General features: G+C 45.6%; 1 protein-coding gene and 8 non-coding genes across 9 annotated transcripts; all 9 read right to left on the reverse strand.

Annotated features, from left to right (window-relative positions):
• Nucleotides 1-13,530: 13,530 nt before the first annotated feature.
• trnat-ugu (transfer RNA threonine (anticodon UGU)) lies at nt 13,531-13,604 on the reverse strand. The gene has a single exon. It is a non-coding gene; the product is annotated as a tRNA-Thr (tRNA).
• A 453-nt stretch (nt 13,605-14,057) lies between these two features.
• trnak-uuu (transfer RNA lysine (anticodon UUU)) lies at nt 14,058-14,130 on the reverse strand. The gene has a single exon. It is a non-coding gene; the product is annotated as a tRNA-Lys (tRNA).
• Nucleotides 14,131-16,850: 2,720 nt separating this feature from the next.
• Nucleotides 16,851-16,924, reverse strand: trnat-ugu (transfer RNA threonine (anticodon UGU)). Its single transcript has one exon. It is a non-coding gene; the product is annotated as a tRNA-Thr (tRNA).
• A 2,111-nt stretch (nt 16,925-19,035) lies between these two features.
• trnak-uuu (transfer RNA lysine (anticodon UUU)) lies at nt 19,036-19,108 on the reverse strand. The gene has a single exon. It is a non-coding gene; the product is annotated as a tRNA-Lys (tRNA).
• Nucleotides 19,109-20,701: 1,593 nt separating this feature from the next.
• On the reverse strand, nt 20,702-20,774 carry trnak-uuu (transfer RNA lysine (anticodon UUU)). Its single transcript has one exon. It is a non-coding gene; the product is annotated as a tRNA-Lys (tRNA).
• Nucleotides 20,775-31,838: 11,064 nt separating this feature from the next.
• On the reverse strand, nt 31,839-31,911 carry trnak-uuu (transfer RNA lysine (anticodon UUU)). Its single transcript has one exon. It is a non-coding gene; the product is annotated as a tRNA-Lys (tRNA).
• A 959-nt stretch (nt 31,912-32,870) lies between these two features.
• Nucleotides 32,871-32,944, reverse strand: trnai-uau (transfer RNA isoleucine (anticodon UAU)). Its single transcript has one exon. It is a non-coding gene; the product is annotated as a tRNA-Ile (tRNA).
• A 452-nt stretch (nt 32,945-33,396) lies between these two features.
• trnak-uuu (transfer RNA lysine (anticodon UUU)) lies at nt 33,397-33,469 on the reverse strand. Its single transcript has one exon. It is a non-coding gene; the product is annotated as a tRNA-Lys (tRNA).
• A 9,675-nt stretch (nt 33,470-43,144) lies between these two features.
• Nucleotides 43,145-44,287, reverse strand: LOC140411336 (probable G-protein coupled receptor 139; the record flags this gene model as incomplete). The annotated part of the gene is made up of 1 exon (XM_072500457.1): nt 43,145-44,287. A coding segment is annotated over one exon (1,014 nt), but the record flags the coding sequence as incomplete, so codon positions are not given.
• Between the last annotated feature and the right edge of the window lie 27,802 nt (nt 44,288-72,089).

The following is a 72,089-nucleotide window of genomic DNA, read 5'->3' on the forward strand; positions in this document are numbered from 1 at the left end:
AGCACGTGACACGTGAACAGGAGAACACATGAACATGATATTTGAGGCATGCACTTTCAGCTACACTCGAGCCTGGTTCAGGGGAACCACCTGTGCAAAGTAAAGCTCGCTGTGGACCCCGAGATGTGGGACGAGGAACAACAAATATCTGTACAGAGCGGAGTGGTGACAGGGAAGGTCATGATGAGGAGGAGAATACACCAAATCCTACAGAATCTTACATACAGGGTCACAGAGTTGCTCACTTGGACAGGGATTGCAGAAGAGCAGAACTAGATTGACATGGGTGAGCAGTATGTTTGCAGTGTACATGACTCACAAAATGCAAATCGGATGCTCAACTTTATTACAAGTATAAAAGATGAGATTTCTTGATGTACATGGCATTGGAGAGAACACAGTGTTGGTCAGCTCCAATTAGATGACACTCAGAATCGTTTCACTTGGCTTTTTCCTGTTATGAAGGTGTTGGTTAGGAGGAGACTTTGCCCATGTTGGGCAATACTCATTAAATCTTTGAAGAATGAGAGGTGATCCTAGTGAAACATGTCCCATTCCGAGGAGGCGTGGCAGGCAAGATTAGGAGAAGATGTTCCTCTCATTTCAGTAATCTGGAGCTTCGTGAACATTAAAAGTGGGGCGAGGTTAAATTTAAGATGGAGCGGAGTGGGAATTGGTTCAACCTGAGGGTCGCTGGTATTTCCATTCCCTTTCCCAGCCAGCAGTGGAAGCTCTGACCAGAGGGACTGTCAGGAAAGTGGAACTAAGATCACAATCAGGCCATCCACGGTTTCGCTGCTCGATGGGCCGAATCGCCTATTGCTGATCCTGTGTATTACTATATTTATGATTCCAATTATTCTTAATTTATTTTAATTTATTCAAGATAATATTCGAGGTTGGAGTACATACTCCCAGTTCAGCCATTTTAACCATTGTGTTATTCCAATCAATCTGCACATCACAGCCCGTTTCTAGCATCAGAACCGTGTGAGTTCAAGTCAGCATTGAAGAGCGGCCGCATTGTCAGATCGTAAGACTTGGGATAGTTCCACATAACAAGAGGTTTAGTGCTGTGAATAACAACTCACAGTCTGAGGCTCAGTGCTGGGGAAGGGGCCACACAGACAGAGGTTCAGTACTGGGGATAGTGCCACACAGTCAGAGGCTCAGTACTGGGGATAGAGCCACACAGTCAGCGGCTCAGTACTGGGGAATAGTGTCAAACAGTCAGAGGCTCAGTACTGGGGATAGTGTCACACAGTCAGAGGCTCAGTACTGGGGATAGTGCCACACAGACAGAGGCTCAGTACTGACAATAGTGCCAGACAGTCAGAGGTTCAGTACTAGGGATAGAGCCACACAGTCAGAGGCTCAGTACTGGGGATAGTGTCACACAGTCAGAGGCTCAGTACTGGGGATAGTTACACACAGTCAGAGGCTCAGTACTGGGGATAGAGCCACACAGTCAGAGGCTCAGTACTGGGGATAGTGCCACACAGTCAGAGGCTCAGTACTGGGGATAGAGCCACACAGTCAGAGGCTCAGTACTGACAATAGTGCCAGACAGTCAGAGGTTCAGTACTAGGGATAGAGCCACACAGTCAGAGGCTCAGTACTGGGGATAGTGTCACACAGTCAGAGGCTCAGTACTGGGGATAGAGCCACACAGTCAGAGGCTCAGTACTGGGGATAGTGCCACACAGTCAGAGGCTCAGTACTGGGGATAGTGCCACAGTCAGAGGCTCAGTACTGGGGATAGAGCCACACAGTCAGAGGCTCAGTACTGGGGACAGTGCCACACAGTCAGAGGCTCAGTACTGGGGATAGTGCCACACAGTCAGAGGCTCAGTACTGGGGATAGTGCCACACAGTCAGAGGTTCAGTACTGGGGATAGTGCCACACAGTCAGAGGCTCAGTACTGGGGTTAGTGCCACACAGTCAGAGGCTCAGTACTGGGGACAGTGCCACACAGTCAGAGGCTCAGTACTGGGGATAGGGCCACACAGTCAGAGGCTCAGTACTGGGGATAGTGCCACACAGTCAGAGGCTCAGTACTGGGGTTAATGCCACACATTCAGAGGCTCAGTACTGGGGATAGTTACACACAGTCAGAGGCTCAGTACTGGTTTTATTGAAATTTCTTTTCCCTGAGCAACATTTTTCCCGCTTACAAAACAAACGAAACGATAACAATAACAAAACAGAATTTAAAAAAAACTTTTTAACCATAATAATAATAATAATAATATACAAGTAACAAAACCTCGTACTCTATTGACCTATACTCAACTAAGCCTCCTCCCCCCCTCCCCCCCCCCCCTCCCCCCTGGGTTGCTGCTGCTGGCCATCTGTCTTCCCTCTAACGTTCCCCTCGGTAGTCGAGAAATGGCTGTCACCGCCTGGTGAACCCTTGAGCCGATCCTCATCAGGGCAAACTTTATCTGCGCCAGTTTAATAAACCCCGACATATCGTTTACCCAGGCCTCCAGTCCGGGGGGTTTCGCCTCCTTCCACATGAGTTGGATCCTGCGCCGGGCTACGAGGGACGCAAAGGCCACGACATCGGCCTCTTTCGCCTCCTGCACTCCCGGCTCTTCCGCAACTCCAAATAGAGCTAACCCCCAGCCTGGTTTGACCCGGGCCTTCACCACCTGCGAAACACTCCCGTCACTCCCTTCCAATACCCTTCCAGTGCCGGGCACGCCCAAAACATATGTGCGTGGTTTGCCGGGCTCCCGCCACACCTCCCACATTTGTCCTCCACTCCAAAGAACCTGCTCAATCTTGCCCCCGTTATGTGTGCTCTATGTAGCACCTTAAATTGAATCAGGCTAAGCCTGGCGCATGAGGAAGAGGAATTTACCCTGCTTAGGGCATCAGCCCACATACCCTCCTCTATCTCCTCCCCTAATTCTTCTTCCCACTTTCTTTTTAGTTCGCCAACCGACTCCTCCCCCTCTTCCCTCATCTCTCTATAAATCTCTGACACCTTGCCCTCTCCGACCCACACCACTGAAAGCACCCTGTCCTGTATCCCCTGTGTCGGGAGCCGCGGAAATTCCCTCACCTGTTGTCTAGTAAACGCCCTCACCTGCATATATCTCAAGAAATTCCCCCGGGGTAACTTATACTTTTCCTCCAGTGCTCCCAAGCTCGCAAAAGTCCCATCTATGAATAAATCTCCCACCTTCCTAATTCCCAACTGGTACCAGCTCTGAAATCCTCCATCCATTCTTCCTGGGGCGAACCTATGGTTGTTCCTGATAGGGGACCCCACCAGGGCTCCCCGCACCCCTCTCTGTCGCCTCCACTGTCCCCATATGTTCAGTGTTGCCGCCACCACCGGGTTCGTGGTGTACTTTTTCGGTGAGAACGGTAGCGGCGCCGTCACCAGCGCCTCGAGACTCGTCCCTTTACAGGACCTTCTCTCCAGCCTTTTCCATGCCGCTCCCTCACCCTCCATCATCCATCTACGTATCATTGCCACATTGGCGGCCCAATAATAATCTCCTAAGTTCGGTAGTGCCAGTCCTCCTCTGTCCCTACTGCGCTGCAGGAACCCCCTCCTTACTCTCGGAACTTTCCCTGCCCACACAAAGCTCGTAATGCCCCTATCTATTTTATTAAGAAAGGTCCTGGTGATTAAAATAGGGAGACATTGAAAGACAAATAAGAACCTCGGGAGGACCATCATCTTAATTGCCTGCACCCTGCCCGCCAGCGATAAAGGCTGCATGTCCCACCTCTTAAAGTCCTCCTCCATTTGTTTTACCAGCCGTGTCAGATTAAGTCTGTGCAAGGTTCCCCAGCTCCTAGCGATCTGAATCCCCAAGTATCGGAAGTTTCTTTCCACTTTCCTTAGCGGCAAGCCTTCTATCTCTCTACTCTGGTCCCCTGGATTTATCACATATAATTCACTCTTCCCCATGTTTAACCTATACCCCGAAAATTCCCCGAACCTCCTCAAGATTCGCATAACCTCTATCATCCCCCCCGCTGGGTCCGACACGTATAGCAATAGGTCATCCGCGTATAACGAGACTCGGTGTTCTTCTCCCCCTCTAGTCACCCCTCTCCATTTCCTGGAGTCTCTCAGCGCCATGGCCAGAGGTTCAATTGCCAGCGCAAACAACAATGGAGACAGCGGGCATCCCTGTCTTGTTCCCCTATATAATCGGAAATACTCCGATCTATGTCGACCTGTAACTACGCTTGCCGTTGGTGCCCCATAAAGTAGTCTAACCCAGCGAATAAATCCGTTCCCAAACCCAAACCTCCTTAACACTTCCCATAAATACTCCCACTCCACCCTATCAAATGCCTTCTCTGCGTCCATTGCCGCCACTATCTCTGCCTCCCCCTCCACTGAGGGCATCATTATCACCCCTAATAGCCGTCGCACGTTAACATTCAATTGTCTCCCTTTTACGAACCCTGTCTGGTCTTCGTGCACCACCCCTGGGACACAGTCCTCTATCCTCGATGCCAGCACCTTTGCTAGCAGTTTGGCGTCCACGTTCAATAGTGAAATAGGCCTATAGGACCCACACTGCATCGGATCTTTGTCCCTCTTCAAAATTAGCGATATCGTCGCCTCCGACATTGTCGGGGGTAGTGTCCCCACTTCCCTGGCCTCATTGAACGTCCTCGCCAACAACAGGGCCAACAAGTCAACATATTTTCTGTAGAATTCCACCGGGAACCCGTCCGGCCCCGGGGCCTTCCCTGCTTGCATGCTTCCCAGTCCCTTAATAACCTCGTCCACCTCAATCGGCGCCCCCAGGCCTGCCACCGCCTGCTCCTCCACTTTCGGGAACCTCAACTGGTCCAGGAACTGCCGCATCCCCTCCTCTCCCTCTGGGGGCTGAGACCTATACAGTTCTTCATAAAAGGTCTTAAACACCTCATTTATCTTTCCTGCCCTTCGCACAGTGTCTCCCCTTTCATCCCTAATTCCTCCTATCTCCCTCGCTGCTGCCCTCTTTCGCAGTTGGTGCACCAACAGGCGACTAGCCTTTTCCCCATATTCAGACCTCCTCCCCTGTGCCTTCCTCCACAGTACCTCCGCCTTTCTGGTGGTCAGAAGGTCAAACTCGGTCTGGAGTCGTCTCCTCTCCCTGTATAGCTCCTCCTCCGGGGTCTCTGCAAATTCCCTGTCCACCCTTAAAATCTCCCCCAGTAATCTATCCCTTTCCTTGGCCTCTGTTTTCCTTTTGTGGGCCCCAATAGAAATCAGCTCTCCTCTGACCACCGCTTTTAGTGCTTCCCAGACCACTCCCACAGGGACCTCGCCGTCGTCATTGACCTCCAGGTATCTCTCGATACACCCCCGCACTCTTGCACACACTCCCTCATCCGCCATCAGTCCCACATCTAATCGCCAGAGTGTTCTCTGCTCCCTGTCCCCTCCTACTTCCAGGTCCACCCAATGTGGGGCATGATCCGAAACCGCTATGGCTGAGTATTCATCTTCTTCCACCCTAGAGATCAACGACCTTCCTAAAACAAAAAAATCTATCCGGGAGTACACTTTATGGACGTGGGAGAAGAAGGAATACTCCCTAGCCCTGGGTCTAAGAAATCGCCATGGATTCACTCCCCCCATTTGGTCCATAAACCCCTTAAGTACCTTGGCCGCTGCCGGCCTTCTTCCAGTCCTTGAGCTGGATCTATCTAGCCCCGGGTCCAGCACCATATTAAAGTCCCCTCCTAAAATCAAATTTCCTACCTCCAGGTCCGGTATACGCCCCAGCATCCATCTCATGAACCCCGCATCGTCCCAATTTGGGGCATACACATTAACCAACACGACCTCCATTCCCTCCAGCATACCACTCACCATTACATATCTACCTCCACTATCTGCTACGATGTTCTTTGCTTCAAATGCTACCCGTTTCCCCACCAAAATGGCCACCCCTCTGTTCTTTGCGTCCAGTCCTGAGTGGAACACCTGTCCCACCCATCCTTTCCTTAGCCTAACTTGGTCTGCCACCTTTAGGTGCGTCTCTTGGAGCATAGCCACGTCTGCCCTCAGTCCTTTCAAATGCGCGAGCGCTCGGGCCCTTTTTATCGGTCCATTCAGGCCTCTCACGTTCCACGTGATCAGCCTCACTGGGGGGCTACCTGCCCCCCTCCCGTGTCGACTAGCCATTACCTTCTCTAGGCCAGTCCCATATCCCGCCTCCGCGCTCCCGCTCGCTCCCCCAGCGTCGCATTCCGCCCCCGACCACCCTCTCTTTAGCCATTTCCTTTTGGATTTCACAGCAGCATCCCGGTTGTCCCCTCCCACCCCCACCCCCACCCCCCCCCCCCCCCGCCCCGCTAGATCCCTATCTAGCTTGATTGCTCCCCTCATATCACTTCCGTAAGTCAGCTGACTTCAACTGACCCCGGCTACTCCTGCTCGCTCCTCGACCCCCCCCCCGGTGTGAGGGAACTCCCATCCGCCTTATTCTTTCTGGCGATACTCACCTTCTGGGAGGTGAGTAGTGTATTTAAAACCACTTGCCTTTCCAGGAGCAGCCCTTTGGATTTCGGCGGCAGCGGTGCGCAGGGGCCTTCTGGGAGGTGAGTAGTGTATTTAAAACCACTTGCCTTTCCAGGAGCAGCCCTTTGGATTTCGGCGGCAGCGGTGCGCAGGGGCCTTCTGGGGGGTGAGTAGTGAATTTAAAAACCTTACCTTTACAGTAGCAGCCCTTTGGATTTCGGCGGCAGCGGTGCGCAGGGGCCTTCTGGGAGGTGAGTAGTGTATTTAAAAACCTTACCTTTACAGGAGCAGCCCTTTGGATTTCGGCGGCAGCGGTGCGCAGGGGCCTTCTGGGAGGTGAGTAGTTAGTTTAAAAAGCCTTGCCTGGTCCCGTGTCTGTTCTTCTTTTCAGTTTTATTTGTTTTTATATAAGGCGGGAACCGGAAGTTCTACCTCTGGCAAGTCCCCCCCCCCCAACCAATAAATTCTGGTGGAGAGGAAACCCGAGACACTACACGTGTAGTGTCTCCCACCCGCCCTCCTCCTCTAACCTAATAATAAGACCCATTGGTGTAAGGTAAGTGCCATATTATATTATTATATTATTAGCATTGTGCAGGTCAAGGATCGGTGGTGGAGGAGCAGTCTCTGTCAGCGAGAGAACCTGAGAACATCTCAGACACTCAGAAGGCAAGTAAGTGATTTTTACTTTTATACCTTTTTTCAAATTGTGTGTGTCGGGGGGAAACTGAAGCGACATCACAGAAAAGCTGTGACCTGAGTGGCTGGTTGGGATTCTAACCTAAATTTAAAAAAAAAAATTTGAGTATTTGGGAACTAATTAAACATAATAACTTAATTATAATTTAGAGGATATCTAAGCCAGAGATCGGAGAGTATTATAGTTAGCTATCGCATTTCTATTAGAAATCTAGTGCTAGGAAACAGATAGTTGACAGTAACTTTGCAATTTAAAAAAAAAGTATTAAAAAAAAAAAAAAAAGACAAATTTTAATTTTAATTAATTGACGCAATGTCAGTTAGAGGGGTGCTGTGCTCTGACTGTGAGATGTGGCAGGCTTCCAGCGTCCCGGATGGCTTCATCTGCAGAAAGTGCACCCAACTGCAGCTCCTCACAGACCACATGGTTCGGTTGGAGCAGCAATTGGATGCACTTAGGAGCATGCAGGTGGCGGAAAGCGTCATAGATCGCAGTTATGTAAATGTGGTCACACCCAAGGTGCAGGCAGAGAAATGGGTGACCACCAGAAAGGGCAGGCAGTCAGTGCAGGAATCCCCTGTGGTTGTCCCCCTCTCGAACAGATATACCCCTTTGGATACTGTCGGGGGGGATAGCCTATCAGGGGAAAACAGCAGCAGCCAGAGCAGTGGCACCACGGCTGGCTCTGATGTTCAGAAGGGAGGGTCAAAGCGCAGAAGAGTAATAGTAATAGGGGACTCTATAGTCAGGGGCACAGATAGGCGCTTCTGTGGACGTGAAAGAGACTCCAGGATGGTATGTTGCCTCCCTGGTGCCAGGGTCCAGGATGTCTCCGAACGGGTAGAGGGAATCCTGAAGGGGGAGGGCAAACAGGCAGAGGTCGTTCTACATATTGGTACTAACGACATAGGCAGGAAGGGGCATGTGGTCCTGCAGCAGGAGTTCAGGGAGCTAGGCAGAAAGTTAAAAGACAGGACCTCGAGGGTTGTAATCTCGGGATTACTCCCTGTGCCACGTGCCAGTGAGGCTAGAAATAGGAAGATAGAGCAGACAAACACGTGGCTAAACAGCTGGTGTAGGAGGGAGGGTTTCCGTTTTCTGGACCACTGGGAGCTCTTCCGGGGCAGGTGTGACCTGTATAAGATGGACGGGTTGCATCTAAACCGGAGAGGCATAAATATCCTGGCCGCGAGGTTTGCTAGTGTCACACGGGAGGGTTTAAACTCGTATGGCAGGGGGGTGGGTACGGGAGCAATCGGTCAGAAGGTGAGAGCATTGAGGGAGAACTAGGGAATAGGGACAGTGTGGCTCTGAGGCAGAGCAGACGGGGAAAAGTTGCTGAACACAGCAGGTCTGGTGGCCTGAAGTGCATATGTTTTAATGCAAGGAGCATTACGGGTAAGGCAGATGAACTTAGAGCTTGGATTACTACTTGGAACTATGATGTTATTGCCATTACAGAGACCTGGTTGAGGGAAGGGCAGGATTGGCAGCTAAACGTTCCAGGATTTAGATGTTTCAGGCGGGATAGAGGATGATGTAAAAGGGGAGGCGGAGTTGCGCTACTTGTTCCCACAGCTATACTGCGAGAGGACACCTCAGAGGGCAGTGAGGCTATATGGGTAGAGATCAGGAATAAGAAGGGTGCAGTCACAATGTTGGGGGTATACTACAGGCCTCCCAACAGCCAGCGGGAGATAGAGGAGCAGATAGGTAGACAGATTTTGGAAAAGAGTAAAAACAACAGGGTTGTGGTGATGGGAGACTTCAACTTCCCCAATATTGACTGGGACTCACTTAGTGCAAGGGGCTTAGACGGGGCGGAGTTTGTAAGGAGCATCCAGGAGGGCTTCTTAAAACAATATGTAAACAGTCCAACTAGGGAAGGGGCAGTACTGGACCTGGTATTGGGGAATGAGCCCGGCCAGGTGGTAGATGTTTCAGTAGGGGAGCATTTTGGTAACAATGACCACAATTCAGTAAGTTTTAAAGTACTGGTGGACAAGGATAAGAGTGGTCCGAGGATGAATGTGCTAAATTGGGGGAAGGCTAATTATAACAATATTAGGCGGGAACTGAAGAACATAGATTGGGGGCGGATGTTTGAGGGCAAATCAACATCTGACATGTGGGAGGCTTTCAAGTGTCAGTTGAAAGGAATACAGGACAGGCATGTTCCTGTGAGGAAGAAAGATAAATACGGCAATTTTCGGGAACCTTGGATGACGAGTGATATTGTAGGCCTCGTCAAAAAGAAAAAGGAGGCATTTGTCAGGGCTAAAAGGCTGGGAACAGACAAAGCCTGTGTGGCATATAAGGAAAGTAGGAAGGAACTTAAGCAAGGAGTCAGGAGGGCTAGAAGGGGTCATGAAAAGTCATTGGCAAATAGGGTTAAGGAAAATCCCAAGGCTTTTTACACGTACATAAAAAGCAAGAGGGTAGCCAGGGAAAGGGTTGGCCCACTGAAGGATAGGCAAGGGAATCTATGTGTGGAGCCAGAGGAAATGGGCGAGGTACTAAATGAATACTTTGCATCAGTATTCACCAAAGAGAAGGAATTGGTAGATGTTGAGTCTGGAGAAGGGGGTGTAGATAGCCTGGGTCACATTGTCATCCAAAAAGACGAGGTGTTGGGTGTCTTAAAAAATATTAAGGTAGATAAGTCCCCAGGGCCTGATGGGATCTACCCCAGAATACTGAAGGAGGCTGGAGAGGAAATTGCTGAGGCCTTGACAGAAATCTTTGGATCCTCGCTGTCTTCAGGGGATGTCCCGGAGGACTGGAGAATAGCCAATGTTGTTCCTCTGTTTAAGAAGGGTAGCAAGGATAATCCCGGGAACTACAGGCCGGTGAGCCTTACTTCAGTGGTAGGGAAATTACTGGAGAGAATTCTTCGAGACAGGATCTACTCCCATTTGGAAGCAAATGGACGTATTAGTGAGAGGCAGCACGGTTTTGTGAAGGGGAGGTCGTGTCTCACTAACTTGATAGAGTTTTTCGAGGAGGTCACTAAGATGATTGATGCAGGTAGGGCAGTAGATGTTGTCTATATGGACTTCAGTAAGGCCTTTGACAAGGTCCCTCATGGTAGACTAGTACAAAAGGTGAAGTCACACGGGATCAGGGGTGAACTGGCAAGGTGGATACAGAACTGGCTAGGCCATAGAAGGCAGAGGGTAGCAATGGAGGGATGCTTTTCTAATTGGAGGGCTGTGACCAGTGGTGTTCCACAGGGATCAGTGCTGGGACCTTTGCTCTTTGTAGTATATATAAATGATTTGGAGGAAAATGTAACTGGTCTGATTAGTAAGTTTGCAGACGACACAAAGGTTGGTGGAATTGCGGATAGCGATGAGGACTGTCTGAGGATACAGCAGGATTTAGATTGTCTGGAGACTTGGGCGGAGAGATGGCAGATGGAGTTTAATCCGGACAAATGTGAGGTAATGCATTTTGGAAGGGCTAATGCAGGTAGGGAATATACAGTGAATGGTAGAACCTTCAAGAGTATTGTAAGTCAAAGAGATCTAGGAGTACAGGTCCACAGGTCATTGAAAGGGGCAACACAGGTGGAGAAGGTAGTCAAGAAGGCATACGGCATGCTTGCCTTCATTGGCCGGGGCATTGAGTATAAGAATTGGCAAGTCATGTTGCAGCTGTATAGAACCTTAGTTAGGCCACACTTGGAGTATAGTGTTCAATTCTGGTCGCCACACTACCAGAAGGATGTGGAGGCTTTAGAGAGGGTGCAGAAGAGATTTACCAGAATGTTGCCTGGTATGGAGGGCATAAGCTATGAGGAGCGATTGAATAAACTCGGTTTGTTCTCACTGGAACGAAGGAGGTTGAGGGGCGACCTGATAGAGGTATACAAAATTATGAGGGGCATAGACAGAGTGGATAGTCAGAGGCTTTTCCCGAGGGTAGAGGGGTCAATTACTAGGGGGCATAGGTTTAAGGTGAGAGGGGCAAGGTTTAGAGTAGATGTACGAGGCAAGTTTTTTACGCAGAGGGTAGTGGGTGCCTGGAACTCACTACCGGAGGAGGTAGTGGAAGCAGGGACGATAGGGACATTTAAGGGGCATCTTGACAAATATATGAATAGGATGGGAATAGAAGGATACGGACCCAGGAAGTGTAGAAGATTGTAGTTTAGTCGGGCAGTATGGTCGGCACGGGCTTGGAGGGCCGAAGGGCCTGTTCCTGTGCTGTACATTTCTTTGTTCTTTGTTCTTTATTCACTCAGGAAAAAGATAATGTTGTGGAGGAGAATGCTGAGACCCAGGCTAATAGAATAGATGGCATTGAGGTACGTAGGGAAGAGGTGTTGGCAATTCTGGACAGGCTGAAAATAGATAAGTCCCCGGGTCCTGATGGGATTTATCCTAGGATTCTCTGGGAGGCCAGGGAAGAGATTGCTGGACCTTTGGCTTTGATTTTTATGTCATCATTGGCTACAGGAATAGTGCCAGAGGACTGGAGGATAGCAAATGTGGTCCCTTTGTTCAAAAAGGGGAGCAGAGACAACCCCGGCAACTATAGACCAGTGAGCCTCACGTCTGTAGTGGGTAAAGTCTTGGAGGGGATTATAAGAGACAAGATTTATAATCATCTAGATAGGAATAATATGATCAGGGATAGTCAGCATGGCTTTGTGAAGGGTAGGTCATGCCTCACAAACCTTATCGAGTTCTTTGAGAAGGTGACTGAACAGGTAGACGAGGGTAGAGCAGTTGATGTGGTGTATATGGATTTCAGCAAAGCGTTTGATAATGTTCCCCACGGTAGGCTATTGCAGAAAATACAGAGGCTGGGGATTGAGGGTGATTTAGAGATGTGGATCAGAAATTGGCTAGCTGAAAGAAGACAGACGGTGGTGGTTGATGGGAAATGTTCAGAATGGAGTTCAGTTACAAGTGGAGTACCACAAGGATCTGTTCTGGGGCCGTTGCTGTTTGTCATTTTTATCAATGACCTAGAGGAAGGCGCAGAAGGGTGGGTGAGTAAATTTGCAGACGATACTAAAGTTGGTGGTGTTGTCGATAGTGTGGAAGGATGTAGCAGGTTACAGAAGGATTTAAATAAGCTGCAGAGCTGGGCTGAGAGGTGGCAAATGGAGTTTAATGTAGAGAAGTATGAGGTGATTCACTTTGGAAGGAATAACAGGAATGCGGAATATTTGGCTAATGGTAAAGTTCTTGGAAGTGTGGATGAGCAGAGGGATCTAGGTGTCCATGTACATAGATCCCTGAAAGTTGCCACCCAGGTTGATAGGGTTGTGAAGAAGGCCTATGGAGTGTTGGCCTTTATTGGTAGAGGGATTGAGTTCCGGAGTCAGGAGGTCATGTTGCAGCTGTACAGAACTCTGATACGGCCGCATTTGGAGTATTGCGTACAGTTCTGGTCACCGCATTATAGGAAGGACGTGGAGGCTTTGGAGCGGGTGCAGAGGAGATTTACCAGGATGTTGCCTGGTATGGAGGGAAAATCTTATGAGGAAAGGCTGATGGACTTGAGGTTGTTTTCGTTGGAGAGAAGAAGGTTAAGAGGACACTTAATAGAGGCATACAAAATGATCAGGGGGTTAGATAGGGTGGACAGTGAGAGCCTTCTCCCGCGGATGGAAATGGCTGGCACGAGGGGACATAGCTTTACACTGAGGGGTAATAGATATAGGACAGAGGTCAGAGGTAGGTTCTTTACGCAAAGAGTAGTGAGGCCGTGGAATGCCCTACCTGCTACAGTAGTGAACTCGCCAACATTGAGGGCATTTAAAAGTTTATTGGATAAACATATGGATGATAATGGCATAGTGTAGGTTAGATGGCTTTTGTTTAGGTGCAACATCGTGGGCCGAAGGGCCTGTACTGCGCTGTATCGTTGTATGTTCTATGTTCGATGTAATCATTCAATCTTTGCTCACAGACATCGCTGACAAACATTCAAAATGTTCCTACTGGATTTCCTGAGGTCAAACCTGTCGTGCATTCAAAGGAAAATACTGCACATGTTGTGAATCTGCATGAGAAACTAAAAATGATTGGATTAAAGCTCATAAAATTTGAGGATGTCTGCGGAGCCAGACACAAAGATAATGTTTCAAATCCATGTGATCCTTATTCCGAGCTGAAGCGAGGTTACATGCAATGGAGTCGATGAGGAAAATGGAAGTTGCGTGAAAAGTGGGAGATATGGAAGTTTGAATCAAGTTTGACATAAATCAAGGGAAAGCAATCTTGAAGGTCAGTACCACAGAAATTTTGCCAACGTTTTCTGGGTTCACCATTAAATGAGGAGCATTCTTCACAGGCTACATGCTTAAACCTGAATGTATAAAGGTACTGCTGAGATTTGAACTCAGGATCTCCTGTTTACAAGACAGGCGCTTTAACCATCTAAGCCACAGCACCAATCTGCAAGACAACTTTGCAAATGTAGAACAGATTTCAATTGTTTTGATTAAACATCAGTATTGTTGATTTCTCCTGCTGACTTTGAGAGTGCAAATTAAAATATTCATCGCCACTGGGCTTTTGAAACTGTAAAAATTGCAGTTATTCTGAAAGTTAATAATTTAAAAGCAGTTCTGCAGGAAAGGAGCATACAAACAGGAAATATTTTGCGAATTGGTAAGTGATTAAACATGACCAGAAAACTATAGTGATATAATGCAGGACAAGACCAGGGGAGAGTTTAAACATCAACTGAAAATCTAGCAAAAATCCTTGAAAATTCTGGACGGCTGTTGCAATTTGGCAAACACGACGTTGTCACGGTTCTTCCACTTTCCATAAAGCATCCTGCATTCTTTATTTTTATTTCCGACCGTTCATTGGGAAGCAAACGCCTTGAGCCAAAATCAAAGCTCTGACATGGACTTGAACCCTGGACCATCAGATTAAAAGTCTGATACTCTACCAACTGAGCTACCAGGGCCCAATGTAAAAAAGTTCTCATAGCTCACTTCAAAGTCTCATATTGTATCTTTTGAATTTCCTTCACTGGTCATTCAGCCTCTCCAGCTCATTTCCCTCGCAAGCAGACCGGCAGCCTCCCTTTGGTTTCCTTTCTCAAATTCTTCAACTTGGACTCGCATTTTACCAATGACTTGAGATGTGGCAACTGTTGTTGCCCACGGACATGCACTGGGACTTCAAGACATTGAAGATTATGGTTAGTTCGCTGAGATATGAGTGGGAAGCTACAGAGCTACAGATTGTATTTTAAGAGGGGGAATAAAGGGTGTCATCTGTTGTTTGTTGTGGCAGAGTGTGAACGCAAGTAAGCTCATCTAGAAAACTAACAAATTATGCAAATCGCAAATTTCAGGGTGTCAATAGATCTGTCAACACCACATCTTCATGGAAAATGCCCAACAATTTATCCCGCCCGAATCGTTCTTGCTAACATGCAGCAACATATATCGTCCAATAAAAAAGCAAATTACTGCGGATGTGAAATCTGAATTAAAACAGGAAATGATGGAAAATCTCAGTGGGTCTGGCAGCATCTGTGAAGAGAGAACCGAGCTAACGTTTCGAAGTTGGGTCACTCTTCATCAGAGTAAATCATTTAATCATTCAATCTTTGCTCACAGACATCGCTGACAAACATTCAAAATGTTCCTACTGGATTTCCTGAGGTCAATCCTGTCGTGCATTCAAAGGAAAATACTGCACATATTGTGAATCTGCATGAGAAACTAAAAATGCTTGGGTGAAAGCTCATAAAATTTGAGGATGTCTGTGGAGCCAAACACAAAGTTAATGTTTCAAATCCGTGTGATCCTTATTCAGAGCTGAAGCGAGGTTACATGCAATGGAGTAGATGAGGAAAATGGAAGTTGCGTGAAAAATGGGAGATATGGAAGTTTGAATCAAGTTTGACATAAAACAGGGAAAAGCAATCTTGAAGGTCAGTACCACAGAAATGTTGTCAACATTTTCTGTGTTTACCATTGAATGAGGAGGATTCTTCACAGGTGACATGCTTTGACCTGAATGTATAAAGTTACTGCTGAGATTTGAATTTAGGATCGTCTGTTTACAAGACAGGCACTTTAACCATCTAAGCCACAGCACCAATCTGCAAGACAGGCTTGCAAGTGTGGAACAGATTTCAATTGCTTCGATTATACATCAGTATTGTTGATTTCTCCTGCTGACTTTGAGAGTGCAAATTAAAATATTCATCGGCACTGGGCTTTTGAAACTGTAAAAATTGCAGTTATTCTGAAAGTTATTAATTTAAAAGCAGTTCTGCAAGAAAGAAGTATACAAACAGGAAATATTTTGCGAATTGGTAAGTGATTAAACATGGCCAGAAAACTATAGTGATATCATGCAGGACAAGTCCAGGAGAGAGTTTAAACATCAACTGAAAATCTAGCAAAAATTCTTGAAAATTCTGGACGGCTGTTGCAATTTGGCAAACACGACGTTGTCACGGTTCTTCCACTTTCCATAAAGCATCCTGCATTCTTTATTTTTATTTCTGACCGTTCATTGGGAAGCAAACGCCTTGAGCCAAAATCAAAGCCCTGACAGGGACTTGAACATTCAGGTTAAAAGTCTGATGCTCTACCGACTGAGCTACCAGGGCCCATTCTGAAAATGTTCTCATACCTCACTTCAAAGTCTCATATTGTATCTTTTGAATTTCCTTCACTGGTCATTCAGCCTCTCCAGCTCATTTCCCTCGCAAGCAGACCGGCAGCCTCCCTTCGGCTTTCTTTCTCAAATTCTTCAACTTGGACTCGCATGTTACAAGTGACTTGTGATGTGACAACTGTTGTTACCCAGGGACATGCACTGGGACTTCAAGACATTGAAGATTATGTTTAGTTCGCTGAGATGTGAGTGGGAAGCTGCAGAGATACAGGTTGTATTTTGAGAGAGGTAATAAAGCGTGTCATCTGTTGTTTGTTGTGGCAGAGTGTGAACGCAAGTAAGCTCATCTAGTAAAGTAGCAAATTATGTAAATCGCAAATTTTCAGGGTGTAAATAGATCTGTCAACGCCACATCTTCATGGAAAACGCCCCATCCTTTATCCCGCCCAAATCGTTCTTGCTGACATGCAGCAACATATATCGTCCAATAAAAAGGCAAATTACTGCAGATGTGAAATCTGAAAAAAAACAGGAAATGATGGAAAATCTCAGTGGGTCTGGCAGCATCTGTGAAGAGAGAACCGAGCTAACGTTTCGAGGCAGGGTCATTCTTCATCAGAGTAAATCATTTAATCATTCAATCTTTGCTCACAGACATCGCTGACAGACATTCAAAATGTTCCTACTGGATTTCCTGAGGTCAATCCTGTCGTGCATTCAAAGGAAAATACTGCACATGTTGTGAATGTGCATGAGAAACTAAAAATGATTGGATTAAAGCACATAACATTTGAGGATGTCTGTGGAGCCAAACACAAAGTTAATGTTTCAAATCCGTGTGATCCTTATTCAGAGCTGAAGCGAGGTTACATGCAATGGAGTAGATGAGGATAATGGAAGTTGCGTGAAAAACGGGAGATATGGAAGTTTGACGTAAAACAGGGGAAAGCAACCTTGAAGGTCAGTACCACAGAAATGTTGTCAACATTTTCTGTGTTCACCATTAAATGAGAAGCATTCTTCACAGACTTTGACCTGAATGTACAACAGTACTGCTGAGATTTGAACTCAGGATCTCCTGTTTACAAGACAGGTGCTTTAACCATCTAAGCCACAGCACCAATCTGCCAGACAGCTTTGCAAGTGTAGAACAGATTTCAATTGTTTTGATTAAACATCAGTATTGTTGATTTCTCCTGCTGACATTGAGAGTGCAAATTAAAATATTCATTGTCACTGGGCTTTTGAAACTGTAAAGATTGCAGTTATTTCTGAAAGTTATTAATTTAAAAGCAGTTCTGCAGGAAAGGAGCATACAAACAGGAAATATTTTGCGAATTGGTAAGTGATTAAACATGGCCAGAAAACTATAGTGGTATAATGCAGGACAAAGACCAGGAGAGAGTTTAAACATCAACTGAAAATCTAGCAAAAATTCTTGAAAATTCTGGACGGCTGTTGCAATTTGGCAAACACGACGTTGTCACGGTTCTTCCACTTTCCATAAAGCATCCTGCATTCTTTATTTTTATTTCCAACCGTTCATTGGGAAGCAAACGCCTTGAGCCAAAATCAAAACCCTGACAGGGACCTGAACCCTAGACCATCAGATTAAAAGCCTGATGCGCTACCAACTGAGCTACCAGGGCCCAATGTAAAAATGTTCTCATAGCTCACTTCAAAGTCTCATATTGTATCTTTTGAATTTCCTTCACTGGTCATTCAGCCTCTCCAGCTCATTTCCCTCGCAAGCAGACTGGCAGCCTCCCTTTGGTTTCCTTTCTCAAATTCTCAACTTGGACTCGCATTTTACAAATGACTTGAGATGTGGCAACTGTTGATGCCCACGGACATGCACTGGGACTTCAAGACATTGAAGATTATGGTTAGTTCGCTGAGATATGAGTGGGAAGCGACAGAGCTACAGATTGTATTTTAAGAGGGGGAATAAAGGGTGTCATCTGTTGTTTGTTGTGGCAGAGTGTGAACGCAAGTAAGCTCATCTAGAAAACTAACATTATGCAAATCGCAAATTTCAGGGTGTCAATAGATCTGTCAACACCACATCTTCATGGAAAATGCCCAACAATTTATCCCGCCCGAATCATTCTTGCTAACATGCAGCAACATATATCGTCCAATAAAAAAGCAAATTACTGAGGATGTGAAATCTGAATTAAAACAGGAAATGATGGAAAATCTCAGTGGGTCTGGCAGCATCTGTGAAGAGAGAACCGAGCTAACGTTTCGAAGTTGGGTCACTCTTCATCAGAGTAAATCATTTAATCATTCAATCTTTGCTCACGGACATCGCTGACAAACATTCAAAATGTTCCTACTGGATTTCCTGAGGTCAATCCTGTCGTGCATTCAAAGGAAAATACTGCACATATTGTGAATCTGCATGAGAAACTAAAAATGCTTGGGTGAAAGCTCATAAAATTTGAGGATGTCTGTGGAGCCAAACACAAAGTTAATGTTTCAAATCCGTGTGATCCTTATTCAGAGCTGAAGCGAGGTTACATGCAATGGAGTAGATGAGGAAAATGGAAGTTGCGTGAAAAATGGGCGATAGGGAAGTTTGAATCAAGTTTGACATAAAACAAGGGAAAGCAATCTTGAAGGTCAGTACCACAGAAATGTTGTCAACATTTTCTGTGTTCACCATTAAACATGCTTCACAGACTACATGCTTTGACCTGAATGCATAAAGGTACTGCTGAGATTTAACTCAGGATCTACTGTTTACAAGACAGGCACTTTAACCATCTAAGCCACAGCACCAATCTCCAAGACAGCTTCGCAAGTGTGGAACAGATTTCAATTGTTTTGATTAAACATCAGTATTGTTGATTTCTCCTGCTGACTTTGAGAGTGCAAATTAAAATATTCATCGGCACTGGGTTTTGAAACTGTAAAGATTGCAGTTATTTCTGAAAGTTATTAATTTAAAAGCAGATCTGCAAGAAAGAAGTATACAAACAGGAAATATTTTGCGAATTGGTAAGTGATTAAACATGGCCAGAAAACTATAGTGATATAATGCAGGACAAGTCCAGGAGAGAGTTTTTACATTCACTGAAAATCTAGCAACAATTCTTGAAAATTCTGGACGGCTGTTGCAATTTGGCAAACACGACGTTGTCACGGTTCTTCCACTTGCCATAAAGCATCCTGCATTCTTTATCTTTCATTTCCTACCGTTCATTGGGAAGCCTTGAGCCAAAATCAAAACCCTGACAGTGACTTGAACCCTGGACCCTCAGATTAAAAGTCTGATGCTCTACCGACTGAGCTACCAAGGCCCATTCCCAAAACCTTTCTCACAGCTCACTTCAAAGTCTCATATTGTATCTTTTGAATTTCCTTCATTGGTCATTCAGCCTCTCCAGCTCATTTCCCTCGCAAGCAGACCGGCAGCCTCCCTTCGGCTTTCTTTCTCAAATTCTTCAACTTGGACTCGCATTTTTCCAATGACCTGTGATGTGACAACTGTTGTTACCCAGGGACATGCACTGGGACTTCAAGACATTGAAGATTACGGTTAGTTCGCTGAGATATCAGTGGGAAGCTGCAGAGATACGGATTGTATTTTTAGAGAGGTAATAAAGCATGTCATCTGTTGTTTGATGTGGCAGAGAGTGAACGCAAGTAAGCTCATCTAGTAAAGTAGCAAATTATGCAAATCGCAAAGTTTCAGGGTGCAAATAGATCTGTCAACGCCACATCTTCAGAGAAAACAACCCATCCTTTATGCCGCCCAAATCGTTCTTGCTGACATGCAGCAACATATATCGTCCAATAAAAAGGCAAATTACTGCAGTTATGAAATTTGAAAAAAAACAGGAAATTATGGAAAATCTCAGTGTGTCTGGCAGCATCTGTGAAGAGAGAACCGAGCTAACGTTTCGAGGCTGCGTCACTCTTCATCAGAGTAAATCATTTAATCATTCAATCTTTGCTCACAGACATCGCTGACAGACATTCAAAATGTTCCTTCTGGATTTCCTGAGGTCAATCCTGTCGTGCATTCAAAGGAAAATACTGCACATGTTGTGAATGTGCATGAGAAACTAAAAATGATTAGATTAAAGCTCATAAAATTTGAGGATGTCTGTGGAGCCAGACACAAAGTTAATGTTTCAAATCCGTGTGATCCTTATTCAGAGCTGAAGCGAGGTTACATGCAATGGAGTAGATGAGGAAAATGGAAGTTGCGTGAAAAGTGGGAGATAGAATCAAGTTTGACATAAATCAAGGAAAAGCCATCTTGAAGGTCAGCACCACAGAAATGTTGTCAACATTTTCTGTGTTCACCATTAAATGACAAGCATTTTTCACAGGCTATATGCTTTGAACTGAAAGTGTAAACGTATTGTTGAGATTTGATCTCAGGATCACCTGTTTACAAGACAGGCGCTTTAACCAGCTAAACCACAGCACCAACCTGCATAGCATGTTTGCAAGTGTAGAACAGATTTCAATTGTTTTGATTAAACATCAGTATTGTTGATTTCTCGTGCTGATTTTGAGAGTGCAAACTAAAATATTCATCGGCACTGGGCTTTTGAAACTGTAAAAATTGCAGTTATTTCTGAAAGTTATTAATTTAAAAGCAGTTCTGCAGGAAAGAAGTATACAAACAGGAAATATTTTGTGAATTGGGAAGTGATTAAACATGGCCAGAAAACTACAGAGGTATAATGCTGGATAAGACCAGGAGAGAGTTTTTACATTCACTGAAAATCTAGCAAAAATTCTTCAAAATTCTGGACGGCTGTTGCAATTTGGCCAACACGACGTTGTCACGGTTCTTCCACTTTCCATAAAACATCCTGCATTCTTTATTTTTATTTCCAACCGTTCATTGGGAAGCAAACGCCTTGAACCAAAATCAATGCCCTGACAGGGACTTGAATCCTGGACCCTCAGATTAAAAGTCTGATGCTCTACCGACTGAGCTATCAGGGCCCATTTCAACATTTCTCTCATAGCTCACGTCAAAGTCTCATATTGTATCTTTTGAATTTCCTTCACTGGCAATTCAGCCTCTCCAGCTCATTTCCCTCGCAAATGTTGAATCCCAAATTTCTTTATCCGTCAGTCTGGCCTCAATAAAAGTCGAGATGGATTTGCAGGTATAACATGAGTTATTTTATTCAGCTTGCAAGCTACCTAGTCCACAGTGATACAGATAACATGTTGCTCTCTGCAGCCCCGGGAACTAAGTGAATGTCCCAGACAAAGAGATCAGTACTGATACATTCAAATGGCATCAAGTTTCACATACTCGACACCCATAGGTCATCCTATGTCCCTCCTGACTTGTTTGATCTATTCTGATTGGCTCACTTCCAATCCCTTTCTCCGACCCCTATCAATTCAACATCACTCTCATAGACACACCTCTTCCTGCTTTTTTCCATGCGGTCTAAAATCCTTTGTCTCTATTTGCCAGAATCAAAGTGGCTTATTTCTACATTACATTAGCTAATATCTCGAAAGTAACTATTTTATATCACATTCGTCATTCCCTCCTTTTATCATTCCATGATAACCGAACTGTCCAATCCATAGCTACGGTTCCTCATCTAAAAAGACCTGTCGCTGCATTTCCAATTCCTGTCTTAGCCCCCCTTCATCTGCTTCACCCTCATGGATTTTAACAGTTAAATTTTTTGGGGCGGTGATCTGATCCAGTGCACCCCGCATTCTACCCATCACACATTTAAGGATGGCCAGGCCCACAAAGATGCAGCCGATAGCTACCACTCGATACATGGCCATATTTATCAACCAGTCCTTCCAACCTCCAAATCCCCAGTTACCCCAAGAGCCAGGATCCTGCATCCCGTCCAAGTGATCCCGTATGCAATCCATAAATTTAGTGATGTTAGCGGTCAAGTCTTGAACTCCCACGATACACTTGCCCTGCACTATGGCGCATACCCCAACCTCACGGGCCAGAAGATAGTCAAGAGCATACCGGTTCTGCATTGCAAACAACCGTAGCTGAGACAACTCCTTGGTTATTGCCCCGAGGGCTCCCAAGGTTTCATTTCCCGAGATGGTAAGGCCGCAAATAAAATAATTCCGATCACTGACAGCCAAGGAACCCCCCACACCTCCCAGTGTCAATACGCCCAGAATGCCTCACCCGGCTGAGTGGCCCCGGTTGGGTGCAAGATCCTGAGGTTTTTTCCAGTTCTCGCAAAATTCAGCAGAGACTGCCCAGCGTGCTAACTGATTATGCAGGTTCCACGCCGAAGGGCAGGGGACTGTGGTAGGGACTAGAGTCCCTATAGCAATTCGGCGGGGAAATGGGGGTGACAAAACATTGGTCGCTGTACCATTAAATAAAAAGTAGTCTCCTTGCTCCATGTGCAGGCTAGCAGCACAATCAGCATATCGGTTGCGTAAGGACCCTCCAGTAGCCCAGTTTATCCAACTTTGAAACGCCCATTCGGGCCGCCTAGCAATGCGGAAAGCCCTAGTCCCAACAGTGATATGAGAGACATTCGCCCAGCCACAAAGGAGCTGGAGGCCGGCGTTCAATGGAACGCAAGTGGTGTTGTAACAAACGCATTGGCCAGACGCCTGGGTGATATGGCACCTCCTGTCCGTACAGGTGGGAAACAGACATGTTATATTTGTGTCCACCTCTACCAGCAAACAGCCGTATCCTTCACTGCTGAAGCAATTCTCGTACGACCGGGAATCCCTATTGGGAGTGAAGTGGCTAGGTATGTACGCCCTCCACCGTCGCAGCCTATCGTACTGTGAATGGGAATTATCCCGAGGAAGGGGAAGGCAAATAGCCGGTGGTGCTGAATCCGGATCGTAAGGAAGAGTGACTTGCTCGGGCAGTGGTTCGGAATGCTGACAATGGGCCACGGTTTGGGTAGTGCCCCAAAGCGGTGAAACAGAAAATAACCTAGACACCGCTGCGGGGTTTGGGTAGCAGACAACCCGTCCCTGGCCATACAAGCGGTGGTAAATCTGGTAGAAGAGATTCATACTACCCGGGTTTTCCCCAGTTTGGCCTTTAATTAACTTAAGTGTATCTCCCGGTAACCTACGTTCTAGCTGTACTTCCCTTCTCATACGCCCCGTCCTCTCTCTAGTCCCTTTCACTTTCTCATAGCCTCTTCCTACGCTCTCCTGACGGCCTGATTTTACCTTTATTGCACCACTCTTAACACATCCAAAATCAAATTTACATGTATTCCAAAAACAAGGCAATGTCCACATAATGTTCCCTTCCCATCGCCGGGACCGGTGCAACTGCTTCATGACTCCTGCATTCTCCTTAACTTTGATGACCTTCCATGAGTCGATACCATGTCCTCGTATATGGGGGCAGCGAAGAACATCACCTTTGCAGAGGTGATGTAACCTTGTAGATTGGTTGGGGCTACACAGATACATAATATTCCCCTTTTCCATGTCCATCGCCAATAACACGCCAAGCGAAGTGAGGCCAAATATCAGACAGACGATGCGTAGCCACTCCATCATGCTCCACACCTGTAAAATAGCACTGGAGAAGGGAGGCAGTTTAGTATCTGACCTTTTACAGTAGTGGAGATGGACTCAATTTACAGTGATGTAGGTGGACCCAAGCACTTCGCCCCTCCACTTTAACTGCTGTGGGGGTGGTAAGGAGAACTTGGAAGGGCCTGTCCCATCGCGGCTCCGACCCCTTCCTAGTCCAATTTTTGACCATGACATAACTACCGGGCTGGACTGAAAGTGAGCTAGGTACTGGGGGCGATGGCTGGTGAGCCGCGCGGACCTGGCCATGGAGTTACTTGAGCACTTGCGTGAGGGCTAGAACATAGGTGGTCATCTCTTCAGTCATCTGATGAAACTGAACCAGTCTGGGAACCTGCAGGCTCCAGGGAGTTCTAAGAGGCCTGCCATAAAGAATCTCGGCGGGAGAGAGCCGGGCCGGTCCCGTAGGTGTAACCCGCAGCTGGAAGAGGGCAACAGGGAGCAACTTAAGCCATGTCAGTCCCGTGTCTGCTCTTAATTTAGCCAATTTAGTTTTGAGGGTCTGATTGTGCCTCTCAACCAACCCGGCCGCCTGCGGTCTATAAGCACAGTGTAACTGCTGGCGTATGCCCAACTGTGAGCAAAACTCCTTGTTAATTTGTCCAATAAAATGAGGCCCATTATCAGAACTTAACTGAGCTGGTATACCGTACCGGGGAATGATTTCCCTCATCAAGACTTTAACCACAGTAGCAGCTTTATTATCGATAGTCGGATACGCCTCGACCCATCTGCTGAACACATCCACAATGACCAAAACATATTTATAACATTGACACCTTTCCAACTCAATGTACTCCATTTGGAGCGTCTCAAAGGGACCACTGGGCAACAGGGTTTGCCCCTTCCCACAAGAGATACCTTTTCCGGTGTTATATTGCTGACAAATCAAACACCTATTACTGATACTTTGGGCCAACCCCTGCATTTTAGGGTGCCACCAAGTGTCCAGCAACAAATCACTTGTCCCTCGAGCCCCACAATGAGTTGCAAAGTGTACACATTCAATTACCCATAAAGCCAGCACATCAGACATACAAGTCTGATGTGCAGGCGTGGTCCATAAAGAGGAAACAGAATCATATGTACAACCTAACCGTTTCCACATTTGTTTATCACTCTCAGGAGCGTCCTCCTGTAATCTTATGACGTCTTGGATGGTTGGCATTGACTTGTCAGAAGCAGACATATTTATAGTAGATCGTTTAGTCTGACTTAACATCTTAGGCACCATCACTTGCTGAATTTGCGCGGCTGTTCGCGCTGCACAATCTGCTCGTTCATTACCAACGTCAACTGGGGTTGTACCATTCGTGTGGGCAGCGCATTTAATAACTGAAATCTGCGCGGGCATAAGGAGGGCCTGCAGTAGGTCATTAACTAAACCCCGGTTGGATATTTCTGTGCCTGCCGAGGTAAGGAATCCCCTATTCTTCCAGAGTTGTCTGAAGTCATGAACTACCCCGAAAGCATATCGGGAGTCAGTGTAGATATTTACCCGGCGATCTCCCCCCAGTATACATGCACGGGTGAGGGCAAAAAGTTCGGCTTGTTGAGCTGAATAAGGGGTCTGGAAAGCTGCCGCTTCTAGAATCAGACCATCCTGATCTATGATTGCATAACCCGACAGTCTCCGGCCAGTGGGGCTTACTAATGCACTGCCATCAACATACATAATCATGTCAGGTTGTTCTAACGGAATATCACTCAGATCGTCCCTTATTGTTGTAGTTTCCTGAATCAAGGCTAAACAGTCGTGACCAGGCACGTCCTCATTGACAGGGGGACCACTGAGAAAACAGGCTGGATTGATAGTGGTACAGTATTTAAATGTCAGACGTGGATTGTTCAAAAGGTATATCTCATACCTATTCTGACGAGCTGCGGTAAGATGCTGAGTCTGCAGTTGCCCCAATAGTGCGATTACCGAGTGGGAGCTATACACCGTAATATCCTGTTGGAGAGTGATGTTGGCAGCAGCCTGAAAACTATTGTATATCGCTGCCAAGATCTGGGTGCAAACAGGGTGGCCCAACGCCACTGGGTCGAGTTTGGAAGAGTAATATGCTACGGGCCGGTGCTTGTCCCCATGTTGCTGGGTGAGTACCGCTGTTGAACATCCTTCCAGAACAGTACAGTATATCTGGAATGGTCGGTCGTATAGGGGCCTACCGAGGGCCGGTGCTTGTAGCAAGGCCTGCTTCAGGCAACGGAAGGCCTCGAGTGCCTCGGTGGTGAGAGTAAAATTCCCCCCTTCACGAGTGTAAGGCGTCAGCAGCTTTGTATAGACAGCAATGTTTGGTATCCACTGCCGACAATAATTCATCATACCCAGCCAATGACGAACCTCCTTGGCTATTGTAGGGGCGGGGAATTGGCATATTGGTTCAATACTACTGGGTTCGAGACTTCTTTCTGTGGCTGTAAGTAAAACTCCTAAGAACTTAACTTTTCTCTGAGCCACCAAGACCTTTGCTTGTGAAACAACATAACCCAACGAGGATAGGTGGTTCAATAATTGGATCACATCATCCCTATTACTGGGCTCGTCAGGACTTGCCACCAATATGTCATCTACATACTGCACCAGAGTGGAACCATGCTCCAATGTCAAGGCCTGGAGTTGGGTCTGCAGACATCTGGAGAAGAGTGTAGGTGAATTGACGAACCCCTGTGGCAGTCGGGTCCAGGTATACTGCTGTCCATTGTAAGTGAAGGCAAACAAATATTGACTTTCAGTCGCAAGTGGGAGGGCAAAGAAGGCGTGCTGAAGGTCAATTACGGCGAAGACCCGGGCTTGAGCTGGAATTTGAGCCAGTATGTGGGCAGGGTTAGGGACGAGAGCATGTAATGGCTATGCGATGGCATTAATTGAACGTAAATCCTGTACTAATCGGTACTGGTCTGGTTTGGCTGGTTTAGGCACAGCAAGTATGGGGGTGTTACATTCTGATTGGCAAGGGACCAAAATACCCTGTTTCAACAGCTCTTGAATTAATTTATCTATTGATGGAGCAGCTTGAGATTTCAGGGGGTATTGTCGAATGGAAGGTAGCTTTACATGATCCTTAATCATCACCTTAATAGGTGTAACATTTGTCTTTCCCACTTGTGATGGGTATTCCGCCCAGACCTGTGGATTGACATATTCCAACACATCATGTCCCCTGTGATGCTGCAGTCGAGTGTTAATCGTTTCAGGGACCTCAAAATATTTTATGGTAGTGCCGTCCGGCATGACTTGAAGTGCGTAGTCTGTTGGATCTGAATGATCCACCGCCCTCCTGACCATTCGCCCCATATCCCTGGCATGGTACTGGTCACGGACCTGACGTGTAATATGAGGGCTTACCGAAGCTGACTGTGGCCATAAATGTGGTGATATTGCAACAAAATCGGCTGTACCTTCTTTTCCAGTGACTGTGGCTGTAACCTTGACTGGCCATTCGGTCTCAAGTAATGGCCGGTATTTGTCCTCCAACTCCCTGTTTCGTCCAGTTCTGTCATAGGCCAGGGTAACGTGATGCAGTGACTGTTCAACGTCTAACGTCCACCACTGGGGGGTGATAGAAATATAGCACTGTTGTCTCATCCTCCATGATGTAACCGTTACCCCCTCATCTCCGCATTCTAGCTGTAGCTGCAAGATACACAGTAAATCTCGGGCCAACAAGTTACAGTCCAATTCAGTAGTCACTACAAACTGATGCTCTGCAGACTTATTCTCGTAAGTGACTGTCACAGGTTCAGAAATAGGATACTCACACACCTGTCCTTGGAACCCTGACAATTGCTGCGTGTGGTCGGATAATGGTAATTTAAGTGCTGATTGCACAGAAGACATGGCTGCCCCGGTGTCGATTACAAATGAGTGATGTTGATCTCCTATCTGCAGAGAGATAATAGGTTCCCTGTCCGATTGGAGAGTCCTTATGGCTAAATTAGCTCGTCAATCCTGTGTTGGGAAAGGGTTTTCCTGGGAGAAGTCAGTGTATCTCGTCTGTCCTCCCCTTGGTGGGTACTCTCGCCTTTGGGTCGGATAATCTCCTTCTACTGCCTGTCTTTTAAAGGGGCATCCCTGTTGCCAGTGATCTACACGGCCGCAATTAAAACATGCATTGCTCCCTCTATTTCTGCCCCGTCCTCTTCTTCCAGTAGACCAATGGCCCCTCAGAGGGGGCTGCGGTTGTAGAGCTGTTGATTTGTTCGGTGGGCCATAAAAAGGGGGTGAGGGTCCCTTTGGGTGGGTTTGGTATCCTCCTCTTCGCTGATCCACCCACCCAAAGTCACTATATTGGGGCTCCTGCTGGTAAACTACCATTTCTGCCGCTTGTTGGGATCGCCAATCATCCTTTTTCATTACATACTCAGTCTTAAGCTTTGTAACTGAGCCTCCTTCTTGGCCTACACCCTCCTTCCAATAAAATCTGACTACCCTTGCCATCTGGGAAGGGTCGTTCTCTGTCCAATTCATGTTATTACATTTCACAGCAGTAACCACAGAAGGTGGTAGGCAATGCATTAACATAGCACAATATTGAGGGGAATTCTGACCATTTTGATACAGCAAATCGCCTGACTGCCCCCGGTAGATTTCATTAAAACGCTCCAAAAATTCCTCTGGCTCTTCAGTCTTCTTAGGTTTTAGGTCTAAGATAACAGAAAGATTTATGGGCCTTTGAAATGTGTATTCAACGCATTCAAGATCTGTGTCCTTCTATCGTCGTCTAACGCATAGGCCTGCTGAAGTGCGGCATGACTAGCATAATTCAGGTGGTTAAGATAATTGCGGTACTCTGCTGGGGTTAAAATCTGCTGGACTAGGGCCCAGAGGTCCCTTGAATCAGCTTGATAAATTGAGATGGTAGTTCTCAAGGAATCCACAAAGGCAGCAGGAGATTTTTTTCTATCTGGGATTGTAGCCACAATAGCCATCATCTCACTGGGTGTCCATGGGAAGTAAACGTCTATCGTGGGGTTCGCTCCCGCAGTCACTGCGTCGGGGTTTCGCATCTTCCTAATCGGTAACTGTCTCCGAATGTCACCAGGGGGCACTCTAGCTATTTCCCCTGGTTGTTCCAAGACTTCAACGTCTCTCGCTGTCACTAGGGGGTGTTCTTTCTCTTCAAAAGAAGTTGTTTCAGCTTCCTTTGTTCCCGAATCTTGTGGTTTCTCCTTAGTTTGGAGAGACTTAGGTGATATGCTTAATTGTTTCTGGTGAGGGTCAAGCCCCTCTCTCGCTGTCCGAGATCTTGTCCTAGAGCTAACTGGGCTTGTGGGACAGAGTTCCTTTTGCTCTTCTGGTCGTGAAGTTGGTAAATCAGGACCCACACTATCACCCACACTATCATCCAAAAGGGCTTGAGTTTCTGGCATATTTGGAATCTGGGGAGCAATGACTGGGTATATATTATTGTACTCTGGTGGTTCTGGAATGAGCGCAGACCATGCTACAGGTGCAGACGGAACTTTTACTGACTTTTCCAAATTATTGAATTTTTCTTTTTCTGTCAATTCAAGGCCAGCCATTGAACTACGTAGCTCATATCTTGCTTGAATCGCGTCTTTCCTGTCTCTACTTGCTCTTTTTTTAAATGCACATTCCTTTTTCAAGATCTGTAATGTTTTTAGGTTACCCTGTTCACTAATTGGAATCCCCATTTTAAGGGCATTGTCCTGCCAGCTAGACAACATAATCTTATCTCTTTCCTCTTGACAATATTGCCTCCATAATCCAATTAATTCTTTAGCTTTCATACTTTGATTTTTTCTCCAAATTTGTCCCTGGATTTTCTTAACCATTTCTAGGTCTTTGGTGCCCCCTAGTGGCCATTCATCTCCCATTTTAGTTCTTACCTGTGCTGACAATTTTCTAAAATCCTTCGCTTTGTCCGGATACTTATCACATAATATTTGCAGTGGCATGCCTGGATCATTTGTGCTATCCAATGAATTCCCCATAATCTCAACTAGTCCTCGGAACTGCGTTTTTCGCCACTACAGTCCAAGGAGACAATTTTAGCTTAATCAACTATATTTTTAACTCACACACACATGGAGGTGAACCATTTTCAATTTCAAATGTCGCATCGACCTCCCATAATCTAACCCAACCGAATTAACTCACAAATGAAGTTGAACCATTTATAGTTTTAAATGTCCCATCAACAATATAGCCTACCCCAGCCGAATTAACTCACAAATCAAGTTGAACCATTTATAGTTTTAAATGTCCCATCAACAATATAGCCTACCCCAGCCGAATGAACTCACAAATGAAATCCCATCAATTAAAATGCTAATCCCCAGACTGACCTGTGATTTCGTCGAGGCGGTCTTTCTGTGCCAACCGCAAGTGACCAGACTAATCAGACGATAAGAAGAGGGGAACAATCAATGTGCAGTCATTTTCCAGTTCTACATTGAGGGCCCTTGTTCCCCATCCTCCTGTTCATAATCAGTCTAATTCTGATTTCGCAGTTGAAACCAGGATCGCCCTGAGAAATCCAGGTTTTCGGCACCAAATGTTGAATCCCAAATTTTTTATCCGTCAGTCTGGCCTCAATAAAAGTCGAGATGGATTTGCAGGTATAACATTAGTTATTTTATTCAGCTTGCAAGCTACCTAGCCCACAGTGATACAGATAACATGTTGCTCTCTGCAGCCCCGGGAGCTAAGTGAAGGTCCCACACAAAGAGATCAGTACTGATACATTCAAATGGCATCACGTTTCACATACTCGGCACCCATAGGTCATCCTATGTCCCTCCTGACTTGTTTGATCTATTCTGATTGGCTCACTTCCAATCCCTTTCTCCGGCCCCTATCAATGCAGCATCACTCTCATAGACACACCTCTTCCTGCTTTTTTCCATTCGGTCTAAAATCCTTTGTCTCTACTTGCCAGAATCAAAGTGGCTTATTTCTACATTACATTAACTAATATCTCTAAAGTAACTATTTTATATCACATTCGTCACAAGCAGACCGGCAGCCTCCCTTTGGTTTCCTTTCCCAAAATCTTCAACTTGGACTCGCATCTTCCCAATGACTAGCGATGTGGCAACTGTTGTTGCGCAGGGACAATGCACTGGGACTTCAAAACATTGACGAGTAAGGTTAGTTCTCTGAGATATGAGTGGGAAGCTACAGAGATACAGATTGTATTTCAAGAGAGGGAATAAAGGGTGTCATCTGGTGTTTGTTGTGGCAGAGTGTGAACGCAAGTAAGCTCATCTAGTAAAGAAGCAAATTATGCAAATCGCAAATTTTCAGGGTGTAAATAGATCTGTCAACGCCACATCTTCATGGAAAACGCCCCATCCTTTATCCCGCCCGAATCGTTCTTGCTAGCATGCAGCAACATATATCGTCCAATAAAAAGGCAAATTACTGCAGATGTGAAATCTGAAAAAAAACACGAAATGATGGAAAATCTCAGTGGGTCTGGCAGCATCTGTGAAGAGAGAACCGAGCTAACGTTTCGAGTCAGGGTCACTCTTCATCAGAGTAAATAATTTAATCATTCAATCTTTGCTCACAGACATCGCTGACAGACATTCAAAATGTTCCTACTGGATTTCCTGAGGTCAATCCTGTCGTGCATTCAAAGGAAAATACTGCAGATGTTGTGAACCTGCATGAGAAGCTAAATATGATTGGATTAAAGCTCAGAAAATTAGAGGATGTCTGTGGAGCCAGACACAAAGTTAATGTTTCAAATCCGTGTGATCCTTATTCAGAGCTGAAGCGAGGTTACATGCAATGGAGTAGTTGAGGAAAATGGAAGTTGCGTGAAAAGTGGGAGATATGGAAGATTGAATCAAGTTTGACATAAATCAAGGGAAAGCAATGTTGAAGGTCAATACCACAGAAATGTTGTCAACATTTCCTGTGTCCCCATTAAATGAGGAGCATCCTTCACAGGCTCCATGCTTAAACCTGAATGTATAAAGGTACTGTTGAGAGTTGAACTCAAGATCTCCTGTTTACAAGACAGGCACTTTAACCATCTAAGCCACAGCACTAATCTTCAAGACAGCTTTGCAAGTTTAGAACAGATTTCAATTGTTTTGATTAAACATCAGTATTGTTGATTTCTCCTGCTGACTTTGAGAGTGCAAATTAAAATATTCATCGGCACTGTGCTTTTGAAACTGTAAAAGTTGGAGTTATTCTGAAAGTTATTAATTTAAAAGCAGTTCTGCAGGAAAGAAGTATACAAACAGGAAATATTTTGCGAATTGGGAAGTGATTAAACATGGCCAGAAAACTACAGTGGTATAATGCAGGACAAGACCAGGAGAGAGTTATTCCATTCACTGAAAATCTAGCATAAATTCTTGAAAATTCTGGACGGCTGTTGCAATTTGGCAAACACGACGTTGTCACGGTTCTTCCACTTTCCATAAAGCATCCTGCATTCTTTATTTTTATTTCCGACCGTTCATTGGGAAGCAAAGGCCTTGAGCCAAAATCAAAACCCTGACAGGGACTTGAACCCTGGACCCTCAGATTAAAAGTCTGATGCTCTACCGACTGAGCTACCAAGGCACGTTTCAAAAATGCTCTCACAGCTCACTTCAAAGTCTCATATTGTATCTTTTGAATTTCCTTCACTGGTAATTCAGCCTCTCCAGCTCATTTCCCTCGCAAGCAGACCGGCAGCCTCCCTTCGGCTTTCTTTCTCAAATTCTTCAACTTGGACTCGCATTTTACCAATGACCTGTGATGTGACAACTGTTGTTACCCAGGGACATGCACTGGGACTTCAATACATTGAAGATTACGTTTAGTTCGCTGAGATATCAGTGGGTAGCTGCAGAGATACAGATTGTATTTTGAGAGAGGGAATAAAGCGTGTCATCTGTTGTTTGTTGTGGCAGAGTGTGAACGCAAGTAAGCTCATCGAGTAAAGTAGCAAATTATGCAAATCGCAAAGTTTCAGGGTGTAAATAGATCTGTGAAGGCCCATCTTCATGGAAAACGCCCCATCCTTTATCCTGCCCAAATCGTTCTTGCTGACATGCAGCAACATATATCGTCCAATAAAAAGGCAAATTACTGCGGATATGAAATCTGAAAAAAAACAGGAAATGATGGAAAATCTCAGTGGGTCTGGAAGCATCTGTGAAGAGAGAACCGAGCTAACGTTTCGAGGCTGGGTCACTCTTCATCAGAGTAAATCTGTGAATCTGCATGAGAAACTAAAAATGATTGGATTAAAGCTCATCAAATTTGAGGACGTCTGTGGAACCAGACACAAAGTTAAAGTTTCAAATTCGTGTGATCCTTATTCAGAGCTGAATCGAAGTTACATGCAATGGAGTAGATGAGGAAAATGGAAGTTGCGTGAAAAATTGGAGATATGGAAGTTTGAATCAAGTTTGACATAAAACAAGCGAAAACAATTTTGAAGGTCAGTACCACAGATATGACGTCAACATTTTCTGTGTTCACCATTAAATGAGAAACATTCTTCACAGGCTACATGCTTTGACCTGAATGTATAAAGGCACTGCTGAGATTTGAACTCAGGATCTCTTGCTTATAAGACAGGTGCTTTAACCATCTAAGCCACAGCACCAATCTGCAAAGAAAATTTGCAAGTGTAGAACAGATTTCAATTGTTTTGATTAAACATCAGTATTGTTGATTTCTCCTGCTGACTTTGAGAGTGCAAACTAAAATATTCATCGGCACTGGGCTTTTGAACTGTAAAAATTGCAGTTATTACTGAAAGTTATTAAGTTAAAAGCAGTTCTGCAGGAAAGAAGTATACAAACAGGAAATATTTTGCGAATTGGGAAGTGATTAAACATGGCCAGAAAACTACAGTGGTATAATGCTGGATAAGACCAGGAGAGAGTTTTTACATTCAATGAAAATCTAGCAAAAATTCTTGAAAATTCTGGACGGCTGTGGCAATTTGGCAAAAACGACGTTGTCGCGGTTCTTCCACTTTCCTTGAAGCATCCTGCATTCTTTATTTTTATTTCCGACGTTCATTGGGAAGCAAACGCCTTGAGCCAAAATCAAAACCCTGACAGGGACTTGAACCCTGGACCCTCAGATTAAAAGTCTGATGCTCTACCGACTGAGCTACCAGGGCCCATTGCAAAAATGTTCTCATAGTTCAGTTCAAAGTCTCATATTGTATCTTTTGAATTTGCTTCACTGGTCATTCAGCCTCTCCAGCTCATTTCCCTCGCAAGCAGACCGGCAGCCTCCCTTCGGCTTTCTTTCTCAAATTCTTCAACTTGGACTCGCATTTTACCAATGACCTGTGATGTGACAACTGTTGTTACCCAGGGACATGCACTGGGACTTCAAGACATTGAAGATTACACTAGTTCGCTGAGATATCAGTGGGAAGCTGCAGAGATACAGATTGTATTTTGAGAGAGGGAATAAAGCATGTCATCTGTTGTTTGTTGTGGCAGAGTGTGAACGCAAGTAAGCTCATCTAGTAAAGTAACAAATTATGCAAATCGCAAAGTTTCAGGGTGTAAATAGATCTGTCAACGCCACATCTTCATGGAAAACGCCCCATCCTTTATCCCGCCCAAATCGTTCTTGCTGACATGCAGCAACATATATCGTCCAATAAAAAGGCAAATTATTGCAGATGTGAAATCTGAAAAAAAACAGGAAATGATGGAAAATCTCAGTGGGTCTGGCAGCATCTGTGAAGAGAGAACCGAGCTAACGTTTCGAGGCTGGGTCACTCTTCATCAGAGTAAATCTGTGAATCTGCATGAGAAACTAAAAATGATTGGATTAAAGCTCATCAAATTTGAGGACGTCTGTGGAACCAGACACAAAGTTAATGTTTCAAATCCGTGTGATCCTTATTCAGAGCTGAAGCGAGGTTACATGCAATGGAGTAGATGAGGAAAATGGAAGTTGCGTGAAAAATGGGAGATATGGAAGTTTGAATCAAGTTTGACATAAAACAGCGGATAGCAATCTTGAAGGTCAGTACCACAGAAATGTTGTCAACATTTTCTGTGTTTACCATTGAATGAGGAGGATTTTTCACAGGCTACATGCTTTGACCTGAATGTATAAAGATACTGCTGAGATTTGAATTTAGGATCTCCTGTTTACAAGACAGGCACTTTAACCATCTAAGCCACAGCACCAATCTGCAAGACAGGCTTGCAAGTGTGGAACAGATTTCAATTGCTTCGATTAAACATCAGTATTGTTGATTTCTCCTGCTGACTTTGAGAGTGCAAATTAAAATATTCATCGGCACTGGGCTTTTGAAACTGTAAAAATTGCAGTTATTCTGAATGTTATTAATTTAAAAGCAGCTCTTGAACCCTGGACCCTCAGAATAAAAGTCTGATGCTCTACCGACTGAGCTATCAGGGCCCATTATAAAAATGCTCTCATAGCTCACTTCAAAGTCTCATATTGTATCTTTTGAATTTCCTTCACTGGTAATTCAGCCTCTCCAGCTCATTTCCCTCGCAAGCAGACCGGCAGCCTCCCTTTCGTTTCCTTTCTCAAATTCTTCAACTTGGACTCGCATTTTACCCGACCAGTGGAAACAATCTGCCCGCATCTATCCTTTCTATTCCCCTCATAATTTTATATGTCTCAATAAGATCCCCCCCGCATCCTTCTAAACTCCAATGAGTACAGTCCCAGTCTACTCAACCTCTCATCATAATCCAATCCCCTCAACTCTGGGATCAACCGAGTGAATCTCCTCTGCACTCCCTCCAGTGCCAATATGTCCTTTCTCAGGTAAGGAGCACAAAACTGAACACAATACTCCAGATGCGGCCTCACCAGCACCCTATACAATTGCAGCATATTGCAGCATAACCTCACTAGTCTTGAACTCCATCCCTCTAGCAATGAAAGACAAAACTCGATTAGCCTTCTTAATCACCTGTTGCACCTGCACACCAACTTTTTGCGACTCGTGCACCAGCACACCCAGGTCCCTCTGCACAGCAGCATGTTTTAACGTCTTACCGTTTAAATAATAATCCATTCTGCTGTTATTCCTCCCAAAATGGATTGCCTCACACTTGGCAACATTGAATTCCATCTGCCAGACCTAGCCCATTCACCTAACCTATCCAAATCCTTCTGCAGACTTCCGGTATCCTCTGCCCTTTTTGCTTTACCACTCATCTTAGTGTCTGCAAACTTTGACACATTGCACTTGGTCCCCAACTTTAAATTGTCTATGTAAATTGTGAACAACTGCGGGCCCAACACTGATCCTTGAGGGAACCCACTAGTTACAGGTTGCCAACCAGAGAAACACCAATTTATCCCCACTCTCTGCTTTCTGTTAGTTAACCAATCCTCTACCCATGCTACCACTTTACCCTCAATGCCATGCATCTTTAGTTTATGCAGCAACCTTTTGTGTGGCACCTTGTCAAAAGCTTTCTGGAAATCCAGATATACCACATCCATTGGCTCCCCGTTATCTACTGCATTGGTAACGTCCTCAAAAAATTCTACCAAATTAGTCAGACACGACCTACCCTTTGTGAACCCATGCTGCGTCTGCCCAATGGGACAATTTCCCTCCAGGTGCCCCGCTATTTCCTCCTTAATGATAGATTCCAGCATTTTCCCTGCAACCGAAGTTTAGCTTACCGGCCTATAATTACCCACTTTCTGCCGACCTCCTTTTTTAAACAGTGGTGTCACGTTTGCTACTTTCCTATCCTCTGGGACCACCAGAGGATGGTGGTCTGGTGAATTTTGTGAATTTTGATAAATTATCACTAGTGCGTTTACGATTTCCCTAGCCATCTCTTTTAACACTCTGGGATGCATCCCATCAGGGCCAGGAGACTTGTCTACCTTTAGCCCCATTAGCTTGCCCAATACTGCCTTAGTGATTAAAATCCTCTCAAGGTCCTCACCTATCATATCCTTATTTCCATCAGTCACTGGCATGTTATTTGTGTCCTCCACTGTGAAGACTGACCCAAAAAACCTGTTCAGCTCCTCAGCCATTTCCCCGTCTCCTATTATTAAATCTCCCTTCTCATCTTCCAAAGGACCAATATTTACCTTAGCGACTCTTTTTTGTTTTAGATATTTGTAGAAGCTTTTACTATCTGCTTTTATGTTCTGAGCCAGTTTACTTTCACAGTCTACCTTACTCTTCTTTATGGCTTTTTTATAGCTTTCTGTTGTCCCCTAAAGACTACCCAGTCCTCTAGTCTCCAACTAAAATTTGCCACTTTGTATGTTTTTTCCTTCAATTTGATACTCTCCCTCACCTCCTTAGATATCCACGGTCAATTTTTCCCCTTTCTACCGTCTTTCTTTCTTGTTGCTATGAACCTTTTCTAAACACTGTGAAAGATTGCACGGAAGGTTCTCCACTGTTCCTCAACTGCTTCACCATGAAGTCTTTGCTCCCAGTCTACCTTAGCTAGTTCTTCTCTCATCCCATTGTAATCGCCTTTGTTTAAGCACAAAACACTAGTGTTTGATTTTACCTTGTCATCCTCCAACTGTATTTTAAATTCCACCATATTGTGGTCGCTCCTTCCAAGAGGATCCCGAACTATAAGATCATTAATCAATCCTGCCTCATTACACAGGACCAGATCTAGGACCGCTTGTTCCCTTGTAGGTTCCATTACATACTGTTCCAGGAAATTATCCCGGGCACATTCTATAAACTCCTCCTCAAGGCTGCCTTTACCAACCTGGTTAAACCAATCGATATGCAGATTAAAATCTCCCATGATAACCACTGTACCATTTCTACATGCATCCGTTATTTCTTTGCTTATTGCCTGCCCTACCATTCTGTTACTATTTGGTGGCCTATAGACTACTCCTATCAGTGACCTTTTCGCCTTACTATTCCTGATTTCCACCCAAATTGATTCAACCTTGTCCTCCATAGCACCAATATCATCCCTTACTATTGCCCGGATGCCATCCTTAAGCAACAAAGCTACACCACCGCCCTTACCGTCCATTCTATCCTTTCGTATAGTCTGATACCCTTGGATATTTAACTCCCAGTCGTGACCATCTTTTAACCATGTTTCAGTAATGGCCACTAAATCATAGTCATTCACGATGATTTGTGCCATCAACTCATTTACCTTATTTCGTATACTACGAGCATTCAGATAAAGTACACTTATGCTGTTTTTTATGTTTTTGTTATGAATCCTAACACCTTGCTCAGCAACTTTTCGCAATTTATTTTTCCTCTTACCATTTCTCCTAATTTTCCTTGTCTTTGAACCCATATCTCTACAAAATAACCTGTCACGTAACCTGCTGCCTTGATCTCCATTAACCATTATACTGTCCATAGCTTTACACTTCCCTTCCCCCCAACTTGCTAGTTTAAAGTCCTTGTGACCAACCTATTTATCCTATTCGCTAGAACACTGGTCCCAGAATGGTTCAGGTGAAGACCGTCCCAACGGTACAGGTCCCTCCTGCCCCAGTACTGATTCCAATGCCCCATGAAATGGAATCCCTCTTTCCCGCACCACTCCTTTAGCCACGTGTTAACTTCTCTAATTTTCTCAACCCTCTGCCAATTGGCACGTGGCTCGGGTAGTAATCCAGAGATTATAACCCTGGAGGACCTGCTCTTTAATTTCGTCCCTAGTGTTTGATAATCCCCAAACAGGTCCTCTTTCCTAGTCTTACCTATGTTGTTAGTCCCAATGTGGACTACAGCAACTGGATCCTCCCCCTCCCTCTCCAAAATCCTTTCAAGCCGATCAGAGATGTCCCTCACCCTGGCACCGGGCAGGCAACATACCATGCGGGACTCTCGATCTGGCTTACAAAGGATGCCATCAATCTCCCTAATTATAGAATCCCCTACAACTACCACTTGTCTTTTTGCTCCCCCCTCTTGAATGGCTTCCTGTACCAAAGTGCAGTGGTCAGTCAACGCATCCTCCCTACAGCCCTCTTCCTCATCCACACAGGGAGCAAGTACCTTATACCTGTTGGACAAAGTCAAGGGATGAGGCTCCTCAACTCCTAAACTCAGGATGCCCCTACCTGCCTCCCTTGCAGTCATACCACTCTGTCCCTGACCACAGTCCGAATTAACAGAACTTATTCTACCGGGTGTGACTGCCTCCTGAAACAAAGCGTCCAGGTAATGTTCCCCCTTCCTGATGTGCCGCAGTGTGTGCAGCTCGGTCTCCAGCTCATCAATTCTGAGTCGTAATTCCTCGAGCAGCCAACACTGCAGATGTGGTCACTGACGGTCTCAATGGGATCCACCAGTTCCATCATCATACAGCAACAGCACATCACCTGTCCAGCCATATTCAACTAGTTAATTAATTTAAATATTTAAAAAAAAAAACAATTTTTTGTCGAACCTCAAGGATAAACCCGAACACCAACAAAAACATAGCCCTCTCTGGCCACTCACCCGAACTCAGTCACTCACCTAAACTCAGATGCACTCTGTTCCAATCAGCACTCCGTGACTAAAGGCACTCCTGCCACACCTTTTGTGCACTCACCTCTCCCAGCACTGTCCCGGCTCTCTCCTCCAGCGCTTTTAAAATCTCCCGGCTCTCTCCTCCCGTGCTTTTTAAATCTCCCGGCTCTCTCCTCCCGCCCTTTTTAAATCTCCCGGCTCTCTCCTCCGGCGCTATTTTGGCTGTCCCGGCTCTCTCTGCTCCCGCGCTGTTTTCGCTGTGCAGCGGGACCTGGGTGTCCTTGTGCACCAGTCGCTGAAGGTAAGCATGCAGGTGCAGCAGGTGGTAAAGTGGTATGTTGGCCTTCATTGCGAGGTGTTTCGAGTATAGAAGGAGGCGATGTGTTGCTGCAATTATAAAGGGCCATGGTGAGGCCACACCTGGAGTATTGCGTGCAGTTTTGGTCTCCTCCTCTGTGGAAGGATGTTTTTGCTCTCGAGGGAGAGCAGCGAAGGTTTACCAGACTGATTCCAGGGATGGCTGGACTATCATATGAGGAGAGATTGACTAGGTTAGGATTATTCTCGCTGGAGTTCAGAAGAATGAGGGGGGGATCTCATAGAGACTTATAAAATTCTGACAGGACTAGACAGGGTAAATGCGGGGAAGATGTTACCAATGTGGGTGTGTCCAGAGCCAGGGGTCACAGTCTGAGGATTCAGGGTAAACCATTTTGGACAGAGATGAGGAGATATTTTTTCACCCAAAGAGTGGTGAGCCTGTGGAATTCATTACCACAGGAAGTAGTTGATGCTAAAACATGGAATATATTCAAGAGGCGGCTAGATATAGCACTTGGGGTGAATGGGATCAAAGGATATGGGGAGACAGCAGGATTAGGCTTTTGAGGTGGATGATCAGCCATGATCGTGATGAATGGCGGAGCAGGCTCGAAGGGCCGAAAGACTTCCTCCTGCTCCTATGTTCCACAAAAGGCCACCAGTGAGTCTGCACCGGCCCTTGGAAAGAGCACCCTACTTAAGCCCCACGCCTCCACCCTATCCCCTTTATCCCCGTAACCCAGTATCCCCACCGAAACGGTTTGGACACTGAGGGCAATTTAGGGTGTCCAATCCACCTAACCTGCACATCTTTGGACTGTGGGAGGAAGCCGGAGCACCCGGAGAAAACCCCCACACACACAGAGAACGTGCAGACTCCGCACAGACAGTGACCCAAACCAGAAATCGAACATGGAACGCTGGAGCTGTGAAGTAACTGTGCTAAGCACTGCGCTAACGTGCTGCCTGAAGGCCATTGTCTGCAGGGGGTAAAAGTCAGACATGTTAGCATGGTGCGTACTCGCATGCCCAGCCAGGTCCAACAGGCTGTACTGCAGACCATGCCCCCACTTGTCCTGCTCCTTCCCCCCCGGCCACTCCTCCAGCACTCTGCCCTCCACAACCCTGGCTCCATCGGTGTGCCTTGGGGACCTATGGCCCTGGTGCCCATCACAATGCAGCATGAAGTCGACCGCTTGGACACTCTCAAACAGCTCCCCATGAACTAAAAATGTCCAGATATCTGGGGGCCATTTTAGCTGCCCTCCTATTTTCTAAAAGAACAAAAATGGCTTCACATCATTCTCTTCAAATTTGGAAAGGAATCTCACAAACTTGATGGTCTCAGAAAGTAGTCCCACGTGAGAGGGATGGTGAGGGGGATGGGGTGGGTATTTCCTCATCGAGAGAGATATTAACTTGCAGCGACGCCGTCTATACTCTCCTTACCTTTGAGTTGCCAGCTCCATTTCCAATATTCGGAAAAAGCAAATTCTCTTTCCTTTTCTTGATCCCTCCCTCTCCCTTCCTTCTCTTTCTCACTTTCCCTCTCTTTAACATTCCCCACGCTCTCTTTCCCTCTCATGAGCTTCTTCCTCTCTCTCCACCTCCTCGTAATTGTAGCTGCAATTAAATTGACGAGGCCATAGATTTGGAGTCACCATTGAGCTATTGATCCGAGTGCTCAACGGGAGACGCGAGATCCAGATGTTCCACTGACGACTGGATCAGCCCATTTTGTTTGATTTTACTGGAAAATGTTCACTGCTGAGAGCTGGGACCCCAACCAGAGGCGGTCAACGGGTGAGGGTGTCGGCGGACATCTTTCCCCAGCAAACATTTTCAACTGATCCGTTTTAAGGACGCCAAGGTTTTCCCATTTAAATTCTTTCGCTGAAAAAATATTTGGCCATTTTCTTTGCGTTGCAATGAGGAATTCGCTGTGCAAATGTGTTTGCTTTGAAATTGGTTCCATTTGAACATACAAAACTGGAGCAGAAGAAGGTGACTGGGCCTCTCAAGACAGCACCAACATTCAATAAGATTATGGATGTTTTGATTGTGTTTCGATTTTTAAATTCCCAACGACTCTCAAAAACCTTTGCTGCCCAACAAGATCAATTTATCTCTGATTTAACAATATTCAGTGACCCCGCTTCCATTGCTTTCTGAGGTAAAGCCTCAAAGTTGGACAACCCATGGACAGAGAAAAATCAATCTTCTCTATCCCATAAGGGTGCCTGGATGTTAAAAACAGTGCCCCCTAGATCTCAGCTCAAAAGAGGAAACATCTTTCCACACAGACCTTGTCGATACCATTCAGGCTTTTATATACTTCAAAATTATGCCAAACTAAATTTATATGAGAGAGCTGAATTGCTGACACAGGCACCATGCCACCTGGATTATACACCCAGGTAGGGCAAGATTTATGATGATCAGTCTTTCAGATCTCAATTTAGCATCTTTGCTCCACCTGCGGGAGTCTGCAGGCAGATTCGGTTTATCACTATGCCTGGTGGCATCGAGCTGCCTGCTCCTGTGCTTACACTGCACCCTTACATGGTGCCACCTTCTTCAACATCTGTTGCCAGTTGCATAGGGGAAGAGGAAGAGGGAGCAAGCTTTCCATCTCCAAATGGTTCAGCGACCAGAGGTTGGCTCCAGGCAATGGAGTATTTGAAAATGAAGAGGAAAGCTCTTTCCATCATTTTACAGGGGACAGGGGTGGCAATTTGTGTCGTAGACGAGGTTGCTATGAGGGGTACTCACTTAGAAAGAATGGACATAAAGTCCTTGCTCTCTGTCTCGGTCTGAAGCCTGAATAAGCAAAACTACACGAAACCCAGGGCAATATGAAGCTACAATTTGAGAAAGGAATCCAGTCCCTCCTACTTTTTGATCAATGATCTTTGTTGCATCACAACATCATCTATCATTGTTCCATTGTCCTGTCAGTTAGAATGATCTACCTGCAGGAGTTGCTGCTTCAGACACTGACCATCCCGACTGACATGGCCAAGGATCTCTGCTCCCCCTCCCCAAGACCTCCCCACCCCGTCCTCCCACAGCCACCCCACAAGGAAAATGGGTCCTGGTGGTGACGACCAACCTCCACACCGGTCTGCCAGAGTCTAGGCTTGACCACACCCCACCTTTCACATCCGGCAAATTCACCATCCCCATCTTCCCCACCCCCCACCTTCTGTGTATTCCACATTCCTCATTCCCAACATTCCCCATCCCTGATGTACCACATTCCATACCTTCTCCTGTCGCCACCTTCCCAATCATGAATGTTCCACATTGGACACCTTTGCCATCCCAACCACCCCATCCCCTAACTTTCCCACCCTCACCATGCCAATACCCCACTCCACCCCCATGACACCAATTTCGCACCCACCTGCCCCAACAAAACATTCCCAACCCCACCCACTTCCTCGTCACCCAACTTTCCCAATGCCCATTTTCCCATCCCCCAACTTAGCCACTCCTCAACTTGCCCCAACCCACATTTTCAATCCTCCACAATCCGCATCCAATACATTTTTCATCCTCCACATTCTCCACCCTCTCACCTTCCCATTTCCCACAAATTCCAGTCCCGCCTGCTCCATCCCGCATGTTCATTGAGCCCATTGTCCACATCACCTAGTCAACCTTCCCACTCCACACACCACCTTTACCAAACCCGCTCTTCTCCATTACCCACCTTCCACAAACTCCCATATGCCACATTCCCCATCTTCCCATTCCCCACCTTCCCAATTACCCAGCCAGGCGTTAAGAAAGCTCGGGACTCAGATTTAATAAAGCGTTTATTGACTCAATGAATATATTGATAAATAAATAAGAATAATGCATTGTCACAGTAATATTTCTAATATGCGAACAATTTTGTTTTTCTGTGAACCCGCTAAGTTTTACTTTTGGGAAAATGCGAGGAAATGGGAAATCAAGCAGAGGAGGTAATGGAACGATGGTGTTTGCTGATTTATTTCCAGCACACCAGGAAATCATCTGACTCCTCTCCTGAAACATTCATATTCACCCTTGCCCATCCCTAACAGTTATTTTGTTTTCCCCACTCCTCCTGGCCTTTCCTTTCCGAGCTACCTGCTTTACCCTCTTGCATTTCAGCACTGCCTCACCATCTGATTGGTCTCAGATGTGTTGTTTATTAATTAATTTAATAATTGATATAACTGGGTATTTCAGCATGCTCTTCAATTGCTCTCTGAAGTTAGACTGAGTCAGGACATAAATCAGGGTGTTTGTGCAGCAACTTAAGTTCCGCAGCATATAGGCAACATTTTCAAAGATGTAAAATGAATCATCATCTAAGAAGTCATTCACATCAAAGAAATACAAAACATAAACAAACCACAGGAGGATGAAGCTGCCGGATATGGAGAAGAGTAAAATCATCGACTTCCTTCTGCTCTCCATCTCCGGGTCACTGTGATTATCCCCCATGCTCTGACCTCTCAGTTGCTCACGGACCCGGCTGGTCACCAAAATGTGTCTGACTGTCAGTACGTTCAGCAGCAAAATTAAACCGAATGGTATCAGTGGCGTTAGAACTTTTTCAAATTTTCTGAATCCAATCCAAACAGGGTCAGTAAAATAGCTCCGCTTATTTGAACACATCCATGGTACATTGTCGATAATCCATCTCGGTTTAAATCGAAAGTATATGGGGATGTTTTTCACAGTGAACAGAATGCCGATAATTGCTAGGACCACAGCTGCAGTTCTCTTGGTGCAATATTTAGATTTCAGCTTCTGACAACAAATGACGACAAATCGATCAAAAGTGAAAGCGACAGTGAACCAGACAGAACAGTCTGTGGCTATACGGAGCAGGACGTAGTGAACACTACACACAGGGATGATACTTAGGAAATTCAATGGGAAATAATAATTATTGATTCGGTTTAGTATGACCTCAGTGATAATGACCAGAAGATCCGCTGTTGCCATAGCCACCAAGTAGCGTGTGGTGCAGGTGGAGAGGCTGCACTTTCCACGGGAAAGAATCAAAATTGACACCAAATTCACTGTAACACATAAAAAGGAAAAGAGAGTGGAATTACAGAAAATATTGCCTATTCCTGAGACCAGGCAGGAAGCATTAGCCAGATAATATGTGTGGCTTACAATTGGGTCATAGCTCAATAAATCCAACCATGACTCTTGCACTGTTTTTCAGGTGGACATGAGAATAATCTTCAGACACTCAGCTTCTAATTATGTGCCTCTGTGGGCACGCTCTGAAATGCAAAGAGCTGATATCTTCAAGCGCCCAGTTGATCCTTCTCCTTTCTTCCAGATGTCAAGATCCTGGTCCAGAACACAAAATTGCATTGGTACGGGATGAGAATGGCAAATTTAAACAAAGAAGTGACCGCATTAACATCAAGGAAAATAACAGCAATTATCGGGTAAACAGTGTTTGAACACAAGGAAAAACTTCAACTCATGCCTCATACCTCCACGATTTCTCTATTCCAACAAAGCAACACAATAAAGTTAAAATTCTACTGATAAATAAAGTTAGCAGAACATGATTACTTGCTTATTTGTGCAGACCTTTGGAGAGAGATTGCCTTTCAGGAACAAACTGAAAATTCTTCTGTCTTGTCAGAATTCTCCTCCCAAGCTGACCACATTTGGCAAAAGTGCTGTTCAACTTAAAATTTCTAGCAGACAGCAAAACTACAGATATACCTAGCCTGCATTCATTATATCCTTGTATCCCACTAAGTTCCATGGCCTGCTTAGCTTGGATTTAGCACCACTCTCCCATAAATTACCGACACTCCGGGGAATCTCCAGCAATCGGATCACAAGTTAATAGCCCATTTATCTGTAAAAAGAAGTGAATGGTCGGGATCAAGCATCTCCCCACCATTTGCCACTCTTAATTACAGCTTTAACAGACATACAGTCTGGATATCACAACATAGATTCTGTAATAATATTACTGCAACAAATATATACCTCATCCAGGCTATTAAAACATTACTGCCACAAATATAATTATTATATGTAATATATAACAATTTCTACATACATCAGACCTTCCCCCTAACTAGGAATATGAAGAGATTGTTTATTTTTTAAAGCCAAACTTGCAACTGCCAGCGTAAAAAATCATCCTAGCCTATGTTGAAATCATTGCATTCAACTGATCAACAGGACTCTATGCGAATGAATATGCTGCTTCCCAACAATTTCACGCAAATGCTGCGTTTGTCCAAAAAAACACCTTTTATCAGCAGATTTCTGAACTTTCAGTCAGCTCTTACAAAATGTTGTTTAAAACTAATACTATTGGGCAATACAAGGCTCGTCCCATTAATTTCATCATTGTATCCCACTATAATGTCCCGTCACTTCATCAGCTAGCACAAAATACAATCTCTCATAAATGATCTATTACCCAGGGGATTTCCAGAAACAATAACAATGTTTCATTAGCTTTCTGTATGAAAAGACATAAATAGATAGAAACAATGTTTACCTAATGTTTTACTCATCTTAAAATAAGTTTTAACAGAAACACAGTCTGGATATCATAATCAAGGTTCTTTAATAATATGACTGCAACAGATATTACCTTAACCAGGCTTTGAAGAGCATTCCTGCAACAGATATGAAATGCAATGGAAATATACCAATTCTGTACATTCCTCACACTTAATCCCTTAACAGAATGAACTAGCAATATGAAAATATGGTTTCATTTTGCATAACATTTTCAATTTTAAACACGACTCATTACTATACACTCACATTGCTCTATATGATACATATCCCCTCATATTTATGCATGAACATTTAAACAGCAGTATAGTACATTTAAGTCTGTCTTTCCCAATTTTGACGTTCCATTCTTCTTTCATCTCAAATGATGATAAAATATCGGCATTCACATTCTCTCTTCCTGCCACATGTATAACTTTCAAGTTAAATTGTTGTAGCAATAAATTCCATCTAATAAGTATTTTGTTTCAATCTTTAAACTTCACCAAATACTTCAATGGATTATGGTTTGTGTAAACAATTATCGCTGATGAATTTGTAGCAACATCAATGCCAAAAGGTTGCAAAGCCAATGCCAAACCCAACGCCTCCTTCTCAATGGTCGAATACATCCTTTGACGAGTATTTGGCCTTTGGGGGGTGGGGGAGCAAACAAGTCTTTCCATAGCTTCTTCATTTTCTTGTAACATAACAGCACCAAGGCCCACATCACTGGCATCAATGGCCACCTGAAATTGCTTGTGGTAATTCGGTGTGATTCAAACTGATGCGACAGCTAGCATAGTTTTCAGTTTGTCAGTACCTCCAAACGGTCAGCCATCCAAAGGAATTTCTAGTTCTGTCTTCCAAGGTCAGTCAGTTGTAAGGTGCCTTTTGTGGTGATTCCTTTATTTCCCATTCCTTTTACTTGGTGGTTATCATTTTGATCATGGATATTTTCTGGACATATACCTTTAAGGCGAAAGAGCAAGCAAGGAACTCAAACGTTGTAAAATAATGAACTGTGGAGTTTTTGAACAGCAGAACTCAGACTTTGTGGCACCCGAGAGATCGGAGGTAGGCGGTTCAATTGGTTGGCTGGTAGCCAATGAATTGGCAAAGGGCCATATTCTGCCCGGTGACAGGCAATGGTGGGTTCTACCTGAGTGGAATTGTTTTCAGATCACCATAGAAAGGACATTCGGAGCCTGGACGCTGAGTTGAGCAGCTGTGAATGTGTATCTTTCTCTTTCACGTTCTCCCTCTCGCTCTCTCTTCCTCCATTAATGCTGCCTAATGAGGATGTCTGTACCTGCGGAGAGCTTCTTTAGACTTGGATGAATCTGTATTGAAAACCATTATGGACTGAAAACAAAAACCTCGAACTGAAGGGCTAGACTGTAGAAAGGAGTACGAGAAGGCTAACGTATGAAAAAGCTGAACTATAATACAACCATTTGAAACAAAGACCCTTATCCTTTTACTTCCATCATTGTATTTACACCTTTTTCCCCTCTGTGTTTGTTTGTCAGTCTTGCGTTTGTGTGTACAGAGAGTGGGGGTGAGTAAAAGAGGTGGGTTAGTATTTAGATAATAGTTAACCACTTTCATCTACTGCATAGTTAATTATAGTTATTGTTATTAATTTTTCAAAATGTGTTTACATTTACATACCTGATGACTGTCGTCTTTTGTCAGCGACAGTCCAGAGCCCGCGGATATTTTCGAAGAATTAATTGTCAATTTAAATTGTGCTGTGACTCAGGGTAAAGTGAGGCTGGAATTGACCGCGCACTAGCCCAGGGTGGCGGAACACAGTGGAACAACCATCATGGTGAAATGTGGCGTGGGGTTTCTGCCAAAAGGGACACAATATCAGAAATCTCAGAACTTCTCTTCTCGTCGATGGCATTGTGAAGTGCCCAATCGCTTTAAGTTTCTCATTCCATGCGTTAATCTGACCATGACCAACAATGTGGCTTCATAATGTGATTTAGCTTTGGTAAACAGACGTTGAGTCAGGTTTACCACCAAATCATCCCACTGTGGACAATCGAGCAAATCCTTCAGATGTTCCAAAAGCTCCTTTCGCAGTGACCTGAACACCACCAAACCTGCAGTGTACACTGCACAATTGTGTAGTCCAGTTAGTCTTCGCAATGTTGCTCACGCATTATTCATTCCAAATGGCACCACTTTAAACTGATGCATGCCATTTGCGGCAGCACGCTAGCCTTGTGGATAGCACAATTGCTTTACAGCTCCAGGGTCCCAGGTTCGATTCCGGCTTGGGTCACTGTCTGTGTGGAGTCTGCACGTCCTCCCCGTGTGTGCGTGGGTTTCCTCCGGGTGCTCTGGTTTCCTTCCACAGTCCAAAGATGTGCAGGTTAGGTGGACTGGCCATGACAAATTGCCCTTATTGTCCAAAATTGCCCTTAGTGTTGGGTGGGGTTACTGGGTTATGGGAATAGGGTGGCGGTGTAGACCTTGGGTAGGGTGCTCTTTCCAAGAGGCGGTGCAGACTCGATGGGCCGAATGGCCTCCTTCTGCACTGTAAATTCTATGATAATATGGATGTTGTCTTTAAAGTCTGATTCCACTTATCAAATGCCACCTTTCTAAAGCTCCTTCTGATGCTGGATGATGCACTTTATTCCTCAGCTATTAATAACTTCCCTGAATAACGTTGCGATAAAATTGGATCCCTGATCCGACTAGATATCTTTTGTTAGCCCGTATGTGGCTAAAACAAAGTTAAGTCCACTACAACCTTCTTTGCTGCAATATTTTGCAACAGAATTGCTTCCGGAAATCTAGCAACCACACCCATTATTGTCAACAAACATTGATTACTTTTTATCATCTTAACAATTGAGGCCTCAACAAATGTTTCCTCAAATGCAAGAATGGGTATTAAGGTAGCTGGCTTGCTTGTTGTTTAAGATTTTCCAATACCAATCAAGTATGACATGTATGGCAAAGTTCAACGACATCCCGCTGCAGGACAGGCCAATGAAAATGTTTTTGTATATTTGCTGGAGTTGTCCTTACTCCTAAATGACCCCCTACAGGAATCTCATGTGCTACCCACAGAACTTCATTTCTATAACGCACTGTTAATACCATGTGATCAAGTGCTGACCTTTTATCATCAACCTGAACATTTAAAGGGCTTCACTTCCTTATTAATATATTATTTATTGTGTAATAACACTCCTGGCTACTCAGATTCTATCTCTGTGTATGCTTTCTGATCAACTTTATCTCTGAATTCCTCTGTTGTAATTCTCCTAATTTTCTGGAACTAAAGATATGCGGAATGTTCCGGTCCACCAGTCCTGCACGTCGCACCGCCGTCGGCAGCAGGATTCCCCATTCCCGTAGCTGGCCAATGGAGTACCCGATTGTGGGCCGACCCTCGCCGTCAGCAAACGTGGTGTGGGTGTGCTACCGGCGGGCCGGAGGATCCGCTGACAGAGAATTCCACAGCTGAACTCCACCCTCCACTTGCTCTTGTTCTTTATCAGTCATCTGGTTAAAGGCTGGACCTGATAAATGAACCTCAATCTCGCTATCCGTACTCCTTGTTTTCTCCGCCTCATGTCTCAACCTGTGACTTTGTGATTTTATTCCCACACAATCTAGTAACACCACTCGGATATGATTCTTGAAACACCTCAGTCGCTTCACTTTCCACTGCCTTTCAACCACAGTAGGCATCACTCGCTATATAATTACCCACGAAGGACTGGACCTGCCTGTAAAAGATAATTACCCTGCAGCCACTTCACCAGTTTTACATAATGGAATACGACACACTTCATTGTGAGCCCACATTTTACCACTTTATCGGGCAATTTTAATCTGAACTACATACCTCTGTCTCTCACCCATTAAAAATTGACTTCCTCCTGTATGCCTGAAGGTCTTAATCTCTTTACATACCCACCTTGTCGACATGTGTAAACCCGACCCCACATCTAAAATATTTAAACAAACCAGACACCTTCCTAACATGCACCCTCTGAGCCAGTGTGCAGTATTGTGCACCTCTTGAGAGGTAACCACATTTTTTTCCCATTTTAATAAACCCTGTTAGTTTATCCTGTTTGTCTTCCTAGTTTTTATCTTAAGACATCAACACCGTGACTTTGTGGATCCAAACTTATTACAATAAAAACATTGAACTTTTCTTCAATCTCTTCCACACCCAGACGATTCCTTCCTGACCTGAGCTGAAAAGTCATCAATATCTCCGAGACTTGCTTTGCCTTCACTACCTGCAGTCTTCTCATTTCCCCAGCTCATATCCTTCACAGTTTAAAATTGATGTTGAACTACAAACCTTGATTTATGAACTAATTGACAGTGCTCTGCTGCCAGTCGAGTAATTTTAACCCTTTGCTCTTTCACGGCAGTTCTCACTACTATAGGAAGTGAATCTTCACATTGGTCAACAAATAACTATGTCCCCATGGGTTTCATGCGTTCGGTCAATTTTTAATTCTCTTAACCACATATCAAAATTATTTTGTTTAATTCTTTCAAATTCCATATACGTCTGACGTGATTCCTTCCATAGATTTCTAAACTTTCATCCATAGGAATCTGGCACTAGTCCATATGCATTTTAATTGGCTTTTATCACCTCATCATAATCCCGAGATAACTCCTCTGCTAACAATGCAAACACTTCACTCGCTCCATCAAACAATTTTGTTTGAACCAACAATACCCACATGGTTTGTGGCTAATTTCTCAACAAGACAAAAGACGTTTTTCGACATCTTTCTCGTCAACCGTAGGAAGTTCATGAATATATTCAAACATTTTCACTCGAGGCTTTTGACAAAGAGGGGTCCTGCCTTCCTCTGAACTTGCCTCTGTAGTGATCTCTGTATATGTATATACATAAAGGGTTAATGGTTAGTCAGTACAGTCAAATGATCACTAGAGGGCAACACTAATAGGGGGTATAAATACAGGCTCAATCTGTTTCCCCGTTCTCTTTGGGTGTGTTGTGACTAGAGAACAGAAGCGTAGAGGTAGCTCAGAGAACAAGTATAATATTCATAGTTAATCCAATCCTATCTTGTTTAATTTAACTGCTAGTAAAAGTATTGATAAAAGTATTGAAGAATCAAACTCACAAGTTAACTGATTAGTTACTCAATAAATTATTCACTATCACGAGACGACTTTGAGTATTCATCATCATCAAAGTTAAGAACTTCTCGGCATAAACAAATGTGTAACATACATTACTTCAAGTAATATAACATGCTACCAGGAGAAGTAATATAATACAACAGCCTCAATGTCCGCATTTAACTGCAAACTTTTCAGTTTGTAATCTATTTGCAGATTCATTTTCCGAAGTTCAAAATCTCTCTGCTTGTCTTTTCCCTCTACCGCTGCTGCTCTTTCCTTTACCTTTTCTTCTTCGTTTGCCTCTTTCCTTTTCATCCCTTGCTCATCTTTCCATTTCCACAACAAATTTCCTCATTTCAATTTTCCTTTGAGGAGCTCAAGCTTTTCCTCCATTTCAAAATGTTTCACTCGTAATTAAATTTTAGCTAGTTCTAGTGATTCCGAATGATGCCTTTGGTGAATTTAAATGCTGAGCTATCGCTTTAATTATCTCCAACGTCTGCACCCCTTCAGGTAAAGTCAATTGCAGTTTGACCGCCAAAGCCAAAAGTTTTGTTTTAACCACTCTTTGCAAAACAACTAGAGTAACCTCTTCCACACCCAGGAAACTCGTCCTCACTGAAAGAGTAATCTTACCAGTAAATTCCCCCTTAAACTGAGTGATCACTCTGATTAATAAGTATCCTTTATTTCAAACAAACTTTAATTTAAGAACAGAATTACCCACATTTAGAGCAAAGAAGATAGTTTTACAATTATCAGTTAAAGAGCTCTTAAACATAAGGGAAATCTCAAACTGATGCCTTACACCATCGCCATATATATTCCAACTAAGCAACCCAAGATGGTTCAAATGCCACTTAGAAGTAAAGTTAACACAACGCTTTCCCTGCTTATTTGTGCAGACCATTGGAGAGAGTTCCCTTTCAGGAAGTCTGAAAATCCTTCTGTCTTATCAGACTCTTGTGCCCAGCCAGACTGCATTTGGCAAGCCTGCTATTCAACTCAAACCTTCTGGCAGACTGAAAAACTGCACACAGATCTGGCTTCTCCCATTGATTATATAATCTGTAGCCCACTAGGTTCCATGACCTGTTTAGCTAGGACTGACCACCACTCCTTGTAAAATTATCTGTACTCCAGTGAATCTCCAGCAATCAAAACACATTTCCATTGGTTGCTTGAATTTTAAATAATCAAGTGGTTGTCATCAATAATGGCCACGCCTTTTACAACACAGAAGCACAGCTTTAGCTGATATAGAGACTGGACACCTTAACATAGATTAGTTAGCCACATTACTGCCACGAACATAAAATATATTATGTAACAATTTCTGCATTCAGCACGCAGACCAAAACCAAAAAACAGCTTGTAAGCCGTTTTCCAGGCACTTTTTAAAATGCTGTGATTTCCAGGAACAGCAACAACCAGTGTCCTTGAATTAAACAATAATGTTCTTAATCCTTCGTGATGAAAGATTTTCTGTGACTAAAGCAGCCATGAGGAGGTGAATTCCGGAAACCAGCGCATGTGCATAATTTCAGAACTTCATTTGTTATAAACCCTTACCTGGAACACCAATTATGGCAAGTATCAAGTAGTATATTTTCCTGACCATCTGAATTGGTCGATGCATTTTCTGTGTGGAGTGAATCTCTTCCGTTGAGAAGCAACCAATGTCTCTCAATTAAACTGCATTCATTTTATACTCTCCAGGATCTCTCCAGGGAAGCTGAGGTTAGAAAACGGTTCAAGTTGTTTTTTTTGTAATTTCCCACAAACAAGTTTCGACAGCTGAATGAATTCCCTTGTAGAAACTCTGTGATGCAATTGTACTCCATCCACCTCCTTACCACAAGAGTGTACAAGTCCCATCACATGTAATAAAAAACAATTGGAAGCTGTATTAACCAGCATTAGAATCGTTCCTGTAAACAGCATGATTCCCATATTTAGATTTCATATCATTTCACTCAATGGCCTTTGTCTTTATTATTTTTTACATTATTTGTATTCAAAATTTTTGTCAAAAACATAATTTTTGCATAACCGTGCGCAACCATTAACATAACAAAATGAAATAAAAGTTAATCATATATACAAAGAAAAGAACAATACAACATAACAATTCTCCTCCCCCCCCCGCCCCCCCCGGGATGCCGCTGCTGCTGAACATTACTGCTCTCCTAGAAAGTCGAGGAATGGCTGCCACCTCCGAGAGAACCCTCTCAAGGCAAACTTTATTTTCTCGAGACTGAGAAAGCCAGCCATGTCACTAACCCAGGTCTCTACACTCGGGGGCTTTGAGTCCTCCCACATTAAAAGGATCCGTCTCTGGGCTACCAGGGAGGCAAAGGCCAATACGACGGCCTGTTTCGCTTCCTGAACTCCCGGAACGTCTGACACACCAAAGATCGCTATCACTGGACTCGGCACCACCCGCGTGTTTAAGATCTTGGACATTGCCAGAGCAAAACCCTGCCAGAAACCCTCAAGAGTCGGGCATGCCCAGAAGATATGGACATGATCTGCAGGGCTTCCCGCACACCTCGCACATTTATCCTCAACCCCAAAGAGCTTGCTCATCCTGGTTGCTGTCATGTGTGCCCAGTGGACCACCTTAAACTGGATTAAGCTAAGCCTGGCACATGATGATGAAGAATTAACCCTGTTTAGGGCATCCGTCCACAGGCCCGCATCTAGCTCCCCACCTAGCTTCTTCTCCTATTTACCGTTAAGTTCCTCCACTGGGGCTTCCTCCGCCTCCTGAAATTCCTGGTAGATGTCCGACACCTTCCCCTCCCCTACCCAGGTGCCGGAGACCGCCCTATCCTGTATCCTGTGTGGGGGTAGCAACGGAAATGACACCACCTGTGTTTTTAGAAATGCGCGTACCTGAAGGTATCTGAAGGCAGTCGCCCAACAGGCCGAGGGGGAGGAGGTGCAAAGGAGGTTCTGCATAAAGCCTCATGTGTACCGGCAGCACATGTGATCCCAGGACCTGCCGGATCGAGCATGCCGTCTAAGACATATCTACCAGATCATGGTGCATCTGGCACCCCGGGGGAATGGGGGAGTACACCCGCTCCCATTGGCCATCAAGGTGATGGTCGCCCTGATCCTTTATGAAAAGGGGAACTTCCAAGCGCTGAGTGGGGGCTTGTCGGGAATTTCACAGTGCTCGGTGATTGATGGGATGCATGTCACCCTACGAGCTCCGGTACAGGACAGGCTGGTCTTCAAAAGCTGAAAGAGGTTCCTCTCGATGAACGTGCAGCTGGTGTGTGACCATGAGATGTGCATCATGCACCTCTTCACCCGAAACCTGGGCATTATGCACGTCTGCGCCCGAAACCCGGGTAGTGCGCGCGGCGCCTTTACCTTGGCGCACTTGGCGGTTCATGAACTCTTTGAGGCGCCCAGACCAAGGTCGCAATGCTCGCAGCCATGGAGGGCAGGGAGTGGAACTCATCCCTCTAGGACTGCGCCATTTCACCCAGGGACTGGGCCATCACGTTCTGGGTCTGTGCTACATCGGACAGTGACTGTGCCACCTCCCTCTGGGTCTGTGGCATGGCGGCCAGCGCCCGGGCAATGCTGCCGAGGCCCTCAGTCATGGTCCCCCTGTGACTGGGCCATGCCCAGGAGTGCTGCTGCAAAATCCAGGTGGCCCTGGCACATGGCTGCCTGTGAGAGGGTAGCCCTGTCCTGGGCCTTGGCCACTGACAGTGCAGAGTGGCCCAGGCCTTGGACATCTTGACCCATGGCCGAAACCTTCGCCCTCAAGGCCTCCATTGCAGATACTGCACGTACGGTGTTGACCTCAGTAGTACGCATGGTCGGCACCATCTCCTGCCCTACAGCTGGTTCACCAGCTCTAACTGCACCTTCAGGCGATGGGTGGTTGCCGACTCCCCTCATGTAGTCCCTGGCTCTGAGACTGCATCTCCACAATAGATGGGACCGCCCTTTCCTGAAGCCCGAAACTTGCCCACAAGGCAGCTGGTCCATGGGAAAGGGTCACTGTCCCACCGTCCACCCCTTCGGGGGATCCTCCCTCCACCTGCTGTACTGCTCCACGTGAGTGATGTGCACCAGATCCTGCCACAAGGCCCACTTCACTGAATTGCCCAGCCCAGGTGAGTGTCTCTGGGATGGTGGAGGGTGTTGGAGACAGCTCTGATGGGAAGTCAATTTCATCCCCAGACTGGTGCTCTGGGGTACCTCTGGCTGCGGGTCGAGGGCGCCCACCCGTGCCCGTGTCTGCATCCTCCTCGCTGCTCTCCTGGTATTGGGGTTGGGGACACCAGAAGGGCCCGCATCATCGCCCGGTGATCCTGCAAGACACAATTCGTGACCCATGATTGGAGGGTGATGGTGAGAGGATGGTGTTGGGGTAGTGAGAGGATGGTGAGGGGGTGGTGGGAGAGTGGGGTGGGGTGGGGGTGGGGTGGGGTGATGAGGGAGTGGTGTGGGGCTGGGCCGGGGTGCTGTGGGGGTGGTGTGAGGGTGGGGTGGGATGGTGTGGGGGTGGTGGGAGAGTGGTGATGGTGTGGGGGTGGTATGCGGGTGGTGTGGGTGTGGGGTGGGGTGGTGGTGGGGTGGTGTGGTGTGGGGTGGGGTGGGGAGGGATGGTGTGGGTGTGGGGTGAGGTGGTGTGTGGGTGGTGTGGGTGTGGGGTGGGGTGGTGGTGGGGTGGGCGTGGTGCCCATGCGTGCCATGGGAATCCACCATGCAGCGAGGAGCTCACTTGGTTGCCCGATTCAGATCTCCGTCTCAGTGACTGCCCTCTCTCCGAGCCAACCTACAAAGTCCAGTGCCCGCTGTTCCGCAACTGCTGAGGTCAAACGGTCCCGCTGCGGTCCCCTCTCTCACTGTGGTCATTCGCCATCTTCTCCTGCGGGAGGGAGGAGACAGAAAGTGGACAGTGTTCGGCAGTCAGACCCGTGCCACACTCGGTGGAGCAGCTGGTGGCGTCCGTGGTCAGGGCACCAGCCATGGTGGCCGATATGGGTGTTGACATTTGTTGCAGTGCGGGGTGCGTGCACACCGCCGGCGGGTGGGGTTTGGTGTGGGGGAGGGGGGTTACAGCTGTTTTGGATGGGCGTTAGTGCCAGGGGCACAATTCTGCCTACTCACCCTGACGGCCCTGAGAAACTGGTGCAGCGTCTTCCAGCATTGCTGTCCAGTCCTGATGGTGGGGCCCACGGCACTCACAGCCTCTGCCACCAACGCCCAGGCCCATTGTATGATGGCAGTTGGCATCCTCCTTCCCACCTTGGGGAACAGGGTGTCCCACCTTTCTTCCATGGCGTCCAGCAGGGACCTGAGCTCTGCATCTACGAATCGGCTTCCGCTCTCTGTGCTGTCGTCTTCCTGGCTGGAATTAGTGCGTGTGGGGATTGGAGAGCTAACCTGCGGCTGAGGTTTGTCAGTCTCCTGTTGTGCAAAATCGCTCTATTTACTTATTGAGCCTCCATCACATTGCTGGCAGTCCCTCTGAGCTACAGAGGAAGGCTTCCTGGCCTCATCCTCATGCACACTTCTAAATGGGCCTCCACCAAGACAAGCATCTGCTGGGTGGCACCCTGCGTCTCCTCCTCTTTATTTCCCCTCGGTTAAAATGTTTGTGCAGGAGACAGTCACAAATGCTTCTCTCCATCTCTGGGAGGGAGCCATGGGAGTCACTGGGACGGAAGGACAAGATCACGAGGCTGCAAACCTTTCTCCGCCCATTTAAACCTGGGGAATAGGCACAGACACAGATTAATAATGTGAGGATCTACATCTCGTCCAGCCATAACTCCTCTTATTTAGGTGTGATAGTAATTCCACTCCGTGCCCAGCGTAACTCCAGGTAATGAATTGTAACTAGGGGCTGATTCCCGTCTCCAGCTGACATCACAAATGGAGCCGAGGACCAAACAATGAATCTTTGAGACACAAACCCTCGCATATTGATGGACCCTTAACTGCTACAATGAAAGGCCCCTCACATTAGTATTGTCTAAAACATTGATCCTTAGTAACCTAACCTTACATGCCCGCCACATCACATGGGAAACCTTCTACTTTTGGCTTGTTCTACGCCTCACTGACCCAGGGTCTGAGTTTAGGTGGGAACCGGATTAATCGGCAGCACGGTAGCACAGTGGTTAGCACTGTTGCTTCACAGCTCCAGGGTCCCAGGTTCAATTCCCGGCTTGGGTCATTGTCTGCGTGGAGGCTGCACAGTCTTTCTGTGTTTGTGTGGGTTTCCTCCGGGTGCTCCGGTTTCTTCCCACAAGTCCAAAGATGTGCAGGTTAGGTGGATTGGCCGCAGGGAGATACGGCGGAGGTGTGGGCTTAAGTAGGGTGCTTTTTCCAAGGTGCAGACCCGACGGGCCAAATCACTGGAAATTCTATGTAATATGTTACTCTCACTGGAAGTGTGTGCACCGTGTTATACAGTCACTTCTAGGTTCTCTGCACTGGAGTCATCTGTTCCGATTTTTGGTTTAATGTCATGACAGAAAAAATGTTCTCTGAACATGCAGAACATGCTCAAGGAATTTGACCACAAAGAGGCAATGGAGTAGTCGAGAAAAGTGGCGCCAAGGAGTGCCTGCTTTGTGTCCCTGAAATCTGATCAGGTGTTTCTCAATAACTTCGCCAAAGTTAGCCTGGACGATGAAAAATAACAAGGTGACCGGGACAACCAGTGGAAAGGGCGGAGGTAGCAGTGCCAGCACTCGATGGTGAATCATTCCAGGATATTCTCTCTGTATCTGACCACAGAGGTAAGAGTGGGACCAGGCGAGGGCAGTTCCACCCACCTGCTAACTGGAGCCTTGAGTTTAGAGTGGAAGGCGCGCTCCAACCATGTCAAAGACAGGATGAATGACACCATCGCCTTTTTCAAACTTTGTGAAAGGTTATTTCACTGCTGTGTCAAAGGCACAAAACTGAAACCTCAGGCGGATGAGAGGTTTGGGCAGACGAGAAAACATTGAAGGATTCTGGAGAGGGAATGCAGGATGGAGCTGGTCTAGTAGATTAGAACCACAGGACCCAAAAGTGTATTTGGTCGGAGCTACGAGATTTTGGCTAATTGAAAAGGGAGACGGATATAATAAACCATTCGTATTATCAGCTAGCCTGCAGTTCGGAACGATCAACAGGTGAATCGGGTTAAGAGGTCACGAGTTGGATAGAATTCGCACTAATGAGCTTAAAGAATTAAGACCGGAAATAGAGAAAACAGAGGGGAGCTGGTAATACAGGAGCTCCTTGAAGAGAGAGGGAAGTGAATTGAGGGGAATTGCTTAATTACAATGGGAATAAAGGAAGTTCAAAATTGGTAAGTCGTAAACTGTAACTGGAGGATATTGGAATTTTGAGGAATGCAACAATAATGTAATTTGTCAAAGCAAAGTGGATTTAATGGGACAAAGTGACTTATTATTAGAATAGAATAAAAATAACTTGAATGAAGTGCTGTGATGTTTAATTAGGAATAGAGAAGAAGGGAACTTAATGGAACATATTGATTGTTAGGTAAGAAATAGGATAGAGGAGAGTTGTGTAGAAGGTTAAACTATAGGATGTATGCAATGTTTGTAGGTAAATGACGGGCAAGGCATTCAGTGTTTAAGAAGAAATAGATGGTGCAGAATGCCAGAGAAAAACTTACCGTGGAATTGGAAAAGAAAAACTCAAGACTCGAGGCAAAAAACAATAAAAGAGGGTATGGGAAATCCCTCCCCTATCTGGCTGTGATTGAGACGGAAATGTAACAGTTATTACATGAGTAATCAGTCAGTCACAATTGTCGCTGCGGGTCGATAAATCATTGACTGGTGAACACCTTTCTCCAAATTCCCCACTGATCAGAATAAAGATTGATGAAATATACATCAATGACCTCTGTTCATTCCATCGCTTGTCATTTCACTCTGAAACTGACCTTGGCTGCCAGGAGAGCCCACTCGCGTTCTCCTGAGACGCATTTTATGCAATAAATTGACACTGTAACAACCCATATTCTGGACTCATCTTCAGAGAGTCTAAATCATGTACATAACACGATTCAGATGTGACACATTCCTTATGTCCACCTGGAACGCTAGTACAGTGGTTAAATTACTGGGGTAATAATTCGGAGTCCTGGAGTGAAAGTTCCACCAGCTGGGGGAATATATTTGACTAAAGAAATAAATCGGGAACAAAATTGAATCTCGATAATAGTGAGCGTATCATCACAGGAGTATGACAACAAAGGCAGAGATTAGCATTGTTTTACAGGGTGGTGGCTGGGGAAGCTCGAAAATTATGTTACAGTTATACAAAACATTGGGGAGGCCACATTTGGAATACTGTGTCCAATTTTGATCACCACACTACCAGAAGGACGTGGAGACTTTGGCGAGAGTAGAAAAAAGGCTTACCAGGATGTTGCCTGGTATGGAGGGCATTAGCTATGAGGAGAGATTGAATAAACTGGGATTGTTTTCCCTCGAGAGATGGAGGCTGAGGGGTGACCTGAAAAAAGGTTATAAAATTATTAGTGGTATAGATAGGGTGAACAGTTGGAGACTTTTCCCCAGGGCACAATTGAAAATTACAAGGGGGCACAAGTTCAAGGTGAGGGGGGAAGGTTTTTACACAGAGGGCGGTGTGGCCTGCAATGCATTGCCATGTGAGGTGGTTGAGGCAGATACGTTAGTGACCTTTAAGACTTATCTGGATAGGCACATGAACAGACGGGGTATGGTAGGATACAGGCGGTTGGTCTAGATAGGACCTGTGCTGTATTGTTCTTTGTTCTTTGTTCTATTAGTTCTTTGATATGAACACTGCTTAACCACTTCCTTACCTTGCAGGTCAGCTGTTCGGGAGAGAGAGGGAGCCAGGACCTTGGAAACAGCGCGGGAGTTTCAAAAAGCGCGGGAGCTGCGAGGCAGAGGGGACAGTTTAAAAGGGCGCGCTGTGGGTGAGGTAAGTACTGCTTAACCACTTCCTTACCTTGCAGGTCAGCTGTTCGGGAGAGAGAGGGAGCCAGGACCTTGGAAACAGCGCGGGAGTTTCAAAAAGCGCGGGAGCTGCGAGGCAGAGGGGACAGTTTAAAAGGGCGCGCTGTGGGTGAGGTAAGTACTGCTTAACCACTTCCTTACCTTGCAGGTCAGCTGTTCGGGAGAGAGAGGGAGCCAGGACCTTGGAAACAGCGCGGGAGTTTCAAAAAGCGCGGGAGCTGCGAGGCAGAGGGGACAGTTTAAAAGGGCGCGCTGTGGGTGAGGTAAGTACTGCTTAACCACTTCCTTACCTTGCAGGTCAGCTGTTCGGGAGAGAGAGGGAGCCAGGACCTTGGAAACAGCGCGGGAGTTTCAAAAAGCGCGGGAGCTGCGAGGCAGAGGGGACAGTTTAAAAGGGCGCGCTGTGGGTGAGGTAAGTACTGCTTAACCACTTCCTTACCTTGCAGGTCAGCTGTTCGGGAGAGAGAGGGAGCCAGGACCTTGGAAACAGCGCGGGAGTTTCAAAAAGCGCGGGAGCTGCGAGGCAGACGGGACAGTTTAAAAGGGCGCGCTGTGGGTGAGGTAAGTACTGCTTAACCACTTCCTTACCTTGCAGGTCAGCTGTTTGGGAGAGAGATCAGTTTTGGGAGCAGGCCTATTGGCTGACTGTAAATCAGGAAGGATACAAAGGGTGTGGCTGAAGTGCCTTTAGAAACAGAGTGCTGAAGGCAAACAGAGTGTATCTGAGTTTGGGTAAGGCTGAGTTCGGGTAAGAGGGGAGTGACAAATTAAAAAAAAAAAAAAAATCAAGTTAATTAAGTAAAGTAATTAACTAGTTAAGGGAATTTGGTGCTCACCTGAAGGAGGTGCAGAGAAGCAGACCTGTGAGGGAGTCTCTGGAGCAATTACATCACAGCCAGCAGGTAAGTGTTTGGCTTGTAACTGGTAAGTGATTTCTCTCTCTTTGACTTTCTCCTAGCTGTGTAGTGTAGTTCAAATTTAACTTCAGGTTTAAGTCATGGCAGGAGAGCTCAGACCCGTGTCATGCTCCTCTTGTGAGATGTGGCAAGTCAGGGACCCTTCTGGTGTCCCTGACTCCTTCATCTGCAAGAAGTGTGTCCAACTGCAGCTCCTGTTAGACTGCTTGACGGCTCTGGAGCTGCGGATGGACTCACTTTGGAGCATCCGCGATGCTGAGGAAGTTGTGGAAAGCACATTCAGTGAGTTGGTCACACCGCAGATTAAAATTACTGAGGCAGATAGGGAAAGGGTGACCAACAGACAGAGGAAGAGTAGGAAGGCAGTGCAGGGATCCCCTGCGGTCATCTCCCTCCAAAACAGATTTACCGTTTTGGAAACTGTTGGGGGAGATGGCTCACCAGGGGAAGGTGACAGCAGCCAGGTTCATGGCACCGTGGCTGGCTCTGCTGCACAGAAGGGCGGGAAAAAGAGTGGCAGAGCTATAGTGATAGGGGATTCAATCGTAAGGGGAATAGACAGGCGTTTCTGCGGACGCAAACGAGAATCCAGGTTGGTATGTTGCCTCCCTGGTGCAAGGGTCAAGGATGTCTCGGAGCGCCTGCAGGGCATTCTGGAGGGGGAGGGTGAACAGCCAGCTGTCGTGGTGCATATAGGCACCAACGATATAGGTAAAAAACGGGATGAGGTCCTACAAGCTGAATTTAGGGAGTTAGGAGTTAAACTAAAAAGTAGGACCTCAAAGGTAGTAATCTCAGGATTGCTACCAGTGCCACGTGATAGTCAGAGTAGGAATGACAGGATAGCTAGGATGAATACGTGGCTTGAGAGATGGTGCAAGAGGGAGGGTTTCAAATTCCTGGGACATTGGGACCGATTCTGGGGAGGTGGGACCTGTACAAATCGGACGGTCTGCATCTGGGTGGGACCGGAACCAATGTTCTCGGGGGGGTGTTTGCTAGTGCAGTTGGGGAGGGTTTAAACTAATGTGCCAGGGGGATGGGAACCGATGTAGGAAGTCAGTGGGGACAGAAACAAAAGGCAGGAAGGGAGAGTGTGTAAAGCATGACCAGAGAAAGCAGGGCAGAGAGCAAGGAAGGTCTACATTAAACTGCATTTATTTCAATGCAAGGGGCCTGACGGGCAAAGCGGATGAACTCAGGGCATGGACGGGCACATGGGACTGGGATATTATAGCTATGACTGAAACATGGCTAAGGGAGGGGCAGGACTGGCAGCTCAATGTTCCGGGCTACAGATGCTATAGAAAGGATAGAACAGGAGGTAAGAGAGGAGGGGGAGTGGCGTTTTTGATTAGGGAGAACATCACGGCAGTACTTAGAGGGGATATATCCGAGGGTTCGCCCACTGAGTCTATATGGGTGGAACTGAAAAATAAGAAGGGAGAGATCACCTTGGTAGGACTGTACTACAGGCCCCCAAATAGTCAGCGCGAAATTGAGGAGCAAATATGTAAGGAGATTACAGATAGCTGCAAGAATAATAGGGTGGTAGTAGTAGGGGACTTTAACTTTCCCAACATTGACTGACTGGGACAGTCATAGCATTAGGGGCTTGGATGGAGGGAAATTTGTTGAGTGTATTCAGGAGGAATTTCTCATTCAGTATGTGGATGGACCGACTAGAGAGGGGGCAAAACTTGACCTCGTCTTGGGAAATAAGGAAGGGCAAGTGATAGAAGTGCTAGTGAGGGATCACTTTGGGACAAGTGACCATAATTCCATTAGTTTTAAGATAGCTATGGAGAATGATAGGTCTGGCCCAAGAGTTAAAATTCTTAATTGGGGCAAGGCCAATTTTGATGGTATCAGACAGGAACTTGCAGAGGTAGATTGGGGGAGACTATTGGCAGACAAAGGGACGGCTGGTAAATGGGAGGCTTTTAAAAATGTGTTAACCAGGGTGCAGGGTAAGCACATTCCCTTTAGAGTGAAGGGCAAGGCTGGTAGAAGTAGGGAACCCTGGATGACTCGAGATATTGAGACTCTGGTCAAAAAGAAGAAGGAGGCATATGACGTACATAAGCAACTGGGATCAAGTAGATCCCTTGAAGAGTATAGAGATTGTCGAAATAGAGTTAAGAGGGAAATCAGGAGGGCAAAAAGGGGACATGAAATTGCTTTGGCAAATAATGCAAGGGAGAATCCAAAGAGATTCTACAGATACATAAAGGGGAAAAGAGTAACTAGGGACAGAGTAGGGCCTCTTAAGGATCAACAAGGGCATTTATGTGCAGAGCCACAAGAGTTGGGTGAGATCCTGAATGAATATTTCTCATCGGTATTCACGGTGGAGAAAGGCATGGATGTTAGGAAACTAAGGGAAATAAATAGTGATGTCTTGAGAAGTGTGCATATTACAGAGGAGGAGGTGCTGGAAGTCTTAAAGCGCATCAAGGTAGATAAATCCCCAGGACCTGATGAAATGTATCCCAGGATGTTGTGGGAGGCTAGGGAGGAAATTGCGGGTCCCCTAACCGAGATATTTGAATCATCGGCAGCCACAGGTGAGGTGCCTGAAGATTGGAGAGTGGCGAATGTTGTGCCCTTGTTTAAGAAGGGCAGCAGGGAAAAGCCTGGGAACTACAGACCGGTGAGCCTAACGTCTGTAGTAGGTAAGTTGCTAGAAGGTATTCTGAGAGACAGGATCTACAAGCATTTAGAGAGGCAAGGACTGATTCGGGGCAGTCAGCATGGCTTTGTGCGTGGAAAATCATGTCTCACAAATTTGATTGAGTTTTTTGAGGGAGTGACCAAGAAGGTAGTTGAGGGTAGTGCAGTAGACGTTGTCTACATGGACTTTAGCAAAGCCTTTGACAAGGTACCGCATGGTAGGTTGTTGCAGAAGGTTAAAGCTCACGGGATCCAGGGTGAGGTTGCCAATTGGATTCAAAATTGGCTGGACGACAGAAGGCAGAGGGTGGTTGTAGAGGGTTGTTTTTCAAACTGGAGGCCTGTGACCAGTGGTGTGCCTCAGGGATCGGTGCTGGGTCCACTGTTATTTGTGATTTATATTAATGATTTGGATGAGAATTTAGGAGGCATGGTTAGTAAGTTTGCAGATGACACCAAGATTGGTGGCATAGTGGATAGTGAAGAAGGTTATCTAGGATTGCAACGGGATCTTGATCAATTAGGCCAGTGGGCCGACGAATGGCAGATGGAGTTTAATTTAGATAAATGTGAGGTGATGCATTTTGGCAGATCGAATCAGGCCAGGACCTACTCAGTTAATGGTATGGCGTTGGGGAGAGTTATAGAACAAAGAGATCTAGGAGTACAGGTTCATAGCTCCTTGAAGGTGGAGTCGCAGGTGGACAGGGTGGTGAAGAAGGCATTCGGCATGCTTGGTTTCATTGGTCAGAACATTGAATATAGGAGTTGGGACGTCTTGTTGAAGTTGTACAAGACATTGGTACGGCCACACTTGGAATACTGTGTGCAGTTCTGGTCACCCTATTATAGAAAGGATATTATTAAAATAGAAAGAGTGCAGAAAAGATTTACTAGGATGTTACCGGGACTTGATGGTTTGAGTTATAAGGAGAGGCTGGATAGACTGGGACTTTTTTCCCTGGAGCGTAGGAGGCTTAGGGGTGATCTTATAGAGGTCTATAAAATAATGAGGGGCATAGATAAGGTAGATAGTCAACATCTTTTCCCAAAGGTAGGGGAGTCTAAAACTAGAGGGCATAGGTTTAAGGTGAGAGGGGAGAGATTCAGAAGGGCCCAGAGGGGCAATTTCTTCACTCAGAGGGTAGTGAGTGTCTGGAATGGGCTGCCAGAGGTAGTAGTAGAAGCGGGTACAATTGTGTCTTTCAAAAAGCATTTAGATGGTTACATGGGTAAGATGGGTATAGAGGGTTATGGGCCAAGTGCGGGCAACTGGGACTAGCTTAATGGTAAAAAACTGGGCGGCATGGACTGGTTGGGCCGAAGGGCCTGTTTCCATGCTGTAAACTTCTATGATTCTATGAACACTGTTACAAAAGAGTGGGCGTTGAAGACGCTGTTTTTATGGTGATATTTTGGGAAATGTGGATGTACAAAGTGTTTCCTTGTAAACAAAAGTGAAGAGGCAGATGCAGCAACAATTAGAAAGACAAATGGCAAGTTAGCCTTCATCGCAAGAGGATTTGAGTTCAGAAGTACACATATCTTAGTGTAGTAACACAGGGCCTTGGTGAGACCACAGCTGGAGTACTGTGTTCAGTTTTTGTCTCCCTACCTGACAACGGATATAACTACCAAGGAGAGCATGTAGCACAGGCTCAGTACACTGATATCAGGATTGCAGCAACTGTCCTTTGAGGAGAGTTGGTTTGATTGGGCCTGTATTCGAGATAAAATTAATGAGGTTTCCGAAATCAGAATGAAAGAATGAATTGAAACAAACGCAGTCATCGCTGTATAGGATAAAGATGTTAAACAGGTACCCTGAGAATTCCAGAGACGGAGTGATAGAGAGAGATTTACACCTGAGGAACAATGTGAACGCATTTCAAAAGTCGCAAAACGGGCGTGAGATTTTTCCAGGTTTGAGGAACTTCCGTCTTGCAGATAGATTAGAGAAACTGCATTTGTTTTCTCAGGGAAGGGAAGTTTGAGAGTAAATTGAATTGTGCTGAAAATCAGGATGGGGTCGGGGTTGGAGGACTCACTTTAAAATGGGTAGATAGAGAATAACAGAAAATACTGGGCAATCTCAGCAGGTCTGGCAGCATCTGTGGAGAGAGAAGGGAGTTAACATTTCCAGTCGGGATGACACTTTGTCAAATCTTTTGATTGTCCAGTATTTTCTGTTTTTGTTTCAGATTCCAGCAGCCGCAGTAATTTGCTTTGATCTCAGATAGAGAATAAACGTCAAAAACCATAGGACACAGGTTTCAGACGATAAACAATGTAACCAGGGGCTGGTTTAGCACAGGGCTAAATAGCTGGCTTTTAAAGCAGGCCAGCCGCACGGTTCAATTCCCGTACCAGCCTCCCGAACAGGTGCTGGAATGGGGTGACTAGGGGCTTTTCACTGTAACTTGATTTGAAGCCTACTTGTGACAATAAGCAAATTTCATTTCATTTTTTAATCAACAGTGACATTAAGGAAATTATATTCTAAGTTATTCTTTCACAGGATCTGGACACCGCAGGGGAGGCCAACAATTATTGCCCATCCCGAATTGCGGTTGAGATATTGGTGCGGAAGCAATTTCTTGCACCTCTGCAGTACAAGTGTAACAGGGACACCCATAGTCCAGTTACAGAGGAGTTCCAGAATATTGATCCAGTGACAATGATGGAATGGCGATAGATATCCGAGACAGCATGGTATGTAGCGGTGCTGTTGACGGAGACTTGGTGATTTTCTGCAGTGCATCTTGTAAATGGTTCACACTGCTGCCACTGAGTGTTGATGGTGGAGGGACCGGATGTTAAAGTTGGTGAATGGAGTGCCAGTCCAGCGGGCTGCTTTTTCCTGGGCAGTGTCAATCTTCTTGATTGTTATTGGATCTGCACTCATCCAGGCAAGTGGAGAGTGTGCCAAGACACCCCTGGTGTGTACTTTGCAGATTTTGGCCAGAGCTTGGGGACTCAGGACGTGAGTTACTCACTGCAGAATTCCCAGCATCCCACCTGTTCTTGTAGACTCGATATTTATATCATTAGTCCAGTTCAGTTTTTGGTCTATGGCAACTATCAGGATGTTGATCATGAAATATTCAACGATGGAAACGTTATTATATGTCAAGGTAATATGAGGAGATTATCTCTCTCTCCATATACTAATTGCCCAGCACTTATGTCATTGTCATTGTTTAAGAAGAGAGGGAGGCAGAAGACGGGAAATTATAGGCCGGTTAGCCTGACTTCGGTCATTGGTAAGATTTTACTGTCTATTATTAAAGATAAGATCGCGAAGCACTTGGAAGTGCATGGTAAAATAGGACTGAGTCAGCACGGCTTCGTCAAAGGGAGGTCGTGTCTGACAAATCTGTTAGAGTTCTTTGAGGAGGTAACAAGAAAGTTAGATAAAGCAGAACCAGTGGACGTGATTTACTTAGATTTCCAGAAGGCCTTTGACAAGGTGCCGCACAGGAGACTGTTAAATAAGTTAAGGGCTCATGGTGTTCAGGGTAAGATCCTGGCATGGATAGAGGATTGGCTGACTGGCAGAAGGCAAAAAGTGGGGATAAAGGGGTCTTTTTCAGGGTGGCAGCCGGTGACTAGTGGTGTGCCTCAGGGGTCTGTGCTGGGACCACAACTTTTTACAATATACATCAATGATCTGGAAGAAGGTACTGAAGGCACTTTTGCTAAGTTTGCAGATGAGACAAAGATCTGTAGAGGGACAGGTAGTATTGAGGAAGCAAGGGGGCTGCAGAAGGAATTGGGCAAGCTAGGAGAGTGGGCAATGAAGTGGCAAATGAAATACAATGTGGAAAATTGTGAGGTTATGCACTTTGGAAGGAGGAATCTAGGCATAGACTATTTTCTAAATGAGAAAAGCTTCGGAAAGCACAAAGGGACTTGGGAGTCCTTGTTCATGACTCTCTTAAGGTTAATGTGCAGGTTCAGTCGGCAGTTAAGAAGGCAAATGCAATGTTAGCATTCATGTTGAGAGGGCTAGAATACAAGACGAGGGATGTACTTCTGAGGCTGTATAAGGCTCTAATCAGACCCCATTTAGAGTATTGTGAGCAGTTCTGGACCCCATATATAAGGAAGGATGTGCTGGCCTTGGAAAGGGTCCAGAGGAGGTTCACAAGAATGATCCCTGGAATGAACAACTTGTCGTATGAGGAACGTTTGGGGACTCTGGGTCTATACTCATTGGGAGTTTAGAAGGATGTGAGGGGACCTTATTGAAACGTACAAGATACTGCAAGGCCTGAATAGAATGGACATGGAGAGGATGTTTACACTTGTAGGAAAAACTAGAACCAGAGGACACCATCTCAGATTAAAGGGACGATCCTTTAAAACAGAGATGAGGAGGAATTTCTTCAGCCAGAGGGGAGTGAATCTGTGGAACTCTTTGCCGTAGAAAGCTGTGGAGGCCAATTCACTGAATGTCTTTAAGACAGAGATAGATAGGTTCTTGATTAAAAAGGGGATCAGGGGTTATGGGGAGAAGGCAGGAGAATGGGGATGAGAAAATATCAGCCATGATTGAATGGTGGAGCAGACCCGATGGGCCAAGTGGCCTAATTCTGCTCCTATGTCTTTTGGTCTTATGGTCTATGGTGACAAAAATATTGTTCGTACTTGTCAACCCAAGACTGAATACCGTCCAAGTATTGCATCAGATGGTCACGCACTGCTTGCGTATCTGTGGAGCCGCGGGTGATGTGGAACATTGCACAATTATCAGTGAAAATGCCAATTCTGACATTATGGTTGAGGGAACGTCATTGGTGAAGCACCTGAAGGCGGTTGGACTGAGACCAATACAGTGAGACTCTCCTACAGTGAAGCACCGGGTCGCAGAGGTTTGATGTCCAACCACTGCCACCATTTTCCTTTGTAACAGGTCCAACTGGGAGTTTGTTGTTTCTCGTAACCCTCATTGACTTCAGGTTTGCTCGGGCTCCTTGATGCCACATATGGTCAAACACTGCCTTGAGATCAGCTGAGAATCAGGGAGGAAGTTATTGCTGTGTAAGTGCCTTATTGTGGCACTATCGATGACACATTCCATCACTTAACTGATGATCGCGAGTAGAGTGATGAGGCGTAATTAGCCTGCTTGGATTTTATCCAGTTTCTGTGGACTGTGCATAACTGGGCAATTTCCCAAACTGCTCGGCAGATGTCAGGGTTGTCGCGTGAGAAACGTGACTAGTGGTGCGACTAGTTCTGGAGACCAAGAATTGCGCAGAATAGTGTCAGGGCCCGTAACTTTTGCAGTATCCCTTGATTGGATATCACACAGAGTGAATCAAATGGGCTGTGGACTGGCATCTGTGATTAAGGGGACCCCCGGAGGAGGTCGAATCGGATTATTCACATGAAACCTTTGTTTGATTTTTTTTTTCAAAGGGTTCAGTACCGTCTTTTGCAATGACTGGCTCTGACATCACAGCGCATGGGGATATTGTCGATGCCTCTTCCTCCAGTTCAGTGTTTAATTGTCCACCGCCATTCAAGACTTGATCTTGAATTTAAATCTCAACCATCGTTTGTGGACTGGTTCATCTTTGGACAGTCCATGGTTAGGGTCTGAAATGAACTGCCTGAAAGGGTGGAGAATCCAGGCTTAATCAGGAGAGAACTGGATAAGCAACTGACGAGAAAATAAAACAAGGAGATTATGAGGAGACTTGAAAATGAGAGGTGGTGTTCGTGCAGCGCGCCGATACGGACAGACGAGTCCCAATACCCAACTGCTGGATTGCAACCATTCTATGATATTTTGGTCTCACTGATGTTTCCCAACAAATTACCATGGTGAAAGAGAGCAATCATGTCCATGAGTATGACTGAACATCACCAATATCAGTAAGACTAGGAACTTAATTTCTGAGGAACATGAAGCCATTCACTGGACCAATATGAGAACCAGGGATGGGATGTCTAATGTTTGAAGGAAGACTTCCTTGGTTGTTTAGCACATCTTCCAATGATGATTTGCTATTCTGCATAATCAGACTTGTCCTGACTTGAGGTTCCAATTAACTCTCAGCTTTGATTACATTTCAACCACAGGGAATTAACATAGTTGTCGTCATCTGTTTAAGCAAACTTCAAAAAACACATTTGGAATAATTCTTCAACCTCAATATCCCCGTGGGGATCGTCGGGGTATAAAGTAAGTGGACTTGTAATGCCTAACCTGAGTTTATTTCAGAGATATTGTCTCCTGCACAGAAGAGAAGATTTCCTACGCACAGGAAAATGCACCGTATAATGATACCGGTCAGGAAAATATACTATACGATTCTTGCGATAATTGGTGTACCTGGTAAGTGTCTCTAAATAATAATAATTAAATAAACAAATTGCATTCACCTGAGGAAGAAGCTGTGCTCCAAAAACTCGTGATTCGAAACAAACCTGTTGGACTCTAACCTGGTGTTGTCAGACTTCTTACTGTGCTGGCCCCAGTCCAACGCCGGCATCTCCACATTATAAATAATGAAGTTGTGTAAACCTTTGTTTGAAATGATTTCTGTTATTACGCTGTGAATGATAATGTCCCAGCGGATTAAATTCTCACAGTTATACAGGCACACACTCAGTAATATAATAACGTTAATTAAATGACCTGAATTACCTGAGCTGTTTTATTCTGTTGTCTCAATTGTTTCTAGTTCACAGGCACTCCACAGTATAAAGTAACTGCATTCAGTGAAATATTCTTTAATGTTGAAACAAATTTAAAGCAGGTAACCCTGTGAGTTGTAAGTATTACTGGGATTATTTATAGTTGTTGAATTGTGGATTCAGTGGGTGAATTATTGCAGTGGAACATTTCACCCTTGTAAACGTGTTATACTGAGAGGATCTGTGAATGCAGAATTATACTGATTTCTGTCACTAACCAGGGGCGTCATTCTCCGACCCCCCAGCGGGTCGGAGAATGGCCGCTGGCCGCCGTGAATCCCGCCCCCGCCGGTTGCCTAAGTCTCCGGTATCGGATATTCGGCGGGGGCGGGAATCGGGCCGCGCCGGTTGGCGGGCCCCCCCGCTCGAGTCTCCGGCCCGGATGGGCCGAAGTCCCGCCGATAAATTGCCTGTCCCGCCGGCGTAAATTAGAGTAGCTATTTACCGGCGGGGCAAGGCGGTGTGGGCGGGCTCCGGGGTCCTGGGGGGGGGGGGCGGGGTGATCTGACCCCGGGTGGTGCCCCCACGGTGGCCTAGCCCGCGATTGGGGCCCACCGATCCGCGGGCGGGCCTGTGCCGTGGGGGCACACTTTCCCTTCCGCCTCCGCAACGGTCTCCACCATGGCGGAGGCGGAAGAGACTCTCCCCACTGCGCATGCGCGGGAAACTGTCAGCCCCTGATCTCAATGACCCTGTGTTACTGTGGCCATTTTTGGGAGCAGAATTGTACAGATTGCGGGTCACTAACAACTGTGCCTCCCTGACCCCATATGTTTCTGGGTTCACCTGTCAGTGTAGAATTGTACTCAGTGTGGGTCACGAACAAGAGTGGATTACATGACCCCGGTTGCCATGTGTTACTGGGAGCAGCTGTCAGTGTAGAATTGTACCCAGTGTGAGACACGAACTATAGTGTAATACCGGTCCCCAGTTAGCATGTGTTACTGGGAGCACCTAAATTTTGCTGACTGTAAGGCACTAATACAAGTGGAATACGGTGACCCTATTTTGAAATGACACTTTATTTGGAGAATATCTCTCCAATTAATGGAGCTCCATCTGTGTTTCACCAATACAATAGTTTAAAAACAGGAAGAGCTTTTCTGTTGGCTCGTGATGTGTGGCAGTGCACGTATAAAGAGAAATGTCTTGATATTTTCCTATTTCCCATTGTTGATGTAGAATTGTCTTGACTGTGAATCATGAGTAATAGTGGAAGACCTGACCCTACTGATGATGTATTACTGAGGTTTACTGTCTGTCTAGAATGTGGGCCACTAATCAGAATGAATACCTGACAGTAGTGACCCTTTATTACTGGGAGTTCCTGTCAGGGAATAATTCAACTGTGTTTGTCGCTATTCAGAGTGGAATACCTGACTCCAGTGAAGATGTATCATTGGGACTATCTGTCCGTGTAGAATTGGACTGTGTGTGGATCATTAACCAGAGTGGAATATCTGACCGCAGTTAGTGTATGCTACCGGGAGTATCTGTCAATGTTACAAAGCACAGAGTGTGGATCACTAACTGGTGTGTAACACCTCACCATGGTTAGGATATTGTTCCTGCAGAATCTTCCATTGTTCAATTACGTTCGGTGTGGGGAACCATCTTATTCTTACTCTGGGTAGGGGTAATAGAACATAGAACATAGAACAATACAGCGCAGTACAGGCCCTTCGGCCCACGATGTTGCACCGAAACAAAAGCCATCTAACCTACACTATGCCATTATCATCCATATGTTTATCCAATAAACTTTTAAATGCCCTCAATGTTGGCGAGTTCACTACTGTAGCAAGTAGGGCATTCCACGGCCTCACTACTCTTTGCGTGAAGAACCTACCTCTGACCTCTGTCCTATATCTATTACCCCTCAGTTTAAAGTTATGTCCCCTCGTGCCAGCCATATCCATCCGCGGGAGAAGGCTCTCACTGTCCACCCTATCCAACCCCCTGATCATTTTGTATGCCTCTATTAAGTCT

The sequence above is a fragment of the Scyliorhinus torazame genome, chromosome 4 (assembly GCF_047496885.1).
Source record: "Scyliorhinus torazame isolate Kashiwa2021f chromosome 4, sScyTor2.1, whole genome shotgun sequence".
NCBI lineage: Eukaryota > Metazoa > Chordata > Chondrichthyes > Carcharhiniformes > Scyliorhinidae > Scyliorhinus > Scyliorhinus torazame.